The sequence below is a fragment of the Pelodiscus sinensis genome, chromosome 31 (assembly GCF_049634645.1).
Source record: "Pelodiscus sinensis isolate JC-2024 chromosome 31, ASM4963464v1, whole genome shotgun sequence".
In the NCBI taxonomy this organism is placed as follows: domain Eukaryota; kingdom Metazoa; phylum Chordata; order Testudines; family Trionychidae; genus Pelodiscus; species Pelodiscus sinensis.
The window spans coordinates 2062644-2132997 of record NC_134741.1 but is presented as its reverse complement, the minus strand read 5'-3'; the positions used below and the strand labels follow the sequence as shown (position 1 = coordinate 2132997).

Sequence of the window (70354 nt, the reverse complement as noted above, 5' to 3'; positions counted from 1 at the left end):
AGGGGGCAGCACGGGGGAACAGCTGCCTCACCCCAGAAAGCGGGGGGGAGGGGAGCATTGGGTGGGGCAGCCCCAGCCCAGAGAGAAGGGAGAAGCTGCCAGCATGACAGGGAAAGCCTCTCCCCAAGGCAGGGAGTAGCTCCAGTGGGAGAGCCCAGCCCTGCCCAGAGGAAAGGCCAGATGGGGGAGAAGAACAATGGGGGCCCCTTGCACTGGGGTAAAGCAGAGGGATGGGGCAGCCTCAGGACAGAGAGCTCTGTGCGGGTGCTGCTCAGGGAGAGGGTTTCTGTGCAGCAGCCTGGGCAGGAACTCAACCCCATGGCTGGTGTCAGGCATGTTTGTGTGACGTCAGCTTGGGGTTTCCCCACCAGTCAGCGTGTGCGTTTTTAGGGCTGGGTGTGTCAGTCGGCATCGGTTTGGTGGTAATTTCAGCTCTAATCTCCTGCAGATAGTTTCTCTGGAATTTTCTCCTGCTGCAAAGACAAATGCCACCTGCAAACTCACCTGCTCTGTGAGCTCCCAGGGGCTCCCCTCCTTGTGTCCCCAGGGCAGAGGGCAGAGTGGCTGGTGGGGAAGGAGACAGAGAGGATTCAGGCTGTCAGCAGCATCCCCACTCTGAGCTCCCAGGGCTGCAGTTTCATCATGGCAGAGAAGCAGCCAGGGAGGCCCAGAGACACACTCAGGTCTTTAGTACAAACTCGTCTGAAACCTCTTTCCTCACCAGCAGCCTCCCAGCACTCAGGGCAGACAGGCTGTGAGGGGGATGTACGGCCGGTTAGTTTCTCTCATTCTCTTACTGCCTGTGCTGTCAGAGTTTGGCACAACAGTAGTGAGGCCACTGGGTCCCTGGGAGTAAGGGTAAGTTAGGAGCTGTGTGAAATCCTGGCTCTAACTGTGAGCTGCGGGGTCTGTTTACTCAGCGTCTTGACAGAGAGCAGCACGATGGGGCCTTGTCCTCCACAGACATAAATATGAACGACAATAAAATCATTTTATCCAGGAGGTGGAGGGAGGTTGGCTCCCTGGGTCAGTTTCACCCAGTACCAGTCCAGGCAAGTGGGGAGGGCATTTGTGATCCTGCTGGTGAGTGGCTGCAGGGGCTGGGGCAGAGCATCCGGGTTACAATGGGCCCGTGTGCCTGGGCCAGGGAGCAGAGAGCCAGAGGCCCAGCTCTACACTGACTACACTCCTCTGTCCCTCCTACCCCCCCTTCCTCCATCCCCACCCCATCCCCAGCCATCCCAGGAACATGCCTCCGTCCCTCCTACCCCCCCTTCTCCTCATCCCCACCCCATCCCCAGCCATCCCAGGAACACGCCTCCATCCCTCCTACCCCCTTCTCCCCATCCTCACCCCATCCCCAGCCATCCCAGGAACACGCCTGGGTGCTGGGAATTAACACCCAGAGCAGCAGGAGGCAGGACTCAGCACCACCCAGACACAGACGCCGGGGGAGAAAAAACAAAGATGTTAAATAGGCAGACATAGCAGACAGCCCTTCCCAGGGACATTCAGGTCACTGGGGGAGGATTTCTGGGAAAGCCACAAGAGCTGGACATTAACGCATCCCCTGCCATGGAAGCTCAGGGCCTGTCTGCACATGGGTCCAGCAATCCATGGTCATGGAGCAACTCGCTATCCCACTTTCCCAAGGCCACACAAGAGCCTGCCTCCAAAAAGCCCTCACACTGCATGACCCTGCTGGTCCATAGCCACCAGAGGTGTAGCGAGGGTGTTGTGTGCCTGGGGGCAAAGGCAAAATTTGTACTCCCTCCCCCCCACAACCCGCTGCACAGCCAGGCCCCTGGTGCATGGCTGACCCTGACCCTGGGAGGGTTGGGGAGCTTGTACCGCGTCTTTTCTTCTCCCGCCAGTTCGGGACCAGGCTCTAGCACGTACTAACCCACGGGCAGAGATGGAGGAGGGTCAGGCTGGAGGCAGAGAGATGGGGAGGAGGTTCCAGCCGGAGGCGGCAGGTGGGGGAGGAGCAGGTGAGCTGAGGGATTATGGGGGGGGTCTAAACTGGTGCTCCCCCCTAGAATGGCACCCGGGGCAACTGCCCTTCCATCCCCCGCCTCCGTGCTTGCTACACCACTGATAGCCAGAGGCACCTACCAGATACTCCTTGCTTCTCCCCTCGCCTGTCGCTTTCCATCTCAGCAGCTTTTCTCTCTCTTCCCTCAGAGTCTTCAAATGGGCCTCACATTTTTCCTGAAGAAACAGAAATGAGCTGGGAGGTTTCATTGTGAGGGATGAGAGGGGTGTGGAATGGGCCATTTTCCCACTCACAGCCCAAGATGACTGCTACTCCCAATGGCTTGGTGACATCAGGGCCCCAAGAAGATGAAATCCTGTCAATGCAGAGTGAGTGTGTGTCATATTCTCACTGTTACCAATTCAGGTTGGGTCTTTTAATTAGACAGAAATCTCAGTTATCACCAAGCTTGATTGGTGTGCACAGGTGGACTAGTGGCACAGCATGTAACAGGGCACTGGAGTCACATGGGCGTGAATCAATAAACCTGTTGTAAAGAAGGTTTAACTAACAAATCCAGATTTGATATAAATTTGCCACCCAGGTTTAACAATGGTCTGGGAGCTCAGCCCTGAGGACTGGGGGCTGCCCTGGTTGGACAGAGCTGGACTAAGCACCAGGGCAAACCCCATGAGATGTCAAGAAGCCATTTGTCTGGCTTTATACTGCTCAGTCCCAGTTCTGTGGGGCTCTGTCCCTGCCCGTGGGGACTCAACTCTGGCCGTGGCTTTGTCTGGTGGGAAAGGGACAGGAGGAGAGACTGAGGCTGCAGCAGGACACCTGTAAGGGTGGGGGCAGGAGGGGGTGGCACCTTCACACTTAATGCTGTAGGTGAGGATGGTCTGACAGAGGCAGGGACAGGCCCACAGAGGCAGATGAATGCAGGTGGGGGAAGGCCCAGCCAGGCAGGTATGGGCATGTCCTATATTCTGGGGATGGGTCAGTGACCCCCCCCCCCCATGAGATATGCACGTTTGCATAAGGAATGATGGGGGTTTGCCCAGCAATGTCCTAAAGCCCTGCAGTGGCAACACCCTCTGGGCAGGTACCCGCTGCCCCAGTCCCTGCTACATCTCTGGGCCGCAGTGCCCTGCTGGGGGTAGGGATTGTCCCTCAGAGTATGTCTACACTGCAAAGTTAATTCGAAATAACAGCCCTTATTTTGAATTAACTTTAATAGCATCTGCACAGGCAAACCGCTATTTTGAAATAAATTCGAAATAGTGGAGCCCTTATTTTGAATTTGGTAAACCTCATTCTATGAGGAGTAACACCAAATTCGAAATAGCTATTTTGAATTAAGTGCTGTGTAGACACTTAATTCGAAATAGGGGGCCTCCAGCCCTTCCCAGGGAGCCCTGGTGTCCACTCTGGGCACAACCAGGAAAACTTACTCTCCTCTTCCCCAGCCCCAGAGCCATTAGAGGGGTAGACCCTACCTGTGCCAGCTCCAAGCTTTTGGCCCCTGATCCAGTGGCCCCAAAACATGAACCAGCAAGCCACTGGCAGCCAGCCCTCCACCGCTCCCCAGGAGAAGTCTGCCAGCTCCCAGGAGCCTGACAGGGGCTGGAGAAGGCGGGCGCCTTCCTGGTCCAGGGTGGAGATCATGGACCTTATTCAGGTTTGGGGGGGATGCCCCCAACATCCATGATCTCAGCTGTAGACAGAGGATCAGTGCCGTCTATGGTAGGATAGCTGTCAGTCTGGCCACCAAAGGCCACATGCAAACCCAGGAGCAGGTTTGCATGAAAGTCAGGTTGGTCTGGTGAGACCCCCAACCCTGAGCTTCCCCTCCCACTTCTTTTCCTTGCTTCCTCCTTCCAGCTCCCTCCTCCCAGGTTTCCCCCATCCTCTCTCTTCCCCTCTCTCACCTCCTTTTCCCAGTCTCCCCCAGAGGTTCATCCCCCTCCCCCAGTTTTGTTCAATAAACCCAGTTTCTATTTTTGAACATATGTGACTTTTATTTGACATCAGGAGGGTTAAGTGGAAGGAGGGCTAGGGAGAGGCAAGTGGAAGGACTTGAGGGAGGAATGGGGCACGAGCCCCCAGTGGGGAGGACCAGGGAGGCTCTGAGGGCTCCTTGGGGTGGATGCTCTCCTGCAGGGCCTCCTGGATCCTGACAGCCCCCTGATCGACCTCCCCGGATGGCAGCCTGCAGCAAGTGCAGCCAGGCTGATAGCAGCGACCCCACGAGATGCACCGGCATGCCCAGGGGCAGCTCTGGCTCCATGTGGCCAAGTGCTGTGGTATCCCAAGTGTGGGCACTCAGGGCATTCCAAGTCAGGACTGCTTTGCTGTCCCTCATTGAGGTAGACAAGCAAGCGGGGAACCCTGAGAACTGTCTGTCCGGGGTGGAGGTAGGGTCCCTTTAAGCATGGAGCTCAGTTAGCCTCAGGCAGCAGCCCCACACACTAAGTCCTAACCTGATGCCCTGCCACCCCTGGTTCTGGCCAGCCTTAACTTTGGTTCAGGTTCCACTCAGTGTGGACGTGCTATTTCGAAATAGCAAAATGCTATTTCGAAATAGTTTTTGTGTATAGATGTGTTATTGTGAATTAGCTTAATTAACTATTAATTAAGTTAATTCAAAATAGTGCTGTAGTGTAGACATATGCTCACTGTGCTTTGTGCAGCTCCTCTGATTTACAGCTCACTGTTAGCCCCTTCCTTTCTGTGCAAAGTTCCCTCATTTCCCCAGTGGGGGCTGCATTGGAAAAGGGTTCAGCAGCTCAGAGAAAACTTTCCTACAGCGGGTATCTTTAAAGACTTGGTATTTTGCTGCTGTTACCCCACCAGCAGGAGCATTTCTTTTGTTATAGCCTCTCCCGGGCCAGTCAGGCTTCAGCTGGCTGATAAGATGCACTGGGCCAGGGAACAGGGAAATAGCCAGTGACAAAACCAAAAGTAATTCTGGAGCAGACAGGGCAGCAGCTCCCTACCTTGTATTCCTGGACAGCTGTCTACACTGGCCCCTTGAATTTCCGCAAGAACACTGACTTCCTACTGTAAGAAATCAGTGCTTCTTGTGGAAATACTATGATGCTCCCATTCAGGCAAAAGCCCTCTTGTGCAAATCATTTGCACAAGAGGGTCAGTGTAGACAGCACAGTACAAAAAAGCCCAGATGGCTAAAACGGCGATCGGGGCTTTTTTGCGCAAAAGTGCGTCTAGATTGGCACAGATGCTTTTCCGCAAAAAGTGCTTTTGTGGAAAAGCGTCCGTGCCAATCTAGACGCTCTTTTCCGCAAATGCTTTTAACGGAAAACTTTTCCGTTATAAGCATTTGCGGAAAATCATGCCAGTCTAGACGTAGCCCACATGTCTCTGATGACCAGAGGTGACAAATTCTGTGATCCCAGGTCCCGCTCCCAGCCAAGTCCAGGTTGTGTCTCACCCCTGCCCGCCTACCGCCCCCAGGCGATTTAACGCAGCTCGGTCCGCGCCAGAGCCCCGCGGCTGCCGCCCCGATCTCTGATTGGCTCGTGGTGCCCCGCCCCCCGTTCTCAGTCCCTTCTCCTGCCCTCATCGTGTTTGGAGCGCCCTGTCACTCCTGCCGGCAGGGGAACCAGGACTTGCAAGCAAGGGGCGGGGCAATTGTACGTCACTCGGGGCGTGAAAGTAAGGGGCGGAGCAAGTAACGTCACCGATGACTTTACAGGAGGGGCGGGGCCCGCGTGAGGCATGCACATATGCAGGCGGTGTCCGGGGCTCTGCCGATGGGTTGGGAGCCAGGGGGCATCGGGGGCCCAGGGATTTGGGGGAAGGAGGGAGGTGATGGAGGAGGCGGGGGGAGTGGGGCGCTGCAGGTGGCCAGGCTGCGGGGGGGTCATGGCTCTGAGGTGGGGGGGAAGTTGCGGGGGGTGGGTGGTTACAAGTTCCCTTTGCAGACGCGGCACTTTCCTTTGCTCCCCCCAGCGCCGCGCTGTCCTCTCTGCTCGGGTTGGTGGGGGGAGGACTCACAGCCCATTTGCAGAGCGACAGGGAGCGGGCGGGTTCACACGTGGCTCATCTGCAGCGCCCCTTGGCCCCAGCGCTGGGCCCTCAGCGGAGCAGCTGATTTAATTCCGGAGCGTGTGTCCGCTGGCAGCGTGGCCGCTCCGCGCTGTGTGTGTCTGGGGCTCGTGACTTTTCCGTGGGTTAGACTCCTCCAGTCCCTGGCCTGCCCCGCAGTTACCCTACAGCCCCAGAGCGCAGCCTGCAGGTGGGGGGCGCGCCCCGGGCAAAGGGCTAGGCAGCGGCCGCGGTAGCGGCGCTAGCTGCAGCGGGGCGGGGCCACAGCAGCCCCGTACAAACTAGCCTTGCTTTGCCCATGTGCTGCAGTACTTGCTCCCTCTGCACCTGCAGCCTGCTCGGGGTCTGGGGCAAATCGCAGTGGAAGGGTGGGTGGGTGCCTGTGCAGGAGCCAAGCTGGCCTCATGGGCAGAGGGGGCATCACACAGCAGGTGGCAGGGCCAGGAGAGGGACCAAAGGGCAGAACTGGGGCAGGCTGTATGTGTGTGCTTTGAATACCAAGAAATCATTCAAAACACTGTAGCGGGCGGTTCCAGCGGGGCCAGTGTTTCTAATCTAGCACTGCCTGTCTGCTGCAGCTTCAGAGCTTTATTCTGTGGGTCAGTGTGATGTCCAGGCTGACTGCTTTCCTGGTCCCTGTCAAAATGTCTTCAGCTTCCTTTTGTCCTCCCATGGGGGGGGCCACCTTTGCCAGCTGTGCTGGGTTCAAGTCCCGCCCCATCTCCACCAGCCCTGGAACCTTCTGTATATAGGGCATTTTTCTTCTCTATCCAGCACTTTAGTGCTTTTTCACAGATCACCATTTGGGTAGATCTTGGATCCCAAATACTCGCTGCTGGGCAGATTTGTAAATGAAAGCCCTGAGATACTTTGGAAAATCCTTTTGTACTTGAAAACGTATTAAAATCCTTCTTTCTGTCAGTAATTCCCCATCCTGTCAACACTGAATGATACACTTTACTCATCTATTAGTTTGTGTATTGCAGTGATAAATGTCAAGTTTTCTACTCTCTTTTCCTCCTTTGGTCAGTATCCTGAAATCTACCATCTCATGATCACTGCTTCCCAGGTTGTCACCCACCTCCTACTTCCCCTGTTTGTGAGCAGCAGGTCAAGCTGTGCATGGCCCCGGTCAGATCTTTCAGCACTTGTATCAAGAAGTTATCCCCAACATTATTTAAAAAACTTCCTGGATTGTCTGTGTACTGCTGTATTGGTCTCCCAACAGATGTCAAGGTGATTCAAGACCCTTATGAGAACCAGGACCTACGATCTGGAAGCTTCTCTCGGTTGTCTGAAGAAAGCCTCATCTACCTGATCCGGTGGCCTGTAGCAGACACCAGCCACAGCTGTTGCTCGCACCTCTAAACGTAACCCATAGACTCTCAACAGGCTTTTCTCCCTCTATATATGGGAGTTCTGAGTAATCATAGTGCTCCCTTAGGGTATGTCTACACTACAAAGTTAATTCGAACTAACAAACGTTAGTTCGAATGAACTTTGATAGGGGCTACACATGCAAACCGCTAGTTCGAACTTAATTCGAACTAGCGGAGCGTTTAATTCGAACTAGGTAAACATCATTCTACGAGGACTAACACCTAGTTCGAATTAAGTAGTTCGAATTAAGGGCTGTGTAGCCACTTAATTCGAACTAGAGGGAGGCTAGCCCTCCCCAGCTTTCCCTGGTGACCAATCTGGGCACCACCAGGGAAACTCTTCTGCCCCCCTCCCGGCCCCGGAGCCCTTAAAGGGGCACGGGCTGGCTATGGTGCCTGTGCCAGGTGCAAGCCTGCCAGCAACCAGGCAGCAGACCCTGCACCTGGCATGGCTCGAGCTTGCCACCCAGCCCTCCGCCTCTTCCCGGGACCAGGCTGGCGGCTCCCAGGAGCCTGCCCAGGTCCGCAAGAGGCGGGCGGCCGCCTGGTCTAGTGCGGAGATCCTGGACCTCATCCATGACCTCTGCACTAGGCACAGGAAAGTGGCAGTCTAGAGCAGGATAGCTGTCATCCTGGCCACCCAGGAGCAGGTTTGCATGAAAATCAAAGTGGTCCACTGAGAACCCCGACCCTGAGCCCTGAGCTTAGAATGGCCGTACTGGGTCAGACCAAAGCTCCATCTAGCCCAGTAGCCAGTCTGTCAACAGCGGCCAACATTAGGTACTCTGGAGGTGATGGACCGAAGACAATGACCAAGCCATTTGTCTCGTGCCATCCATCTCCAGCCTTCCACAAACAGAGGCCAGGGACACCATTCCTACCCCCTGGCTAATAGCACTCCATGGACCCAACCTCCATGACTTTATCTCACTTCTCTTTAAACTCTGTTCTAGTTCTAGCCTTCACAGCCTCCTGCAGCAAGGAGTTCCACAGGTTGACTATTTGCTTTGTGAAGAAGAACTTTCTGTTACTAGTTTGAAGCCTGCTACCCATTTATTTCATTTGGTGTCCTTTAGTCCTTTTATTATGGGACCTAATGAAGAACTTTTCTTTATGCACCCTCTCCACACCACTCATGCTTTTATAGACCTCTATCATATCCCCCCTCAGTCTCCTCTTTTCTAAGCTGAAAAGTCCCAGTCTCTTTCGCCTCTCTTCATATGGGACCTGTTCCAAACCCCTGATATTGTAGTTGCCCTTCCCTGTCCCACACTCTCTCTTCCCCTCTCCCACCTCCTTTTCCCAGTCTCCCCGAGTTTTGTTCAATAAAGAGAGTTTCTATTTTTGAACACGTGTCCTTTATTTTGTACATCAGGAAGGGGGGGCTAGAGAGGGGTAAGTGGAGGGAGGTGAGGGAGGAATGGGGTACGAGCCCCCAGTGGGGAGGACTCCTGAAGCCCCTTGATTGACCCCCCCCTCCAGATGGCAGCCTGCGGCAAGTGCAGCCAGGCTGATGGCCGAGTGCTGTGATGTGCCGAGTGTGGGCACTCAGGGCACTCCAAGCCAGGAGTCCTTTGCAAGTGGGGAACCCCTGAGAGCTGTCTGTCTGGGGTGGGGGTCGGGTCCCTTTAAGCACAGTCCTCGGCTAGCCTGAGACAGCAGCTCCATGCTCTAAGTCCTTATCTGATGCCCTGCTGGCACTGCTTCCAGCCATCCTTAAGCTCAGTTCAGGGTCCACTCAGTGTGGACATGCTAGTTCAAATTAGCAAAACGTTAATTTGAACTAGTTTTTAAGTCTAGATGCGCTAATTCGAATTAGCTTAGTTCGAATTAACTAATTTGAACTAAGTTAGTTCAAATTAGCGCTGTTGTGTAGACATACCCTCAGGGTATGTGTACACAGCAAAGATATTTTGAAATAAAAGCAGTTATTTCAAAATAACTTTCCTAGCGTCTACACAGCCATTCTATTATTTCGAAATTAATTCAAAAAAGTGGAGGGCTTATTTTGAAATTGGTAAACCTCATTCCACAAGAAATAGTTCCAATTTCGAAATTCCTATTTCAAAATAAGCACTGTGTAGACGATTATTTCAGAATAGGGGGCCTCCAGCCCTTCCAGGGTGCCTGGCCACAGGGTAACTTCTGACCTGATGCCCTGCCAGAACTGGTTCCTGTGGAAGCAGGCTCTTTGCTGGCCAGGCCTCTCGGGCGTATTGCCATCCAAGCAAAAGGTCAACTTCCCCTTGATGAAAACCCTTACAGTATGTAACTTAAAGGTCAGCGACGAACAGGAATCCAAACCAGACCTGAAAAGTTCATGTAAAGTTCGTGCTGACTGTGCCATGCCCGATAAGGCAGAAAAGGAGAAACAGGAAACCATCTCACCCCCTTACTCCTGTCACTTAACAGACAGGGTCTGCTAGCCTATCACAAAAAGCGCGCAAAAGCTTTCTCTATAAAACAGCTTCCCCTCCTGTATCAAATTGAGGAATCCCAAATAAACATTGGATGGCGGAATATGAGCCAGGTCCGAGGACTGATCACCCGAGGGCCACCTCCCGCTCACCGAACCAAACGAGTTCCTGTAGAGCGTAACGTATACCAAACAACGAATACCAAATATGTTGTTGTTGTAGTTTGTGTGTCTGTTAAATGTAAGTATTGTTATCTGAAATTGTTTAGAGGTATTGTTAAGTAGTAGTGTTAAAAGTTTTAGATAAATGATTAGTCTAATAAGTAAGACTGATGTAAACGTAACTGTTAATAATCCCTAGTCCCTTGTTAACAACTATTGGGATTTAGAGAAACCTCACAGAATTTTCTTCACTGTATTGCATTTTGCTTATTGGACATTCTAATAATTATTTAGTGCCTACGTATGTAAGAAATTGATAAAATAATAATTTATACGTAGAAGCCCTTTAATAAAAGTTTAAAAGATATTTAGTAATAGTTTGCCTGTTTCTGCGCCTCCCTGGGACTAGCCACATTTCTGAACCTTTTACTTTTAACCACAGTTCCAACCAGCCTTAAATGTGATTCAACATCCACTCAGTGTGGACTCGCTATTTTGAAATAGAAAAACACTATTTCATAATGCATTAGGTGTGTAGACGCATTATTTCAAAATAAGCTATTTTGAATTAACTATTTCGAAATTAGATATTTCGAAATAACACGGTAGTGTACACATACCCTTATTTACAGTGCAACTTCTCCTCCTTTTCTCCCTGGCCTGTTCTTCCTGAACAGTTTATACCTTTCCATGACAGCACTCAAGTCATGTGAGTCATCCCACCAAGTATCTGTTATCCCAATCAAATCATAGTTCTTGGCCTGAGCCACAGCCTCTAATATTTCCTGTTTGTTACCCAAGCTTCTTGCATTCGTGTACAAACACCTTAGATAAACAGTTGTTTGCCTTACCTTCTTCTTTCAAATCAAGGGTTCTTCTTTGTTGCTCATTCCTCTTTGCATTTCTTCCCAGTATCCAACTTTCCCACTCACCTCAGGGCTTTGATTACCACCCCACAATGAACCTAGTTTAATGCCCTCCTCACTAGCTTTGCAAGCCTGCCTTCAAAGATGATCCTTCCTCTCCTGGTTAGGTGGACCCCATCACTTCCTAACAATCCTTGTGTCCGGAACAGAGTCCCACGATCAAAGAAATTAAAGCCCTCGCTCCAACACCATGGCTACGTCTACACTGGCGCATTCTCATGCAAAAACTCTTTTGTGGAAGAGTTCTTCTGCAAAAACTCTTCCAGAAGAGAGCGTCTACACTGGCATGTGCTTTTGCGCAAAAGCATCCATGCCAGTGTAGACACTCTCTTGTGCAAGAAAGCTCTGCACAAACCCTAACCATAGGGCTTTCTTGTGCAAGAAATTCATGTTGCCTGTCTACACTGGCTTCTTCTGGAAGAGCTCTTGTGCAAGAGGGCTTATTCCTGAACAGGAGCATCAGAGTTCTTGTGCAAGAATCACTGATTTTGTACAGTATAAAGTCACTGTTCTTGTGCAAATACGCACGGCCAGCGTAGACAGGCGGCAAGATTTTGCGCAAGAGTGGCTGCTTTTGCACCAGATCATGCCAGTGTAGACATAGCCCACCTGCGTAACTGCGCATTTACTTCCTCAATTCGATGATCCCTACCCAGACCTTTCCCTTCAACAGGGAGAATGAACGAGAATACCACTTTCACTCCAAATTCTTTGATCCTTCTTCCCAGATAATCCACAGTAACCCACTCGAGGTCATACTTGGCCGTATCATTAATTCCCACATGGAGAAGCAAGAAGGGGTAGGACTCTGTAAGTTTGATCAGTTTTGTAAGACTCTCAGTCATATCCTGAATTTGAACTCCTGGTAAGCAGCACACCACTCGAGATTTCAGATCTGGATGGCAGATGGATGACTCAGTCCTTCTTAGAAGGGGGACTCCCAAACCACTACCACCCATCTTCTTTTGGGGATGGTGGTTGTGGAACCCCCATCCATAGGACTACTCATCCCATGCCTTCCAGTAGATGGTGCTCCCTTCCAATTTCTTCCTTGAGAGGTCCCTTCCAAAGCATTCTCCACTGCAGTGCCTGTAGAGAGAGCCTAAAAGCGATTACTTTACCTCTATAGCAATGCGGGATTCCTGAGTTGGCCTTTTATTTTCTACTAGAAGTTGCATGCTGCCAGTTCTCTTCCTTGTCCTGTACTGCCCTCTTTGGCTCTTCCGGCTGCCGTGTCTGCAGAATTAAATGCTGCCTTCTATCGAGAAAGTCTTAATCCTCTCTGATCAAGCATAGGGTTGACACCTGGGCCACCAGTCCTCTAATTTTTTCTTCCAAAATGGCAACCAGCTTTCACTTAGTGTAGATGAAATCCTTTCTTTCTTCCAGGAAGAAGACAAACATGGCAGAAGCTGTGCAGGTAATAACAGCAGACCAATCAGTATCCATACCTTCTTTCCTAGAGATAGGATTTAAAAGAATGGCAAGTGTACCTCGCCTCTTCCCACTCCCCTTCCCAACTCCCTCTCAGAACTCCCTGTTTGAAATCTGCTGATTGGCTGAGCTTTAGCAGGGGGTGGGACTGCGAACTGGTGATTGCTAACATTGATTAGAAGCAACAGCTTCCAGCTGCCATTCACAGTACACACTCCATGGGGGGGAGGGGAGGAGGAGAAGGGAAAGAACCCCCACCACACACAGCAAGAAAGCCCCAAATACAATACACACACTTCACACAGCCACTTCCCTCAAGGGTCCTGTATTTCCTTCTCCTTCACCTGGAGAACTCCCTCTGCGTCTAGACTGGCATGATTTTCCACTTTTTGTGGAAAAGCATCCATGCCAATCTAGACGCGCTTTTGCGCAAAAAAGCCCTGATTGCCATTTTAGCCATCGGGGCTTTTTTGCGCAAAACAAATCTGAGCTGTCTATACTGGCCCTCTTGCACAAGAGCTTTTGTGCAAAAGGACTTTTGCCCAAATGGGAGAAGCATAGTATTTCTGCAAGAAGCACTGATTTCTTACATGAGATCTTCAGTGTTTTTGCGAAAGCGGTGAGGAGTCCTGTGGCAGACTAACTGAAGTGTAGGAGCATAAGCTTTCGTGGGCAAAGACCCACTTTGTCAGATGCATGTTCTTGCGGAAATTCAAGTGGCCAGTGTAGACAGCTGGCAAGTTTTTCCGCAAAAGCGATCGCTTTTGCGGAAAAACTTGCCAGTCTAAACACAGCCCCGTTAGCAATCACCGGGTTGCCAAACCACACACATGGTTTCCCCCTCCTCTTTGTAGAACAGATCCAGGGCTTTGCCATGTCTCCCACGCACATCCCCATCGCCTGGTTTGAAACCCACTTATTTGAGTTTTTCCACAATATTTGCCAGCTGGTAATTATTCCGAAGAGTCCCCTTCCAGATCAGGGCTCTGCAGCTGGGGCAGCACAAGGGGTCAGAGCCCAGCTTTCCTCGCAATACTGAGTGATGCAGCTTTGGCAGAAGTTGTGCCCACAGTGTAGGGTCACTGGGTCTGTGAAATATTCCAGGCAAATGGGACATTCCTCCTGGATTTCCCAAATGGGAGTTGCTGTGGCCGTGGCTGCTGGGAATGGTCTAGGTCTCTGCATCAGAAATGGTTTTGCTGACAATGGGCGGTGCCTGTCCCACCTTCTATCAGCTGCACAGGTGTGGAGTGAGGTGAAGAGAAAGGAGGGGCTGGGACAAGGAGGTGCAGAAAGATAAGCCAAGAAAGAAGCAGAGGTACATGGGCAGGGGATGAGAGCAGGGAGCTGTAAGGAGCAGAAAGGGAATGAAGGGCAAAGAGGGGAGGAAAACAAACAACACAAAAGTTCAAACTCAGGCTCTGTCTAGGCATGTTCGGGTGAGGATTGGGATAGATTGTACTCTAGCATCTAGTGCACACTGCCCCTTTCCATTGCTTGGGTACTCTCTCCAGCAGCAGTAGGCACACCCATACCTGAGGTGGGAATCACACCTCCCAGCAGCTGTGTAGATGTGTCCCCAATCAAATTAAGAAGATGAGAATGGCCAGATTGGATCAGACCAAAGGTCCATTCAGCCCAGTGTCCTGTCTGCCCACAGCGGCCAATGCGGGTGCCCCAGACGGTGTGAACTGAAGAGGGAATCTTCACATGATCTCTCCCCTGTTGCCTATTTCCAGCCTCTGACAAACAGAGGGTAGGAACACCATCCCTGTCCATCCTGGCTAATAGCCACTGATGGACCTAAGCTCCATGAATCTATGTAGCTGTTTTTTGAACCCTGTTAAAGTCCTGATCTTCACAACTAGGACTTCCTTAACTCACAGTGAGGCCATCCTCACCCACCCACAGACACGGAGTGAAACAACAATAGATGGGAACTAGCTCCACTGAGTTATTGCAGTGACACTGTGCATGCAGAAGAGCCTTAGCTTGGCTGTGTCTTGCTGAACATCTCACCTCCCACCTGGAACCAGCTGGGCTCCAGGGAATCCTTTGGTGAAGGTCAGAGACAGTTGGTGTGTGCAGGTGACAAGGCACAAAACCATCAGTAATTCATTAATCAGAGTGACCCTTGAGCTGAAGCAATATTACACAGTAAATCAAAGCTTTCTGACTTCTGCAGTCTAAGGATCACAGACTAGCCCACTGAGAGTGCCAGCTAAGATCTAGAAAGAAGATTGTACTTTGAAACTCTGTAAACTTCGTAGAAAAGAAACTAACAATCCTACCTATCCCCCACCCCCATCCAGCCCTTTCCACCTGCCCCGTCTCTTCCTGACATATTGTCTCCTTGGGCCAAGACTGAGCCCACAATCATATGGGGGGGGGGGGGGCTGGTGCTGCTGTGGGTAAATAGGAGCCAGGGTCCATGCTGGGTGTGCCTGACTCTGGGGTAGGTGCATCAGGTCAGAGAGCAGGGACACTGGGGATGGCTCAGCACACAGAGCTGCACATGCTGAAGTCCCCAGGGAGCAGCGACCTGCTTCCCTGCACAGTCTCTGTGCCGGTGGGCTCCCTGCAAACATTTGCTGGCCTGGGACTAGATCCCGACACAGGTCATACCTTGGCTCCTTTGGCCTCAGCTACCAGCCAGTGTCTGGGGCCTTGCTTGGTTCTGCCACTGGCAGGAGACACAGATTGTAGGAGGCAGGGGGTTCTTTGGTGCAAACGTTATCATTTGCAAACAATGTCAGCACATCCCTCTGCCCTGAGCAAGGTAGAAACAGCCAGCAGCTTCCTGACTCCCAGCCCCACATCTGTTTGCTGGGAACCCTGGGCCTGAAGCCAGCTGTGTGTGTCTGTGTCCTGCCTGCTTCTCTTGGCCTTTGCCTCTCACACACCAAGCTGCCAGCCTGTCTCCAGCCCGTGTCCCCAGCCTGCTCCAGAGAACCCCTCTAAGACCTGCTCCATATTTACATCAACCTAGGGCTGAGATGCGTTGTGTGTGCTGAGGCCCACAGCTACATAGACTGGACCCCCAGGGCAGACAATGGAATTCTGCTAGTGACGAGCTACGGCCTCCCGGAGAGAAAGATTAGTCAGAGCCAGCACCCCTGCCACCTCTTACACCCAGACTGCCTCCCAGAGCCTTAGGCAGTGTAAACCAGGCAGTTTTTGAAATATAATTTGGATTTTAGGCTTGTTTGAATCTGACCAGAGAGCTTACTAGGTTTGCTCCTCACCCCTGGTCACAAAGTTAAAGGTTACTGATCTCTACATTTGAGATAGAGTTTCAGGCCCCACAACATTCACACTCACAATGTGTCTGGTGCAGACTTTTAACAACCTTTATTACAATAGGCACCAAAAGTGTACACACATTCAAAAGCGAAAGGCAACAATTATATAAAGTGTTTCAATAACTCCAGGTGGCAACATGAACATAGCCTAAGTATACAGTTATGATTACCTAATATAACACCATACTCACGTCCTCCTGACAGCCTTGGGGAGTTGGAGGACCTTACTCAATAGCTACGTCTACACTGGCATGAATTTCCGGAAATGCTTAAAATGGAATACTATTCCGTTTTCAGCTTTTCCGGAAAAAGCGCGTCTACATTGGCAGCGCGCTTTTCCGGAAAAGCAAAAGCCCGGAACCATTTTGAAGAGGGCAAAGGCCACCAGACCTTTCCGGGGGTGGGGCCGGAGCTCCATCCAGACGCGTGGTTAAAGGGGTCTCGCCGGGCAGCTGTTGGTCTCGTGCTCCCATGCCTTGGGACCTCTGCCAGGGACTGGCACCCTTCACAGGGTCAGTGGTTGCCCTGTGAGTTTTGGGGACACCACCCTTTGGCCCCCAACTGCTTTTTCCAGCGTCTTCTTTTGTCTGCCCTGCTCTATCTGCCATGGAGCCGTGGGTGGCCATGTACCTGCTCGGGCCCCTGTTGGACCTGTACAGGTGCCTGGAGCTTGTGCTGCAGGCTGGTGCCCTGGCGTTCATATACCAGGAGGCAGAGATTGCCTTGGACTCCCTCACCAGGGAGGTCCTGGCAACCATGTGGCATCAGCACCCGACCATAGACCGACCCATCTGGACTTTGGAGACGAGCACCAACTGGTGGGACCGTGTGGTCCTCGGACAATGGGACGACCACCAGTGGATCCGGAATTTTCGGATGAGGAAGCGGACCTTCATGACGCTGTGCACCTGGCTCACCCCCGCGCTGCAGAGAACCGCCACTCGGCTGCGGGCACCCATCCCCGTGAACAAGAGGGTTGCCATCACGCTGTGGAAGCTGGCCACACCGGACAGCTACCGCTCGGTGGTACACCAGTTCGGGGTGGGAAGACCCACCATTGGAGTGATTGTCATCCAGGTAAGTCCCAGGGGGGTGGGGGGAGGGTGCTTCACTCCAGGCCCAGGGACACCCAAGACTCCAGGCTGGGTCGCCCAGGGGTTTCGGCTGTCCCTCCCTTGCACAGGCCCGCTGGTGGGGGGTGTGTGGGGCGAGGGGGGCCCTGGGGTGTGTGTGTGTGTGTGTGTGTGTGTGTGTGTGTGTGTGTGTGTGTGTGTGTGGACAGAGGGAATCAAGGGGGGGGACCCAAGGGAGCGCACACTCACCCCTGGCTGTATGTAATGTGTTCCTCTGCACCCTTCTGCAGGTTGTCCACGCCATCAATGACGTCCTGCTCCCGAGAATCATCCACCTGCGCGACGTCGATGAGACCACGGCCGGCTTCGCTGCCCTCGGGTTCCCCAACTGCGGGGGAGCCCTGGACACCACCCACATCGCCATCCGGGCCCCGGAGCATCGAGCAGCCCACTTTATGAACCGAAAGGGGTACTGCTCCATCGTCCTGCAGGCCCTCGTGGATCACCAGGGCTGCTTCCTGGACATCTACGGCGGCTGGTCCGGCCGGGCACACGACGCCCGCATCCCCCGGAACTCAGGACTGTTTCAGAGGTTGGAGGTTAGGGTTCCCCTACTTCCCCCGGCGGGACTTGACTGTCGGGGATGTGCCAATGCCCATCTGCATCGTCGGGGATGCGGCCTACCCCCTGATGCCCTGGCTCATGCGGCCCTACACAGGGAAGCCGGACCAGAACCGGGCCCGGTTCAAAGACTGCCTCAACCGGGCCCAAAACAAAGTGGAGCTGGCGTTTGGACGCTTAAAAGCCCGCTTCCGTTGTTTGGTCACCCGTCTCGACATGGGTGAGCAGAATGCAACAGAGATGCTGGCCGCGTGCTCCACAATATTGTGGAGCGCAGGGGGGAGGCCTTCCTCCCTGCATGGGTGGCAGCTGAGGCACAGATCTTGGACCAGCCCGACACAGCTGCCATTCGCCAGGCATTAGAGAGGCCCTGGTAGACATGTTTGCCCAAGCCCCGTAGCAGGGTTGCTTGGGTCACCCCAGACTACTCCGTCCCAGCTCCTACTCTTCCCCACCTTCCCCCCCCCAATAGTAAAGCGTCGGGTCACAGCACATTGGCCGTCATCGAGTCTGTTCGTCGGGTGCGTCGGGCATAGTTAGGGTTTTTCTTTTAAGTTAGGCTAGGGTTTAGGCCATCATCACCTGTCCTGAAGAACAGCCAACAGGATTTGGGACTTGTGCGGAAGGCTCATGTCAGTACCATCTTTGATGGATCTCCTGGCTCTTCCTCTCCTGAGGCCTGGAAGGCTCAAAGGATTGACGTGGCCAGCTTCGCTGTCATCGTCCGTCGAGAGATCTCCTGGCTCTTCCTCTCCTGAGGCCCGGAAGGACCAAAGGATTGAGGTGGCCAGCAACACCACAATCGTCCCCCCTGCGCCTAGACTATGTTTTAGAATCTGTACTGTACTGCATCTTTTAACCATTTGTGCTTGTTTGTTGCTATGTAAATATAGTTTGTGGTTTACATCTTTACTGAAAAGTCTCAGTATTTCTTTATGCGCACTAACCAATGACCACTGAAAAAGGCCCCCCGGTGATAGAGTCATGAATTTGTTGTCCACAGTTTGTAACCCTGTTAAATTGAAGTGGCTAATTGGCATCTCACATAATTTCTTTACAGTTACTAGAGGAACACAATAACCACACAAGATTCAAGTGAAAACAGAACTTTTTATTTACAAAGGAGGGGGGGGGCCTTTAACTGGGAGAAGGAGGGGGGCAGTTACTGGGACGGGTGGCCCCTGCGAGTGCCCCTCTGGGGGCGGACCTGCCCACGCTGGGCAGACTGTGTTGGGGCAGCCTGTATGCTGAGGTGGCCACGAGTAGGAGCATGAGTAGGAGCACAGTCAGGGTCAGGGTCAGGGTCAGGAGCAGGAGGGGGCATGGGGTGTGCTCCAGGAGGGATAGCAGGGGCATGCGGTCTGGCCATGCCGTAGTGGATGGCATGTATTAAATGTGCCGTCAGGGTGCCCATTGTGGCATGCATCTCGCGGCATTCCTCCAGGAACGCAGCCCATCCCTCCTGCCGCCACTCCTGGTCCCCCTGCACACGATCCGCAATGGAGGTCTGGATCCCCTCCACCGCGGTGACGTGACGCCGAAGCAGCTGGTCCCAGTGTCGGAGCCTGGGCCTCTGGGCTTGGGCAGCTGGGGGTGCTGCTGCTGCTGGAGTCGCGGGTCTGGTGCTGGGTCCCGCTGCAGGGAAGAGAAGAAAGGACGGGTCAGTCAGGCAGGTCGTCCACTGTCCCCACACCTCATGCCCTCCACCCCAGAGCCCAGGTGACCGCACAGTTGTGGCTTGGGCCCACTCGGTTCCCCTCCTGCTCCCGTGTTGTATGTTGGCAAGGAGGACCGCCTCTGGAGTAGGGTCCTCCCTCCAGTATTGTAAGCACCGGTCTGTATCCTGGCCCCGTGCAGGGTGGGAGGGTGCTTGTGCTGCGTTCATCTGTGCAACTCCCTGCCGGTGGACACTGTGAAAAGCTTAGGGCTAATCAGTGGTGTTTGACAGGGAGCGAGATGCATCCCCATGGCAGTGCCTGGGAGCACACCTGTCAGTGGCAGTCTGGGCTCTCAGATCCCCTCGTGTGGGATATCTCCTGGACAGAACCAGAAGTGTGACTGGGTGGGGGGGATGTCCCATCCTTGCAGCTAAACTCAGGGGCCCTTCTCCCTCCCACTATCCCTCCCGCAAGCCTGGTAGCCCAGGGACAGGTGTGGCCACAGTGGGGACTTCCCTCGGGGAACCTGCCAAGGCACTGGGAGCAGGTGATGGGCTCAGTGGGGGTCCACAGTCACAGGACTGTGACGCTTCACTTATCCCAGGAGCAGCTGGCTGTGCCTCACAGCCAGGCATGGGACAGTGTGCCATTCCCTGTGCTGCACCCCTTGGTGGAGCTGCGGGCTCTGGGCTGAGTCCCTGGGGCCCTGGCTGGTTCCAGCCGGCATCCACCCTTCCCCCTGGTCTTGCCGAATGTGTGCGAGGAGCACGGTCCCAGGCGTGCCCTGCAGCTGCCTGCCACGGCCACCTGCCGCTCGGTCACCAGGCTGCACGTGGTTGCACGTGCTGCTAACTGCCTCATGCTATGCAGCGTGCAGCTCACGTGGCCTGAGTGACATGCTCTCCCCCTCCCCCCTCTGGGCACCTGGCTCTCCCTCCCCCGCCCTCCGCCCTCCGCCCCCCGCCCTTTGGGAGTGTAACCTTCAAAGACTCACCAGTGAGTTCCTCCCTGGCCACAGAGGAGCTGCTGGAGGGGGCCTGCTGGGTGGCAACACTGGCCTCCTCTCCTGACGCGCCGCCACTGTCGTCTCCCTCCTCCGGCTCGGTGGGACGGTTGATGTGGGGGTGCTGGCAGGTGTCTACAGGGACAGCTGGGGCTTGCGGGGCTGGCTCGCCCAGAAAAGAGTGCAGCCTCTCGAAATAGGGGCAGGCATCGGGTCCTGCTCCCCTCCCCTCCGTGGCCCGCACGTACCCCAGCCGCAGCTCCTTCACCTTGGAGCGCACCTGCTCGCAGTTGCGGCTGGGGTTGCCTTGCTGGGCCAGGTTCCGTGCCAGACGGGTGTACAGCTCTGCATTCCGGCGGTGGGACTGCAGGTCATGGAGACCCTCCTTCTCCTCTCACAAGTCCAGGAGGGTCTCCAGCTCCCTGGGGGTCCAGGAGGGGGCCCTGCATTTGCGGCCCCTGGGGGCTTCCTCCTCTGCCCCGGGTGACGGTGGCTGACGACCACCTGGAGCTGCCATGCCTGCGCTAAGGTGGCTGGGCAGCACAGTTGCCACGTGGCAGAGCTGGGAAGGGTGGTCTCCGGGGGGCTCCTGCCACGTGCGGCCAGTAGCGTGCGCGCTCTTTAAGCCCTTGGGTTACGTGGAAGTCCGTTTCTTCTGCTTTTCCGGAAAAGCTGTCTACACTGGCCCTTTTCCGGAAAAGCTTTTACGGAAAAAGGACTTTTGCCCGAGCGGGATCAGCGTAGCGTTTCCGGAAAAGCAGCTGATTTTGTACAGTACAGCGTCGATGCTTTTCCGGAAATTCAAGCGGCCAGTGTAGACAGCTCGCAGCTTATTCCGGAAAAGCGGCTGATTTTCCTGAATCAGTGGCGCAGTGTAGACACACCCTACAGGTATAGCAGGAGTCTAAGGCTAAGTCTACACTATAGGCTTAAGAGCAGATTCGCTCTTCCGTGAAAAAAAGCAGAAGAACAGACGCATTCCCTGTATGTGGCAGAGTTTTTCTGAGATTATCCCAGAAAATCTCCAGTGTACATATAGCTTTAGGGAGAGATGAGAGATTATGATAGCATAAGAAACTGAAGACTTTGGCTATGTCTACACTGTGGGTGTTTTCTGGGATTATCCCAGAAAAACCCCACCATGTCCAGGGAATGCATTTGCTCGTCCACTTTTTTTAGTGGAATAGCAAATGTACTCTTTCAAGGTGCCCAGTATGCCTCTTTCTACAAGGAATAAGGGCTCCTCTGAAAGAGGAGGCTTTTCCACCAGTTGGCCCTGTCTAGACGCAGCCAAATGGTGGGAAAGCCTCTTCTGGAAAAGCAAGCGGAAAAAGCTACACAAATTGCAGAGCACAATTTGCAAATTTTTTTCCTGAAAAAAACAGCAGCCTCAAATAGTCCTTGAAATGTAAGTTTAGAGAGACAGTAAAGAAGGAGTGAGAATGATGATCATGAAATGTGTCTCACTCTATTGGTTGTGCCAGTTTATAGCCTTCTTACATCCGCTAAGATCCAACCCTCAAAGCCAAAAACAGATTTCCACAGCCCAAGATATTTGTGCGTGTTCATGTTGATTGGAGAATTAAATTAAGACACCTCTTTGAATATGCATGAGTTGTTACAGTGTGGCCTCATGCAAAGGGGTGTTTTTGACTAACACATTCCTATTTTTCTGAGAAAGTAGGATGTTTGCCCCTTCAAGTCAAAGTATTGTTAGGGGCCTACCAATCTTAAACTCAGATAACATGTCATGACATTGCACCTGTGAGACTAGCATCAGATACCATGTACGATATTCTGTATACTGAAAAGAGAATTGTCTGCATGCTGTATTGTACGTCAGCATGTTGGTTTCTTGGTGTCGGCGCAATGGCTTTATGGTTAATCCAGCACATTCTGATATTTAGCATTAAATTCTTTAATATTATATTCTATATATTTAATTCCATACTGCCATATTTAAAAAATATCAAATATACGATGTCTTATAATTAATCTACCCTACTGCCAAAGCTAGCTTGTTACAGGATGAGATCTCATAGGTCCTTGCGTCACTGCTAGAATAGAATGAAAACAATGAAAAGTTATAGATTTGCAGGCAAGGACAGGCTACAGAGGGAGTGAGGAGAATTAGGGTTGGGGAGAGTTTGGTTCTCAGCATTCTGAACACCACCAAAATTTCTGCACTCAATGCTCTCTGTGGTTGAATAGGCCAAAGGCTGCACAGAACTGAAACCTCCAGCAGTTTCCAGGGTCATAGAGACTGCAGCATAGACAGTCCACAAGGAGACATGATATAGAATGTGAGGGGGTGAGGCCCCCCCCAGATATCTCAGGGATACAGTTTGAAACAGAATTCCAGCCACCCCACCCAGAACCAGGGTCGGATTCTCTCCCCAGGGAGGGAGCCCAGCGGGAAAGTGAAGATCGGGGCCTCATTGCCAGCATCAATAAATGTTACCTGCCCCCAGTCACAGTCCAGACAAACCCGGATCCTGCTGGGAGTCTGGCTCAGGGGCAAGGGGCTCGCAGGGGAGGTGAGAGCCCGGAATTCTTCCTCATCCTGCTCCACAGCCCAGATCCCCTCCTCAGGGCTAAGGTTGATCCCTCCCTTCCTGCTCACAGACTCTCTGGCCACCCCCACAGCCCATAATTCCCCATCCCCCACCTCCACCTCCCAGCAATGTCTCCCCGAGGTGAATCCTTCACGGCCCAGCACACAGACCCAAGTGTCAAATCTCTCTGGGTTGTCGGGCAGCCACTGTCGTGTGTCTGCTCGTCTCACACTTTTTCCATCTTCAGAGAGAACAAGTTTGGGATGAGCCGTGTCGGGATCCAGAGTCACATTTGCTGGGGAGAGAGAATCAGAGTGTGAAGGGCAGAGCCCAGCCCTATGGGCGTCTGAGGCCATTTCTCACCGTCCCCAGCAGCCTTGATCTGGCAGGGGCAAGCATGGGCAGTGGTTGTAGCTAGGGGCTGGATGAGTGAGTCCCCCAGCCTTACCTACAGCCCCACCCATTCTGCTGAGGCCCCAGCACAGGGAGGAGAGGGGGTGGGGCAGTGCCGAGTGCACATCCTGCCCCCCTCAGGAAGGGGGCAAGTGCACATGCACCTCAGCCTCCCTGGGCCTGGAGTACCAGGGAGGGAGGAGGCTGCATGGCTCCAACCTCCCTGGCCCCAGAACAGAGGGACAGCAGGTATTTGGGGGCAGCAACACTCCGCCGTTGGTATGCCTACAGCAGGTGTTCTGGGGGCAGATGTGGGTGGGGCCATGCCAGGTGGTTTGGGAAGTCTGTGCCTTTCCCGCCTAGGCTACTAGATGACCATGGGGACAGGCCTGGACCCCAGGGAGCTGCCTGTGTCCTGGGCCCTAAGACTGAGCTGAGCTGTCACTGCAGTGTCTCAGCCTGGGCAATGGGGACCCACTTCAATAATTTCTGATTTGTGAACAGAGGCTGCAGTCTCCTGCCCCCCAGCTCGGGCTGCTCCATCCCCAGGGTCAGGCCCAGAGCAGGAGGGTTCTGTGAGGCAGGGGCAGAGGAGGCAGGTACCAGCTTTCAACCGCAGAGGGAAAATCCCTCCCCTGCTGCAGCCTCCAATCCCCGTCCAGGGCACAGAGGGGAGGGTGCAGCGTGGCGGAATAGCTGCCTCACCCCAGAGAGCAGGGCCTGGGCATTGGGTAGGCCAGCCCCAGCCCAAAGAGAAGGGAGGAGCTGCCAGCATCACAGGGCAAGCGTCTCCCCAAGGCAGGTACTTGCCCCAATGGGAGAGGCCAGCCCTGGCCAGAGGAAAGGCCAGATGGAGAAGAGCAATGCGGGGAGGGTGCCCTGCACTGGGGTAAAGCAGAGGGATGGGGCAGCCTCAGGGCAGGGAGCTCCATGCGGGTGCTGTTCAGGGAGAGGGTTTCTGTGCAGCAGCCTGGGCAGAAACTCAGTCCCACAGCTGGTGTCAGGTGTGTTCATGTAACATCAGCTTGGGACACTGCCCCCCAGAATTCTGGAACCTTGGTAGAATTGTGGGAGTGGGGGGCACAAGGTCCCACAGCCTTCGGCCCCACCCCTTTTATAACCACCCCCTCCTCCTCCTCTTCCAACTGAGGTCCCATCCCCGGACAGGCTGGGAGCCTTGGTCATTGTGGAGATCCCCTGACCCTCCACCTGCCTGGGGTCAAGGACTGGGGGCCCGAGAGCAGCCCCTGGTCCATGGCCCCACTTCTTGGAGTGTGCCACCTAGGGCAGGTGGAGGGGCCAGGGCTCTTCTGGGCATCTCGAGCTTGATAGGGGACAGCCCATTTCTACCTTCTGGCCTGGCCAGGGGGCAGAGCCTAGGGAAGAGGAGCTGGAGTCAGGCTACTGGGAGAGACCAGCACAGGGAAGAGGCTACTGCCCTTCCTGAGGAAGAGGGGAGCTGATCAGCTGCCCCAACACAGGGCTTGCAATATGTGGGGTCAACATGGCTCCTAGCCCTCCAACTATCCCAATATTAGGAAGTATTGGGCCCCCTGGTTCCATGGATCTTGTCACTGATAACTAAGGGTATGTCTACACTACCCCGCTAGTTCGAACTAGCGGGGTAATGTATGCATACCGAACTTGCTAATGAAGCCCGGGATTTGAATTTCCCGGGCTTCATTAGCATAAAGCCGGCGCCGCCATTTTTAAAAGCCGGCTAGTGCGAACCCCGTGCCGCGCGGCTACACGCGGCACGGGCTAGATAGTTCGGAGTAGCTTGCTAGTCCGAACTATCTGTACGCCTCGGGGAACGAGGTGTACAGATAGTTCGGAATGGCTTGCTAGTCCGAACTATCTAGCCCGTGCCGCGTGTAGCCGCGCGGCACGGGGTTCGCACTAGCCGGCTTTTAAAAATGGCGGCGCCGGCTTTATGCTAATGAAGCCCGGGAAATTCAAATCCCGGGCTTCATTAGCAAGTTCGGTATGCATACATTACCCCGCTAGTTCGAACTAGCGGGGTAGTGTAGACATACCCTATGTTAGTGTTAGGGCTGTGCATGTCATGGTCATGGTCCATTTGGCTGGTAACTTTAGCTACAACCCTCAGGAAGATAAATACAATCTCCACCTGCAAACTCACCTGGTTTGAAAGCTCCCAGGGATTTTCCTCTTGCTCTCTCCAGTGAGGATGGCAGAGTGTCTGGCAGAGAAAAGGATCAGAGAGGTGAGATTCAAGGCTTTCATGTTTATCCCAGTGTCCCCACTCCACACTACTAGAACGGTGTTTTAATTATTACAGAGGAACAGACAGAGACTCACTCAGATATTTTATATGAAAAGGTCTGAAATTTTATATTTCCTCTCATTCAGGTGCTTCCCAGCAATGGAACCAACATCCCTCCGCTTTGGAACCATCGTGGAAACATAAGAAGATGAGAATATCTATAATAGGTCAGACTAAAGGTCTATCTAATCCAGTATTTTGTTTTCCAACAGTGGCCAATGCCAGGAGCTGCAGAGAGAATGAACAGAGCAGGTGATCCTTCTCCTGTCACCCATTGCCAGCTTTTGACAGAGAATAGGGACACCAATGTTGCCTACCCTGGTTAATAGACATTGATGGACCTATCGGCCATGAATTTATGTAGCTATTATTTGAACCCTGTTATAGTCTTGGGCCTCACAAAATCCTATTTCAAGGAGTTCCACAGGGTGACAGTGCATTGTGTGACGAAAAACTTCCTTTTGTTTGTTTTAAACCTGCTACCTATTAATTTTATTTGATGACCACTGGTTTTTCTCTTATGGGAAGGAATAAATAACCCTCTATTCACTTTCTCCACACAAATCATGATTTTATAAATCTCTATCAAATTTCCCTTTATTTGTCTCTTTCCCAAACTGAAAAGCCCCAGTGTTATTTAGTCTCTCCTCATATGGAAACTTTTCCTTACCCCTAATCATTTTTGTTATTCTTTTCTGAATGTTTTCCAAATCCAATATATCTTTTTTGAGATGGGGTGGCCACATTGGCACACAGTATTCAAGATGTGGGCATACACATCTTGAATACTATCGATTTATATAGAGGCAATAAGATATTTTCCTTATTATCTATTCCTTTTTTAATTATTCCCAACATTCTGTTTGCTTTTTTGACTGCTGCTGCATACTGAGTAGATATTTTTGGAAAACAATTCACAATAACTCCAATTCTCTTTCCAAGATCTTTCTCTTGAGCTTATTTAGTCTCCATAATTTCACATGTATAGTTGGGATTATGTTTTCCAATATGCATTACTTTGCATTTATCAACATTAAAATTAATTTGCCATTTTGTTGCCCACCAAGTTTTGTGACATCCATTTGAAGCTTTTCACAGGCAGCTTTGGTCTTAACTATCTTGAACAGTCTTCTATCATCTGCAAATTTTGCTACTTCCCTCTTTATCCCTTTCTCTAGACCAGTTATGCAGAATATGCTGAATATGATTGGTCCCAGGATGGACCTGTAGGGAAAGTGTTTCCTCTTTCCATTTAGAAAACTGGCCACTGATTCCTACTCTTTGTCCATCCCAGGACAGACAATCTCCAAGTGTGATTTACTTTCCACCTCATCATCCCCTCTGGCCTTTCAGAGTCCAGAGAATTGGTTTCTCTTTTTCATTTACTGATGCATCAAGGATAGACTTTGCCATAAAAGCAACTTTACCCCCTTTGATTTTTTTGGTGCTAACATGATGTTAAGAGCAGGAGCGGCTCTAGATGAGCTGCCAGCAACTGGCGCCCTAGGCGAAATGCGCAATTGGCACATGATCGGCGCCCCCACCTCCAAACCCCTCAATGGCCATTTAATTTGGCACCCTAGGCAACCACCTAGTTCATGCCTATGGACGGGCTGCCACTGGTTAAGAGTTTGCAAAATCTTGGCTCTACTTGTGAGCAGTTGGGTCTGTTTACTCAGCTTCTCTCTGCTTTTGGAACAAATAAATTAATCTACCTGAGTGTCCTAGAACCCAAGTGTGTGCCATTCTCACCCCTCAGTTAAATAGAAGCATAATCTAGTTATGAACCAATTGACCAGCACCATTCTCTTTCCTCAGTCTCAGACACTTAACTCACTTTCCCCTCCTCCATCCCTTGTAGGTACCTTTGAACTTCCTCAGAGTCTCTGATAGCTCAATATTTATCTGGAAGAAACCTCTGACTCGCTCTTCCAGTTCAGGATAAATCACATCTGGTGGCTGGAACTGCCCCGTCTCGCATCTGGAGAGAAATAATGTCACATAGTGATACTGCACTGGGTGACCCAGTTCTTAAGTTCCTGTTAATGAGTCACCGGTCTAATGGGCCTGGAGTTAGAATCTCTCCAATTTTCCAGCCTGAGAGCAGAGGCAGCGCAGCCCTTGGCCATGCAATGTCCCCCTCAAAGGTCCCATTAATAGTCTTGCCTGGAGAGACCAACTCTGGGGGACAAAAGGGGAATTGAGTCTCCATGGCTAACTTACTCCTTGGCCTCTAGGCTCTGACAGTCAGGAGGTTCCCAGGTTAAGTGCTGTAGAAATCTGTCATGTAGGAACTAGACTGAGACACCAGATCCCCCCTTTCCAGCCCATTCCACAAAAGTGTCCAAACAGACCTTGGATGGGACAGACTCTTGGTCCCTGCTGCCCTGGGTGAATGGTGCCCAGTGCCCAGCAGTGACAGGCCCATGTTCCACCCCACAGTCCAGTGGCAGCCAGTCCCCAGGGAGGTGACAGCTCTAGGAAACACTTGAGGTCAGACTGTGCCCCTGAATGGGGAATTCCAGAGTCTGCTGTGCAAGGGTGAGATCCTCAGGCTGACGCTGATCAGAGATTTGTGCCCAGCCTGTGACCTTCCTCTCACATCTGGCTGTAGAGCCATGGAGAGAACATAAGAATGGCCATTCTGGGTCAGACCAAAGGTGCATCCAGCCCAGTGACCTGTCTGTTGATAGTGGCCAATGCCAGGTACCCCAGAGGGAGGGAACTCAACAAATAATCATCATGTGATCCCTCCCCTGTCACCCATTTCCAGACAAACAGAAGCTAGGGACACCATTCCTACCCATCTTGGCTAATAGCCATTGTTGGGCCTAAGTTCCATGAATCTATCTAGCTCTTTTTTAAATCCTGTTAAAGTCCTAGTCTTCACAACATCCTCTGGCAAGGCGTTCCATAGGCAGACTGTGTGATGTGTGAAGAAAAAAAGAGAGTTACTCACCCTGTGCAGTAACGTTTTTTTGAGATGTGTGTCCTCATGGGTGCTCCACTCTGGGTGCTTATGCGTTCTTGCACCAGCAACCAGAGATTTTTCTAACAGTGCCCCTGCCTCGCTGCACACACGCCCTGGAGCCTTCTCATGCCATTGGTGTCCGTTAGGCATGAATGCAGCACAGCCCCCTCTGTTCCTTCTCAGTCCTTGTCACTGGACCCAGAAGGCTCCAAAGCAAGGGAAGGAGGGAGGGTAGTGGAGCACCCATGGGGACACACAACTTAAAGAACCCCCTGTCGTTCCTCAGTGTTCTGTACCTCGGTACCTTCGGTGGTCTGAACAGTCAATGTCAGCATCGTCTGGTCAGGGTCATCCTGGCGCACTCCTGACAGGACCTCTACTCCTACGGGGATGATAAACTTTCCGCTGCGTGTGTAATAATCGGTACTCCCTTTATCTAGGGTTTTAGACCCCGTGCTCGAGTCAACATAGGAGATCTCTGAGAGGCCCCGGAAATGATAGATGCAGGCAAGGTTTGAAATAAATCAAGCAGGTTTATTGTCAAATGCCAAGCTCTACCAGTTGGTAACAGAGATCAGTACAACGTTATACCATTGGGCACTATGGCCCACGTTGACAAGGTACCAACACCGGGCAGGCCTATTGCCATATAACAGATATTAACAGCAGTCAGTCAGAGTTAAGCTACTGTGCATTCTGTAAGTTTAGGCAATGATACCTGCTGTTCAGGTGCCTAGTGTGCCCCCCTCCCCTCCCCAAGGTCGGCCGGAGAACACCCTTTGCAGTGTCCTTTTATAGACAGGTCCAAACTTACATCATTTCTTTACCTATCAGGTTACCACTCTCTGTTGCCTAGTTACCACCCCATACCTTACGGAAGGAGGAATAACTTACCATCCTTCATGCTGTCAATCTCAACCTGGTCCTGAACCTAGGTAGGTATGTGCATTAGTTTTGGGGGAGTCTTTGTACCAAGACATTTCTTATTAAGATGTTTCACTACTCCCCTTTGGCTTACAGTCTGTAGCCAGTGCCTCCCTGTGTCCTTCCATGCTCTACCTAACTTACACAATCACACAATTATCAATAGGGTCTCTTTCTTGGTTCCTGTGTTCCTGAACCAAAGTCTTGCTTTCTAGATTCTAGGCCTGTTGCTGCTTTCATGTTACAGGCCTCTATTCAGGCCTGCTGACTCCATGTTACTGACCCTCAACTTACTACACCCCTATTACTGCACAGGATGAGTAACTCTCTTTTCTTCTTCGAGTGATATCCCTATGAGTGCTCTACTCTGGGTGACTACCAAGCAGTAGTCAAATTGTGGAGGCAGGTTTGGAGCTCTGTCCCTGGAGCTGAGGATAATGATGCTTTTCCATCAGCCATAGATTATATGATGGCAGAGGTAAGCATGTAGGCTGTGTCTACACTAGCGTGATCTTGTGCCAAAGTGGCCACTCTTGCGCAAAAACTTGCTGCCTGTCTACACTGGCCGTGTGTTCTTGCGCAAGTAAACTGACGTTCTACTGTATGAAATCAGGGCTTCTTGCACAAGAACTATGATGCTCCCGCTCAGGAATAAGCCCTTTTGCACAACTGTTCTTGCGCAAGAGGTCAATGTAGACAGGCGACATGAATTTCTTGCACAAGAAAGCGCTATGGTTAAAATGGCCATCAGAGCTTTCTTGCGCAAGGGAGAGTCTACACTGGCATGGATGCTTTTGCGCAAAAGAACATCTCTTGTGCAAAAACACATGCCAGTGTAGACGATCTCTTGCACAACTACTTTAACGCAAGAACTCTTGTGCTAAAGAGTTTTTGCACAAGATCATGTCAGTGTAGATGTAGCCCCAGTGTTTTGCAAATGTGTGATCGAATGACCATGTGGCATCCTTGCAAATGTTCTCTAGAGGCACATTTTTGGGGAAAGCAGTTTGAGGCCACAACCTAGTTGAGTATGTGGTGATAGCGTTTGTTTGCTGAAGGACCATTTGCTTTGTACAGTATAGGGTCCGAGATGAGCCCCCATCACATAAGGGATGCATTGGTAGTAATGGTGACTGTCAGGGCCAGCTGATGAAATAGTATGCCCCGTAGTACATTGTGTGGATGCATTCACCATTCCAATGAACTGAAGATACGTGGTGGGATGGTGACTGTCTTGGAGAGGGAGTCCCTGGAAGGGGTGTAAAGTGTGGCCAGCCAGGACTGGAGGCATTTCATGTGTAGCCTGGCCAATCAGACCATATAAGTGGTGGCCTATTCATGGACTGTTGTAGCAGAGGTCGCATGTGACACCAGTATGAGGTTGTAAACAGCCTCAAATCTCTGCACGGGCAGAGTTGCCTTGGCTGCGATGGTGTTGATGTGAGCTCCTATACATTTTACAGTTTGAGTAGGGTGAAGTGTAGACTTCTGGTATGGAAACCGAGATGAAGTAGAAGACCCATGGTATTGTTGACTATGTCTTGCATTTCCAGGAAGGATGTGCCTTTTATGAGACAGTCATCCAGGTATAGGAATATTATGACTCCCCGATGGCGTAGGAATGTCACAACAATGGCTAGAGTCTTGGAAAAAACTCTAGGAACTGTTGAAAGGCCAAAAGACAGTACTCGATATTGGTAATGGTGTATTGGTAATGATTCCCCACTGAAAATCATAGAAAATGCCTGTGGGCAGGATGTATCATTATGAAAATAAATGTTCTAATGGTCAAGAGCTGAAAGCCATACCCCTTGATCTAGCTCTGGAATAATTGTTGTTAGTGTTACCAGCTTGAACCATTGGTATGCGATGTACTTGAGCCTACTTAAATCCAGAATGGGTCTCCATCCACCATTCTTCTTCTGAGTTAGGAAGTATGTTGAGTAAAACCCTCTCCCTTGAAAAGCCGTTGGTACTGGCTCTATCACACCTATGTGTAGGAGGTGGAGGACCTCTTGTTGAAGGAGGGTCTTGTAAAAGGGGTCCATGAAGAGGGACAGGGAGGGAGGGTGGTTAGGAGGACGAGAAATAAAGGGGATGGAGTAACCCACTTTGATGAGTTCCAATACCCATTGGTCTGATGTTCTTTGTGCCTATTGGTGTAAAAAGGGCTGGAGGCAATGGTTGAACTTGTAACTATTTGGTTGGGGGTGTGACAGTAGTAGGGATGTCTTTCTGGCTCTCGACCAAACCATCAAATCTGCTGCTTTGATAAAGAAGTGGAGGGTTGCTATTGTTGGCGCTGAGGTCTGTGCTGTTGAGGCCTGTGTTTCTGGTGGAAGTCGTATCTGGACTGTGTTCAGTATGGTTCCCTGGCCTTTGGTAGGTGTTATATCTTGTTCTCTTGAAAGGGGGTGCATACATGTCCAGAGGGTCATGCGGGAGTCTTCATTGAATGAAGGACTTCATCTGTTTTCACGGCAAATAGGTTGGTCTTGTCAAAGGGAAGGTCTTCTACTTTCTGCTGAAAGCCCCTAAGTACTCCCAGACGCTTGGAGCCATGATGCTCTCCACATAGCTGAGACTGTGACCCAGGCAGCAGTATCATAGAATCATAGGGCTAGAAGAGACCTCGGGAGGTCATCAAGTTCAGACCCCTGCCCAAAGCAGGACCAATCCCAACTAAATCAACCCAGCCAGGGCTTTGTCAAGCCGAGACTTAAAAACCTCTAGGGATAGATATTGCACCATCTCCCTAAGGAACCCATTCCAGCACTTCACCACCCTCCTAATGAAATAGTTTTTTCTAAGATCCAACCTAGACCTCCTCCACTGTAACTTGGGACCATTTCTTCTTGTTCTACCAATTGTCACTACTGTGAGCAGCCTCTCCCCATACTCTTTGGAACCTCCCTTCAGGAAGTTGAAGGCTGCTATCAAATTCCCCCTCACTCTCCTCTTCTGCAGACTAAATAAGCCCATATCCCTCAGCCACTCCTCATAGATCATGTGCTCCAGCCCCCTAATCATTTTGGTTACACTCCACTGGACCCTTTCCAATGCATCCACACCTTTTCTGCAGTGGGCATAATACTCCAGGGCTGCGTCTAGATTGGCATGATTTTACAGAAATGCTTTTAACGGAAAAGTTTTCCATTAAAAGCATTTTTGGAACAGAGCGTCTAGATTGGCACGGACGCTTTTCCACAAATACACTTTTTGCGGAAAAGCATCCGTGCCATTCTAGACGCGCTTTCCCGCAAAAAAGCCCCGATCGCCATTTTTGCGATCGGGGATTTTTTGCAGAAAGCAAGTCTGAGCTCTTTTTTGCGCAAAAGAGACTTTTGCCTGAACGGGAGAAGAATAGTATTTGCGCAAGAAGCACTGATTTCTTACAGTAGGAAGTCAGTGCTTTTGCGGAAATTCAAGCGGCCAGTGTAGACAGCTGGCAAGTTTTTCTGGAAAAGTGGCTGATTTTCCAGAAAAACTGGCCAGTCTAGACACAGCCCAGATGTGGCCTCACCAGAGCAGAATAAAGGGGAATAATAACTTCTCTAGATCTGCTGGCAATACTCGTCCTAATGCAACCTAATATGCCATTAGCATTCTTGGCTACAAGGGCACACTGCTGTCTCATATCCAGCATCTCATCCACTGTAATTCCCAGGTCCTTTTCTGCTGAACTGTTATGTAGCCAGCTGGTTCCCAGCCTGTAGTAATGCTTGGGATTCTTCCATCCCAAGTGCAGGACTCTGCACTTGTCCTTGTTGAACCTCATCAGATTTCTTTTGGCCCAATCCACTAATTTTTTTAGGTCACTCTGGACCCTATCCCTACCCTTCAATGTTTATCTTAGCATTATCTGAAAACTTGCTGAGGGTGCAAACCAGGTCATTAATAAAGATGTTGAACAAAACCAGCCCTAGAACCAATCCTTGGGGCACTCCACTTGAAACCAACCACCAACCAGACATCATGCCTTTGATCACCACCTGTTGAGTCTGAAAATCTAGCCAGATTTCTATCCATCTTACAGTCCATTTATCCAGTCCATACTTTTTTAACTTGCTGGCAAGAATATTGTGGGAGAGAGTATCAAAAGCTTTGCTAAAGTCAAGGTATATCACATCCACTGACTTCCTCATGTCCACAGAGCCAGTTACCTCATCATAGATGCTAATCAATTTGGCTAGGCATGACTTGCTGTTGGTGTCAGCCATGTCCATGGCAGATTGTAATGCCATGTGGGAGATGATATGCACTTCCTGTGCTCCCCAGATGAATGCCCTATGTGATGACAAAGCCCACCCCACCTCCCTATTTCCAGCAAGACCCTTATGCTGCCTTCCTCCAGTCTTGCCTCAAACGTACTATCCTGCACTCCCCAGGAGAATGCCATATCCTTTAAGTCATGCCAGAACCCACTCACTGCCTTATAGCCAGGGGGTCCCTTGTCCCACCTTTGAGCAAAATCAGCCTCTTGTGCTCTGAAAGAAACTTTTAAAGATCCTGGAATTTAGAATAGTAGGAGTAATCATAATTGACCAGTATCACAGTGTAATTTGCTGCTCTAAGGATCAAGGTAGCTGAAGAATAGATGTAACGCTCCCGCCCCCTTTCCTGGGGGGGAGGGGGCCACTAGGCTCCGCTATCTCGCTCTTCACTAGTCCTCCGGTGAACTACCGGGGCGGAGGGGGACCTAGGCCCGCCCCCTCTCCAGGTCCCAGCCCAGGACCCTAAGGGAGTGCGTCCGAGACGTGCTGCCCAACGGGGGGGGGGGGGGGGGGGCTACGGCCGCAACTCACGGGTCCCAGGGGTATCCGACCCCATCCTGGGCTGCTTCCTCCGAACCTTTAGGGCCCGTCAGTCTCAGTCTGGTTCGGCGGGGTGACAGGGGTGACTCACCCACTCTGACCACGGGGCTCTCGGTTGCTCGTCCGGGGTCCGCTGTTGGTCCTGCCACCGCCCCTCAGTCCTCGGCGGGTGTCTGCTGGGCGTCCCGCCAGAGCCTCCTCTCCCCCCCTGTGTCCTAGCTGCCTGGCTTTTAAACCTGGCGCTCTTGGTCAGGGACGCCGGCGCATGCCCCTGGGGGGAGGGCCGGGTGAGTGCGTGGGCAGCCCGTCGTGGAGGCTCCTGCGCCTGTGCCGCCAGTCACTGCGGGACCGGTGCTGCAGAGCCGCTCGGGCGTCCCGGTGGCAGTCTTCCGCGGCGCCCCTGGTGCAGGGCGCGGGATTGGGGCTCATGCTCCCAGCCGCTCTGTTTTCGCCTGCGGCGGCAGCCGCCGCAGAACAGGTGCGGCAGAGCCACTCAGGCGTCTCGGCGCCGGTCCCCCGCGGCGCCCTAGTGCGGAGTTGGGGCGCGCTATCCCCGCCGCCCTGTCACACAAGACCATACAGCCCATGCTATCCATCCATTTATGGTCCTTGTGCTGTGGAGTGGAGCTCATGTTGAGCTGTTTTGCCCTGTATCTGACCGAGTCCACTACTAGGGAATTAAGGGGAGGGTGTGTACAGAGGAAGTCCATGCCTTTAGCTATAAAATATTTGTGGTCCACCCTCTTATTGGTGAGAGTAAAGAATGCTGGGGTTTGCCAGATGATGTTGGCAGGGTCCATAATGGCTTCATCCATTGGGAGGGCGATCCTGGAGGATACGGGAAGCTGTAAGGTGTGCAAGAGGGGATACTGTTTCTTGTTGACCTCCTGCAGGTCCCATTCCTGCACCAGAGCTACTCTTTTAAAAAGTTTTTGGAACTGTTTAGAGTCGTTGGATGGAGGCGGGGTGATAGAAATGATAGCCTTGTCTGGCAAAGAGTAGGAGTTGCACAGGGGGGACCTGTCTTCCCCTTCGAATAGAGAGTCATCCAAGTCAGATTGAATAGGCTCTGAAGAGTTTGGTGCTGTAGCTGACGGTGTAGGTTGGGGAGACTAAGATGGTCTTTTTTATGTTGTTGGTGGAGCCGTGTGGTGGCTCTTACAAGAAGACGCTGACTCCCAGAGATGCCACTGCCCAGGATAGGGTGGTGGTGAACACAGATAATGATGTGAGTTACCAAGGGGGTGGTGGAAGCAGGTGACAGTATCTGGAGGAGTGAGACTCTCAAGGTGGGTGGTGAGTTGAACTAGAGTGCTGAGATGAGAAGCGGCTGTGTGACCCAGTGCCAGCTTCACTGGGGGAGATTAATGAATGGACCAAACCAATGAACATCGAGATGATGGTGCCGATGAGGCCTGGATGGGAGGGGTTGTATGGTGCTGTGCATGCTCAGGTGTCAGTGCCAGGGCTGAGTGTGTGGGGTTTGGTATTGCTGGTGCCATTGGGGATGGTGATTTGGGAGAAAGCATCTTTTTGATGCCATATCTGGTGTGGTTTCTGGTGCCGGCTTCATTGCCGACCTGTGCCTAGCAGGTGTCACAGATTCGGCCGATGCAGTTGGTGCTGCTGGTGCTGAATGTTTTTGTTTGGGCTCAGAGTGGGCCCTTTTTTGTGGTGCTGATGATTTAGGTGGTGCCATGCCAGAGGTACCAGGCCAATGGCTGATGCTCACCCTCAACGAGCTGGGTACAGTAAAACTCCAATAGTCCAGCATCCAATTGTCCAGAATTCCTGATAGTCCGGCATCAAAATGGCAAGAGCTCCTGATGGAACCGGGGCAGAACCTGGAACCACTCAGCTCAGCCGCTATCACGTAGGTTACAGCAGGGAGGGGAGGTGTTTGGCTCTGGGGAAAGGGAGGGGAGAGGGATTGGGTTGCACACAGAGTCCCAGCCAGCTCATTAAGAAGCCAGCCGCTCAGTGCACATGCGTCAGCCAGTGCCTGGAGGGAGACTTGAGGCTGTACTGGCGGCTCCGGGACCCACACACTCAGTGTCTGGAGGGGGATTGGTTTGGGATACTCCTGATACTCTGTCATATATGATAATCCAGCACTACCTAGGTCCCAAAGGTTCCGGATTATCAGAAGTCTACTGTACCAGGGGTAACAATCTGACTGGGGAAACCCGGGTTTTTGACTTTGACTTGCTAGAAGAGGTAGAGGGACGAATTTTGTCCAAACCTTTCAGCTTGTCTGATGGTTTAGGCCTGGGAAGAGAGTTGTCCCATGGTGGCTGAAGCAACTTTTTGTAAAGATATGTTTTCAGCCTATTAGCACAGTTGCAGCATGCTCTCATTGTAAGATTGGAGCAATGCACACACATCTGCATCAGATGGGCCTCTCTCAGACACTTTATACACAGGATGTGCTCATCAGAAATGGCAATAGCATCTTGGCAGGATTCACACCATTTAAAGCCAGGCATGAGGAAAACAGAAGTCTGGGTGAAGGATAAAGAGAAAAACAGGGTTTTTTTAGTTTTTTCGTTTTTTTAAGGTAGGAGATTGGGAGAGACTCAAAACTTGAAAAAACAAGAAAAATTGAGGAGAATTAACTATTTTTGTGGGGGTTTTTTTGTGAAAAAGGGGCAAGATTGAGTAGCTCCATCTGCCACTGAGGGTGGTAGAGAAGTACACCAACAGCATGAGGAGGCGCCAGGGTGCATGCACAGCATACTGGGGCACTGCTGGAAAAATATCCGGTTGCTGGCATGAGGAAGCACCAGCACCCACAGTGGAGTACCTACAGGGACATCACTCAAAGAAAAAACTTCTTTTGTTTGTTTTAAACCTGCTGCCTGTTCATTTCATTTGGTGACCCCCTAGTTCTTAGATTATGGGAACAAATAAATAACTTTTCCTTAGTCACTTTTTCAACATTAGTCGTGATTTTATACTTTCCCCCTTTAGTGTTCTCTTTTCTAAGCTGAAAAGTCCAAGTCTTTTTAATCTCTCTTCATATGGGTCCTGTTCCAAACCTCTAATCATTTTTGTTGTCCTTTTCTGAACCTTTTCCAATGCCAATATATCTTTTTTTAGATGAGGTGACCACATCTATACGCAGTATTCAAGATGTGGGAGTACTATGGTTTTATACAGAGGCAATAAGATATTTTCTTTCTTATTCTCTTTCATTTTTTTAATGATTCCTCACATTCTGTCTCTGAAATTAAATGCCACAGTGTTGGCTGCTGAGGTGTTACAGCATAGTCACTATTTCCAAGTGGTCCAATTATATTTACCTCTTGAACCAGATCCTTCACTCCACTTAAGCCTAAATCAAGAATAGACTGTTCCCTTGTGGGTTCCAGAAACAGCTGCTCCAAGCAGCAGTCATTTAAGTTATTAAGAAATTTTATCTCTGCATGAGGTGACATGTACCCAGTCCATATGGGAATAGTTGAAATCCCTTACTATTACTGAGGTTTTTGTTTTAGCATTTAATTGTCACTATAACTATCCTGGTCAGGTTGTCGATAATATATCCCTACTGCTATATTCTTATTATTGAAGCATGGAATTACTATCCATAGAGATTCTGTGGAACATTTTGGTTCATTTAAGACTTTTACTTCATTTGATTCTATATTTTCTTTCATATCTAGTGCCACTCTCCACCCCAAGCACAACCTGTTTTGTCCTTCAGATATATTTTGTACCCTGGTATGACTGTGTCCCATTGATTGTCCTCACAAGTTCCCATGATGCCTAATATATCAATATTCTCCTTTGATACAAGGCACTCTAGTTCAGCCAGCTTATTTTTTAGATTTCTAGTGTTTGTGTATAAGCACTTAAAAATTTATCACTATTTATCTGTCTGCCATTTCCTGATGTGTTAGACTCTTTTTCATTTGATTGTGTCTCATCTGATCTGACCCAGACTTTATCACCTACCATTCTCTCCTTCTGAGGGTGACACTGAGAAGTTTTTAAAGATGTGATGCTAACATAATTTCCTAGTTCTTTCCCAGTGTCATGCAGTGGCAGGTATAAAGGGGAGTGAGAGCCACATACCTGCTCAAGGTGCTTTTAATATCCTAGGGGAGGGGGAGAGAGAGAGAGAGAAAAGAACGTCAGTCCCATACAACACACTGTGGACACCAATAGACACACAAAGAGGACTCCAGAGAAGGGATCTTGTAAATATGAGAAACAAAGGCTCCTCCTTAGCTCCTGAGTGAATGGGACTTTGCCATCTCTAATAGCTCTGTGCTGGTAACTCTGTAAAGCACAACAGGCACTCACATGGCAGCAATGCACATGCCGAGTTACACCCAGGTCTGACAGCTGGACCCCAGTGCTTGTGATTCAGGAGCCTCCCTTCCCTGTGTGGGGAGCTGGGATGTTTCTCCCTCAGTCTCACCTGCAGGAATTCACTCGCTGGCTTCTGATACGTCCCCTCCAGCTCACCGATCCGCTCGCAGAGACAGGAAATCTGCATGGAGAGTTTTTTGACAGCGTCAGTCTGGAGCCTCCCAATCTCCTCGTCCAGTTTCATCAGCTGGGCCAGCAGGAGTCGCTCTTGTTCCTCCAGGAACTGCTGCAGCTGCTGAAACTCTGCCACAATCTTCTGCCTCTCGGCTTGTGTCTGTTTCTATAAGAGATAAGGAAAGGGCTGGTCAGGACATGGACAGAGGCTGAGGACCTTTAATATAGTCTGAAAAGAGAGACCATTTCTAAGACGTCTGTGTAGGGACCAGGACATGAGTTGTCAGGCCTAGAGCAGTGGCTGTAAATCAGAAACTAAAGCTAGAGTCAGGCCTGGAGCCAGAGTCAGGATCTCACTAAGGCTATATCTACACTGTGGCAGTGGCAGCATCCAGGCCCTTTCAAATGTCACTGGAACACTGGACTTCACCCCTTTCAGGAGCATGGATCTACCTTCCCACCTGGCTCAGGGCCCTGGGGAGGGTGTTAGCTTCCTGCCTGGGGTTCAAAATTTGTGATCCTTCACAGCCTCATATTTGACTATACATTTTGATCACAAGGGGGAGGACTTTTTTTACAGCTTGGGTCCCAATATTCCCTAAAGGGCTGTGTCCATGTCTCCTGGGAAATAATCGTTGTTCACAAAAAACTTCTCCCAAGTCACATCATAATAAATAGTAATTAATTTGTTAATTAAAATGGATGTTTCATTTTTTTCCAGGGAGGGAATATTTGTGACATACACACACTATCCCATGATCCTGGAGAAACACATAAACACACATTCACCAAGGCCACAGAGAAAGCAAACAATAAACAACCCTCCCAACTCCATGTCCTCGCTGGTGAAGAACAGCAGACACCTACCAGATACTTCTGGCTTCTTTCCTCACAAATCACCTTTAATCCTAGCAGCTTCTCTCTCTCTTCCCTGAGAGTCGTCAGATGGGCCTGGAGCTTTTCCTGACAAACACAAATGAGTTGGTGGTTTTATTCTGAGTGGTGACTGTTTTATTCTGAGTGGTGACTTGTTTGTAGGGGGCGTTTTCCCACCCAAACTGCAAGACAGTGTCAGTCTCCCTAGACAGACTCAGTGAGGGAGGCGATAGCTTCTGCTGGTCCAGCTCCTGTTGGTGAGAGAGCCAAGCTTTTGGGCTTTCAGAGAGCTCAGCTCTGGGGAACAGACTCTTTCCTGGACCTCAAGAGAATCTCTTTGTAAGCTTCAAAACTTGTCTCTCACCCAGAGAAGCTGGACCATGAGCAGATATGACTTCACCTTCCTTGTCTGTGTGACCTCCCAGGACCAACACAGTCACAGCAATACTGGGCACAGCAATGGGATTGTGGAGAAGATGTAGGACCTCAGACACCAAGGAAATGGAACTTTATTCAAGCAGCCCAGCTCCTCTCATTTTCAGCCTTGAATCCCTGTAGCTTGGACTGGTTGGGCAGCAGTGATCTAAGCCCTAGGGCAAGGCTCCTGAACATGTTGGTTTGTGTTAAGAACAGCTGGAGTTTGCCATTGTGCTGTTCCTACCGCTCTTTGTGGCACGGGCCCCAGAGTACATTGGCTGGTCCTTGCCCACATACCCATTAGCACAGGTCAGCACCATTCAGCATCAATGTTTTGCTACAATCTGGTCTGGTCCCAGTGGTACCTGGCATGGACTTGTGCTGCCTGGAGCCCTTGTAGAGGCAGACTCCAGGTACTTGGGGTCCAGACAGTATTTAGCATAGCTCAGCTCGGTGACTGAGTTCAACCTTTCATGGAGCAGCCCAAGAGTTCAGCATCCCAGAGGGAAACCCCTCTCTGCAGGGCCTGGAAGCTTTATCAAGGCACTTTTCCCTTCGAATGTCTCCACTTCATCACTGCTCAGTACTGCTGGGGGGCGGGGGAGGGAGTACATATCCTTGTGGTTAGGACACTGGCCTGGGCCTTGGAAAATTGGGGAAGTTAGACCAAGATATGCCACTGACCTGCTAAGTGTCCTTGGGAAAGTCACTTCCCCATACTGTGCCTCAGTTTCCTCTCTCACCTCTTTTTTCTAGTTAGACTGTAAATAGCTCAGCACAGAGACTGTCCCGCACTGACTTTTGGACAGCCTTTCCCCTGCCCTCCCCCCCCCCCCCCCCCCCACACACACACACATAATAGAAATAATCTAGAGCTTGCAGAGGCTTCTGGGAAGAATTAATAATAATAATAATAATAATATGTCTCTTTTCTGCACTGTCTCAGCAATTGGGGGTGGAGGGGGGGGGCATGCTGAACACACAGGGAGCACAAGAGTCCCTGACCTGCTCCCATGCCCAACCACCCCCTCTCCTACCTGCAGCCTCCTGTGGAAAGAGGAAGTTGCACTCTTCCAGCAAATGGGGGATGCTGAACACACAGTGACCATGAGAATCCCTGCCCTGTCTCCACACCAGTCTGCACCCCCTTTGCAAACACAGGCTCCTGCCTACCTGTGGGAGCTACTGTCACTATGTCACACATGTTTTCAAAGCAGAAGCAAAAGAGTGAGCCCCAACCTGTTTCTTACCATGCCTAGTCCAGCTGCTCCCTTGAGATCTCTGTGCTATATCTGCTGCATAAGTGGGTACCTACAGGATATCTTTTGCCTTGTAACTCACACATGCCTATTGCATTGGACATTCTTTTTCTGCTAAGACAGTGGTCACCAACCAGAAGATGACAGTCAGTATTCCCAGCCTCCCTTCACTTCCCCCACCTGCAACTAGGAGCCTGCCACCCCTCACAAAATTGGATCCAGCGCTGGCTTCTGTGTGTGTGTGGGGCGGGGGAAGGGGTCCTGAAACTTTGCACAAGATCTGGCTTGTCAGGAAATGTGCATGCTGCTCCTCCCCTCCCCACAGCAGTGTGCACACTTTCTTATTTTCCCTTCCATTCCCCCCGCTCCAGGGAGGCAGGGTCCAGGGTGGAGGGGACGGGGGAGGAGGGGAGAGGGCTAAGATGGCAGCAGAGAATCTGGACATTGGGTATGAGGAGTGGCTGGATTTCTTAAAGGACTGGCACATGCGTTTCTTCCAGTACTTCCTGAAGATCCTGCCCAAGAGATACTTGTCCCTGGAAACCCCCAGGTACTGGCAGAGCTGCTCCTGTCCCCTCCCCACTTGTTAGAGACCCACCAGCACCCTGCTTCTGCCCCCTTCCCCCAGCCAGACACCTAGCCCCTGCTTGCTCCAGCACCATACCTACCACACAGATTCGGCACCCTTATCCCACTCACTGGACCCCTCATTTTTGGTCCCACCTCAGAGCCTAGGCAAGACCACAAAATCCACTAACCCTTGGAACCTCAGAAGAGTTAACCCAGGTCTGAAACCTTGACCCTCAGTTCTACCTACCCGCTCCCCGCTCCCCGCACCCCTCATGGGGCTGGAGTGCCAGGGGAGGGAGGTATCTCAGTTGGGGCTACATCAGTGAGGCTTGGGGTTTTTTTGAGCATTTTTTTTTAATCTCACTTGTGTGGTCCCTGAGGGTACGTCTACACTACAGCGCTAATTCGAACTAACTTAGTTCGACAGTGGACCCAGAACTTCAGGATGAGGAGGGACACCTTCCTGGAGCTCTGCGAGTGGCTCGCCCCTGCCCTGCAAAGAAGGGACACTCGCATGAGACCCGCCATCCCCCTCCAGAAGCGGGTGGCCATCGCCCTCTGGAAGCTCTCCACGCCGGACAGCTACCGATCCGTCGGGAACCAGTTCGGCGTGGGGAGATCCATCGACGGAGCGGTGCTCATGCAGGTACGGCACTCGTCAGTCACTGAGCCGGAGGGGAGGGGGGCTGCGAGGAGGGGATGGGCCGCCCCAGGGACAAAGGGGGGGCGGGAGGAGGCAAAAGTGCCCTGCACCGGAGGGGTCGGGCTGTCCCGGCCGTACTACACGCCGCCAGGGGGGTTGCTTCCGGGATTGGGGCGCGGGGCACTGCCAGGACACGCACGCTCCCAGCCACCCGGGCGCCCCACTGATTGGCGCTTTGCTGTGTCTCTCTCCGCAGGTGGTCAAGGCCATCAACCGGGTGCTGCTTCGCAGGGTGGTCCGCCTCGCCGACCCGGACGCCGTCATCCGGGGCTTCGGCGCCCTCAGCTTCCTCAACTGCGGTGGGGCCATCGACGGGACGCACATCCCAATCTGTGCCCTGGAACACCAGGCGTCCCGTTACGTGAACCGCAAGGGGTACTTCTCCGTCATCCTGCAGGCCGTGTGTGACCACTGGGGACAGTTCACGGACATTAATGTGGGCTGGTCCGGCAAAGCACACGACGCCCGGGTGTACCGCAACTCCTCCGTGTGCCAGTGGCTGCAGGCCGGGACCTTCTTCCCCGACCGCCACATCAGGGTTGGGGACGTGGACATGCCCGTGTGCCTGGTGGGGGATGCCGCCTACCCACTGCAGCCCTGGCTCATGAAGCCCTACACGGGGCACCTCAATCCCTCCTGCCAAGCCTTCAATGCCAGGCTGACCAGGGCCCGCATCGTGGTGGAGGGGGCCTTCGGGCGACTGAAAGCCCGCTTTCGATGCCTCCTCACCCGTCTGGACCTGGCCGAGCACAACATCCTTCCCATGGTGGCAGCATGTTGTGTGCTCCACAATTTGTGTGAGCGAAAGGGGGAGGCTTTCCTGCCAGCCTGGATGGCTGAGGCTGACCGCATGGCTGGACACTACGGTCAGCCCCGCACCGCCGCCATCTGGAAAGCCCAGCGGGGGGCCATCCGGATCCGGGAAGCCCTGCGGGAGAGCTTCCTGGTGGAGGAGGAGGACTGACCTCTCCCTGCATGCCCCACTGGGGCCTTCTTCCACCCTACCCCCCTTCCCCTTTCCCCTCCCTACCTACTGTAAAATAAAGACACCTGTCTGTTTTTATTAATAAAATGTCTGTTTATTTCACATAACTGGGTGGTGGAAGGAAGGAATGAGGGTGGGAGAGGGGAGGGGGAAACCTGGGACGAGGGAGCTGGAAGGGGAGGGAAAGGAGGAAGGGAAAGGAAAGCTCAGGGGTGGGAGTCCGGCTGCCTCTCCCGTCTCGCCACACTGCGGGTCCGGGGGCGTCGGTGGGAAATGGTTGTGGAGGGGGGGGCAGGAGGGACGGGGGGTGTGGAGGAAGCAGGAGCGGAAGCAGGAGCGGGAGCAGGAGGAGCAGGGGGAGCAGGCGGAGGAGGAAATGGGAAGCGGTTGAGCAGGCTCTGGAGGTGGCCTGGCAGGGCACGGCCCTGCTCCTCCAGGGCCTCCAGACTCCTCCGGCGCAGCCTCAGGTCCTCTTGGACCCAGTGGTCCTGGGTGCGGATCTGGTGGTCCATGAACCGGAGGTGCCACCTTTGGTACTCCTCCTCGTTCCTGGCTCTCCTGCTTGCCCGGGCACGGGCAGCTGCTGCAGGCGGTGTGGTGCGCCCTGCAGGCCCAGGTGCTGCAGCTGTGGTGCAACAAGACCAGCGGTCAATTACCCCAGGGGCCCAGGTGTGTGAAACCCAGCTCCCCTCTGCAAGGCCAGGGCCCCTGCAGGATCCCCAGCTGCTGCTCCTTGGTGGGCAAGGCCCAGGCGCATGGTCCCAGGGCTGCCTCTCGCCCCAGCCCCCCATACACATAAGGGGAACACGATGGTACTCACAGGTGAACGCCTCCCCGGCCTCAGACGACACAGGCGAGTGGCTCTGTGGGGTGCCTCGGGGGTCCCGGGTCCTGGGCAGGCTGGCGGCAGGCTCCTGGCTCTCAGAGCCCTCCTCCTCCGTCTCCAGGAGCGGGCCCTCTGCCCCGGGGTCAATCACGTCCCGGGGGGTAGGGACGGCATGAGGCCCCAGGAGGCGGTCCAGGGCGTGGAAGTGGGGGCAGGCCTCCGGGTCGGCCCCTGGCTGGCAGGCCCGGGAGTAGGACTGCCGCAAGTCCTTAATTGTGCACCGGACCTGCTCCCGGCTGTGCTGGTGGCCCCTGGCAGCCAGGCTGGCAGCCATGCGGCCATAGACGGCCGCGTTCCTGTGGCTAGTGCGGAGATCGTGGACATTGGAGGCTTCCCCCCAAACCTCGATGAGGTCCACGATCTCCGCACTTGACCAAGCGGGCGCCCGCCTTTTGCGCCCCCGGGCAGGCTCCTGGGAGCCGCCAGGCTGGTCCTGGGGAGCAGTGGAGGGCTGGGTGTCCTCGGGTGGCTGGCTCATGGTGTGGCAGGTGCAGGGTCTGCTGGCACGGGTGCTTGCAGCCTTGCAACTGGCACAAACTGTGTAGCCAGCCCGTGGCCCTTTAAGGGCTCCGGGGCCGGGAGGGGGGCAATAGAGTTTCCCTGGTGTTGGCCAGAGTGGCCACCAGGGAAACTTGGGAAGCCTTAGCCTCCCACTAGTTCGAATTAAGGGTCTACACAGCCCTTAATTCGAACTAGCTAGTTCGAACTAGGCTTAATCCTCGTAAAATGAGGTTTACCTAGTTCGAACTAAGCGCTCCGTTAGTTCGAATTAAGTTCGAACTAACGGAGCGCTAGTGTAGCGCCTAGGAAAGTTAGTTCGAACTAACGTCTGTTAGTTCGAACTAACTTTGTAGTGTAGACATACCCTGACTGATTTTCCTATGGGTCAGTAACCCTGACCCAAAACAGGTTCCCTGCCACTCCCATAAATAAAAACAATGATGAAACATTTGTGTTGGCCCCCCATCTTGCTGCAGCATGATAACACTCCTGCACCCCCACATCCTCAGTCTTCTACCACAACACTCCTGCACCATCCACACACTACAAATCTGTGTCCTGAGCCCATCATACTCCCAACCCCCCTGCCCTAAGCCTCTCATACACCCGAACCCAAACTCCTGCATCCTCACATCCACAAGCCTGCGGCTTGCTCAGCACCCCAACCCTCCACCTGACCCCAACACGCTCCAGCCTGGAGCCCCCTCCCTGAGCCAGCATCTCCTTCTCCACCTCCTCTTGCATTCAAATTCCCTCCCAGAGCTTGCACCTCTCACCCCTTCCCAACGCAAATCCCTCATTCCCTCCCCAGAGCCTCCTGTCTCAACCCAGTGAAAGTGAGTCAGGGCTGGGGAGAGGAGGGGAATGGAGTGGGTAGAGCCTTAAGGAAGGAGTGGAGTCTTGGGGAAGAGATGGGGTAGATCTTGGCTTGCTCTGACATTTAAAAAGTGATCTTGGGTGTAAGAAGGTTGGAAACCACTGTGCTAAGAGATTAGCTTCTACATTGTATCTTCTCTAAAGCTAGCCCTTCTGTTTTTTTAGTACAGTGGATGCAACAGTGAGTCCGTTGCCCACTCCCCTGGCTCTTCCAGCTGTTTAGTGAGAACAGATCTCAAGGCAAAAATGTAATTGGATGACATATTCCATGAACAAATGCACTGCACCCACATGAACAGGGTGTGATTAAATGTGTGGAGGAGAACAATGGTGCAGAAGATGTGAGCATAGGATGAGGAGAGGAAAGTTGCAGGGAATGTAAAGTAAAGACCCAGGAGGAGATTGTGAGACAGCAAACAGAACTGCTGACATATCTGGTAAAGGCACAGGAGGGGCAAAAGGAGCACAGAACCTCCCTCAAGTCTACAATGAACCACGTGCCCTCTTTATCAAGTTCTATAGTCTCCCTTCCCAGATGCCCTAGAATATACGGGGGAAGGAGAGGGATGAGGCGAAGAAGTCAAGGGAAGCCTTCTAGTCAAGGGAAGCCTTCTAGTCAACCTCCAGGGATTTATCCCAGAACAAACGGATGTCCTTCCCCCATGTGTGATTGCTGAACAGGAGAATTGTAATGTGTTATTTGCATATGTTCCTCTACCCCAAAGTTCCCACTCAGAACTCCATTTCTGTGCTTGCTTCCTTGTGTTTCCTAAAAAAAAAAAGCATGATTTCTCAACATCAGTATCTTTATTTCTTGTCTTGCATGGCACACAGGGAAGCTTTACAGGATTTACAGGCCAGCACACTTACTGCAGGGAGCTCCTCATTAAGAGCAACATACGTGACTGTTATATCACTATCAGGTCATTCACAAAGCTATTTTTCAAAGCCTCTCTGATTTGCAGTGCCTCTCAATGTGCTGTCCTTATTGCTGCTCATAATTAGTGGTGAGATGATCTGACTGGACCTTCCTTCCTGACATACAATTTTCCCCTTTACTTTGACAGGTATTATGGAGCACACAACAGGCTGCCACAATGAGAATGTTTTTGATGATGTCTAACCTAGTCAATAAACTACAAAATCTTCCCTTTACATTCTACCAAAAGCACATTCTACCATCATTCTGCACTTGCTCAGCCTATAGTTGAATTACTTCCCACTGATGTCCAGGCTGCCTGTGTACTGCTTCAAGAGCCACAAGAACAAGAAGTAGGCTGGGTCTCTAAAGATAATTATTGGCATTTCAATGTCTCCAGGGGTAGTTTTCCAATTGGAAAGAATGTTCCATCTTATACCTTTTTGAATTCAAATCCCGGGCTTCATTTGCAACTGCGGTATGCCTACATTACCCTCCTAGTTCGAACTAGGAGGGTAGTGTAGACATATCCCCACTGACTTCTGTCAACATAACATCAACAGAACTCAGCAGTTTTATTGATGGCAGTAAACCTCATTCTACGAGGAATAACACCTTTTGTCGACAGAGTTCTGTCGACAGAAGGCGTTATTGCATCTACACTGTCCTTTGCGTCTACACTGTCATGTCAACAAAGAGACTTGCTTTGTCAACAGAACTGGCTGTAGTCTAGATGCTCTTTGTCAACAGAAGCTTTGTTGACAGTAACTTACAAAAGCCTGTAGTCTAGATGTAAGGGTTTCATTCTGGAATTGCTACACTTCAGGGCAGAATAAAGCAATTCGCAAACCTCTATGAAAGTTACCTTGCACATGTGAAAGTTTTGCAGCCACTGGCCATCGTCCCATAGCTGCATAAATATGGTGTCCCACCATACTCTGCTTGTATCCTGGGACCAGAGCTGGCATTTCACTGTATCAAAAGAATCAACTGCCGCTAGCCTCTCCATTCAAGTGTTTCATATATGTCTGTGGTTGTGGCCTCCTCACATTCTTCCTTGCTCCTGGCTAGGCTCTGGAATTACTGCAGCATAATGCGTGAGGTGTTTGCAATGATGACCATAGCACTTTGTAGATGAATGGGGTCCATGCTTGCCCTGCTATGGTGTCTGCCCAAATAACTCATAGGAAAAAGGTGTGAAAAGGTTGTTTGCCATTGCTTTCAAGTGGGGGGAAGGGGAGGAGGGAGGAAATGAATGCATTATGGGGCACTGACAACGTACCCAGAATCACCTGTCACACTGTCGTCCCCCCACCATCAGGCCTTGGGAGCCTAAACCAGAAAGCAAACGGGTGCAGGAACAGTGGGATAGATATGCACAGTGTATTGCTATCAAATTAACAGTAACCACCCCAACGGGGACATGTATGTCAAACTACATCCTACTCACAAGCATAGTGGGGACATACACCTTCAACTTTACAAAATCGGGTGCTAAAAAAAAACCAATTTGCATAAATTTGATCTAATTTAGAAATGTAGACATAAGCTAAGTACTACAGGCTGGGAACCAGCTGGCTACATAACAGTTCAGCAAAAAAGGACCTGGGGATTAGAGTGGATGAGAAGCTGGATATGAGTCAACAGTGTGCCCTTATAACCAAAACAGCTAACAGCATAGTGGGATGTATTAGTATGAGCATTATTAGCAGTTATAAGGAAGTAATTATTCCCCTTTATTTGGTACTGGTGAGGCCGTATCTGGAGGGTGGTGAAGCACTGGAATGGGTTTCCTAGGGAGGTGGTGGAATCTCCATCCCAAGAGCTTTTTAAGTCCTGAATTCACAAAGTCCTAGTTGGGGTTGGTCCTGTTTTTAGCAGGAGACTGCATTTGATGACTCCTAAGGTCTCTTCCAACCCTATGATTCTATGATTCACACACAGGACATAGTTACACAGGGCGCAGAGGGAGGAGGGGACTTATGATGCCATTAATTAGTAATTAAAATCCATAGTTATTATATATTAGACTGAACAGCAACTTAGAACTCTGTATTCCTGGGTAGCTTCCTCTAAGGGAACCACCATGTGAACATGATAAGCCCAGGAATAGAGGCCAAGGCAGACAGACCGAATTCTGATCGTCTTCACAGAACAGTTTCAGAACCTCCTGGTGTTCCCTACACACCCTCTTAATCCTTTGCTGCCTATGAACATTGTTTCTGTTTGTCACCAACTGCCTGCTTGGCCTGAGATTTCTGTCTTGCACCATTTGGCTACGTCTACACTGGCATGAATTTCCAGAAATGCTTTTAAAGGAAAAGTTTTCCATTAAAAGCATTTTCAGAAAAGCATGTCTAGATTGGCAGGATGCTTTTCCTAGATGCGGTTTTCCGCAAAAAAGCCCTGATCGCCATTTTCGCAAGAGGGGCTTTTTTGTGGAAAACAATACTATGCTGTCTACACTGGACCCTTCGCACAAAAGTCTTTCGGAAAAAGACTTTTGCCTGAATGGGAGCAGCATAATATTTCCGGAAAAGCACTGATGATTTTACAGGAGATCGTCAGTGCTTTTCCAGAAATTCAAGGGGCCAGAGTAGACAGCTGGTAAGTTTTGCCACAAAATCAGATGATTTTGCAGAAAAACTTGCCAGCCTTTGTCTTTACTGAGGGTCATACATTGTGGTGGTGGCCTTCTTTCTGGCCTGGCAGCAGCACAGACACATCTTGCCTCACTCATGTGTGTATGGAAAGTGCTTCTCACAGAGCTGTGTTGCCCACCTCTCCCTAGTGACAGAATCATAGCTCTGGAAGGAACACTGAGTGGTCATCTAGTCCAGTAACCTGCACACACAGCAGGGGTTGGATGCCAGGAGTGTTCTGGGCTTCCTGCACCTGCCCAAAGGAAGGAACCTGCAGGGGACAGATTTAGGTGGCGCCAGAGATCAGGGGAGGAAATCTGAGAAATGAGAGATTCTGGCTCGGTGATACTGAGCGTGAACAGGGAAGGATGGAATTAATCTGGATCCAGAGTCTGTCCTACCTTGTCTGTCTGGGCAGCCTCATCCAGGAGCAGTACTGGGTGAGAGCTGTGCTCAGATGATTTCTCACAAACCACACTCATGGCTTCCCCGTCCTCACACAACAGATCCAGGGCTTTGCTATGTCTCTCATTCAGATGGGTGGTCTCTGTGTCTGTAAGACATTCCAGGCAGGTGGGACATTTGGATTTCTCTTGGATTTCCTGTACAGGAGTTGCTGTGGCCATGGCTGCTTTTGTTCTCTCTGCTTCTGTTCTAGATCCTCAATTGTTTGTAATACAAACAAAGACACTCTGCTAGTTTTTATTCCATTCCGGCTGTTTTCTGAAAGATGTTGTTTTGAGCTGATTCACTGAAAAACATAATTTTTTTAGAATGAAACTATCATAGTTTTGTTCACAAACGATGATGAAAAATAATGTCCATTTTTTAATCACTCCTGCAGACTTGCTTCTGAAAACAAGGCTTGTTTCCTGCAGTGGGAAAATCTCTCTCAATGTTTGTAACATTGTCTCTCTTATAGTGAGGTCATGAAATCTTCCTTAAAGGCAGGACCATAGTCCACCCCTGCTCACCTCTCTTCCATAGTGGTTCCCCTCCTGGATCACCCTCCCAACCATGCTTTGTGAGACTTGTATTATGAATATGCATAATTGTGACGAGGTGGCGGCATGGGCCGCCACCCCATCTGCTTGTAACTCGATTATGCTCAATGCACTGCCCGGTTCCAAATCTCCCGGGCGGAGTGGGGGGTCCGGGCCCACCCTTACTCCGGACCCCGACCCAGGGCCCTAACACCGAGAATGTGCCTCTCAGTGGTAGCAGAGGGGCTAATACCCCAAACACACCTGCTCCCGGGTTCCACTGCCCGCCCTGGGTCCTTCTCCACTCCGCCGGCCCTTGGCCGCGCCGGTCACCCGCTGGCTCCCGTGGGCTGCCTGCCTCCTCCGCTTCCCCCTTGCCCGGGCCTCTCGGTCGCCTCCTCTCCCTCCTGACCTCCTGATTCCCCTGGCTCCGACCGCCCTTCCCCGGTCGCTGCCGCCTCCTTTATGCTCCCCCTCTCTTCCGGGTTCCCCGGCGTCGCGCCCGTGACGTCATCAACGGTGCGCCCAGGCACCACGTGATGACGCGTCTCTCCCTCGCGCGGGCCGGCCGCGCTTGTTATCTCCCTCTCGGCTACCCCGGTCGGCGGTAACAAGTGATGGGGTTGCTCCACCCCGTCACAATAATTCAAAGACATGTTAGTCAAAATGCACCATGTGACATGTCATTTTTAAAGTTACAGTTTTGAATATGTACATTCTATTCCTGTGCATGTATCATGCCTCTCTGTGAAGTTAGAAATATTCAGTGGAAACCTGTTTTATTAATATAGATCTTCTAGTGAAGGGTGCTAAGCTGCTTACGGTGGCAATGACCTGTAAATGACTTTGTTTTTCCTATAAGCCCAAACTGTGGGGCTGTGTCTACACTGGCACCTTTTTCCGGAAATGCTTAAAATGGAACAGTTTTCCATTATAAATATTTCCGGAAAAAGAGCGTCCACATTGGCAGGATGCTTTTCCGGAAAAGCCCTTTTTCTGGAAAAGCGTCCGTGGCCAATGTAGACGCGCTTTTCTGGAAAAAAGCCCCGATCGTCATTTTCGCGATCGGGGCTTTTTTCCAGAAAAGACTACTGGGCTGTCTACACTGGCCCTTTGCCGGAACAGTTTTCCGGAAAAAGGACTTTTGCCCAAGCGGGAGCAGCATCGTTTTTCCGGAAAAGCAGCTGATTTCTTACAGTAAATCGTCACTGCTTTTCCGGAAATTCAAGGGGCCAGTGTAGACAGCTCGCAGCTTATTCCGGAAAAGCGTCTGCTTTTCCGGAATAAGTGGCCCAGTGTAGACACAGCCTGGTTGTTTCTACAAAGTCATGTGACCACGCCAGCTGGTGCTGGAGTCTGTCTTGAACCTGGGATTTTCCATGGGGGATGGGGAGGGATCAACAAAGGGTTCCTGTTCTGGGGAAACTCTATTTAGGAATGGCAGAAGCAATCAGCTTGGTCTTCACCTGGCCTTTGAAATTGACTTCCCACCAAAAAAGGGTACAGAAGTGGCTGAGAGTCACAACCCAGAGAAAGTTCAGCTCTGGTTTGTGAAGAATCTGCATCTGTGGCTCAATTTTGCAGATGCAGATAAATTTTGCATCTGTGCAGACTCTAACTACAGTAATGGCAGCTAGATTTGCAGCTGTATGTTATTTCAGCAAGCTAAATACAGTCAGTTATTTTATTACAAATCTTCCTTTGCCTTCACTGAGAGTAGGATCTGGCCCAGTGCTTTTGAACAAAACGCAATAATATTATGAAGAATGGCTAAGTCAAAGTCTTGTAAAAGTCGTGTTACAGTGCTAGTAATCTGAAATGTGTTTTTATGTACATATAATATAAAAAGTAAAAAATTCTCATGGGATTACCTAATCTTTGTATTATTAACAAGTCCCTGCAAAAAAAAATCAATGGCTCTTAAGAATGCTACAAGTCCTTTTAGTTCAATGGCTTTTGAACAGCCAAGATTCACATACCTGATTTGAGAAGTTTTATGATCTTTAGTGTGTGGCTTGGTCTTCCAAAATCCTCATCCGATAATTGATAGTTTATAGTCCAAAGCCCACGCCATTGTATCAATTTGCACAGCTACGGCTAGCTGTAAAATAGCTACAGAGAGCTATTGTAGCTTTTCCTACAGTTTGTTAAGAAATCTGTTTTGTTCCAAAGGGGTAATTGTGCTTTACTTCTTCTGCTGAGAATGGCCCATTTTGAAAGTGAAAGTGCTAGAGGAAATGTGAAGTCATCATCGTTTCAACCCTTCTGATGTGGGCAGATGAGTCCTCTCTTAAAGAAACAGCCACATTTCTGCTGAAAGAGAAGTGTCAGTAGCAGCAGAGGAAATTTTCCATGTAACCCAGATCACCTGAATGCAGTAAGGATTCAGAAGGGACTCTTCTTCTTGGGGTTCTTTTGTTGGTTTGCTTTTGTAAACTGCAGTAAATGTCACAAATAATAATAATAATATTTATTTTTTAACATCTGATCATCACAATAAAAATTCTCCCAGGGTATGTCTACACTACCCCGCTAGTTTGAACTAGCAGGGTAATGTAGGCATACCGCACTTGCAAATGAAGCCCGGGATTTGAATTTCCCGGGCTTCATTTGCATAAGCGGGGAGCCACCATTTTTAAAACCCTGCTGGTTCAAACCTTGTGCAGCGCAGCTACACGGGGCACGAACTAGGTAGTTCGAACTAGGTTTCCTAGTTCAAACTACCGTTACTCCTCGTGGAATGAGGGTGTTTTTATTTATGAATCAGAAAAAGACAGAGGGACAGACATACAGGGTATGTCTACACTACAGCGCTAATTCGAACTAACTTAGTTCGAATTACTTAATTCGAACTAAGCTAATTCGAACTAACGCATCTAGAACTAAAAACTTGGACCCTGAAGAGGGATTAAGGATGGCCGGAAGCAGTGCCGGTAGGGCATCAGAGGAGGACTTAGAGCATGGAGATGCTGTCTCAGGCTAGCCAAGGGCTGTGCTTAAAGGGTCCCGACCCCCACCCCGGACAGACAGTTCTCAGGGGTGCCCCGCTTGCAAAGCAGTCCTGGCTTGGAGTGCCCTTAGTGCCCACACTGGGCACTTCACAGCACTCGGCCATCAGCCCGGCTGCACTTGCCGCAGGCTGCCATCTGGGGAGAGGGGGCAATTGGGGGGCTACAGGAGAGCTTCCACCCCCAGAAGCCCGCAGAGCCAGCCCAGTCCTCCCCATCGGGGGCTCGTACCCCGTTCCTCCCTCACCTCCTTCCACTTACCCTTCCCTAGCCCCTCTTCTTGATGTACAAAATAAAGGACAATTGTGTTCAAAAATGGAATCTGTCTTTATTGAACAAAACTGGGGGAGACTGGGAAAAGGAGGTGGGAGAGGGGAAGAGAGAGGCTGGGAGAGGGGAGGGCAACTAAAATGATCAGGGGTTGGGAGGGAACAGGTCCCATATGAAGAGAGGCTAAAGAGTCTGGGACTTTTCAGCTTAGAAAAGAGGAGACGGAGGGGGGACAGGATAGAGGTCTCTAAAAGCAGGAGTTGGGTGGAGAGGGTGCATTCAGAAAAGTTCTTTTTTAGTTCACATAAAGAAGGACTAGAGGACACCAAAGGAAAGGAATGGGTAGCAGGCTTCAAACTAGAAACAGAAAGTTGTTCTTCACAAAGCAAAGAGTCAACCTGTGGAACTCCTTGCTGCAGGAGGCTGTGAAGGCTACAACTGGAACAGAGTTTAAAGGGAAGTGAGATCAAGTCACGGAGGTTGGGTCCATGGAGTGCTATTAGCCAGGGGGTAGGAGTGGTGTCCCTGCCCAAGGTTTGTGGAAGGCTGGAGAGGGATGGCACGAGACAAATTGCTTGGTCACTGTCTTCGGTCCATCCCCTCCAGGGTCCCTAGGGTTGGCCACTGTTGGCAGACAGGCTACTGGGCTAGATGGACCTTTGGTCTGACCCAGGACGGCCATTGTAAGCTCAGGGCTCAGGGTCGGGGGTCTCAGTGGACCCCCTTGATTCTCTTGCACACCTGCTCGTGGGTGGCCAGGCTGGCAGCTATCCTGCCCAAGCCAGCCACTTTCCTGTGCCTAGTGCGGAGATCGTGGACAAGGTCCACGATGTCCGCACTAGCCCAGGCGGGTGCCCGCCTCTTGCAGTCCTGGGCAAGCTCCCGGGAGCCGCCAGTCTGGTCCCGGGAAGAGGGGGAGGGCTGGGGGGCATCGGGTGGATGGCTCGATCCTTGCCAGTTGCAGGGTCTGCTGGCTGGGTGCTGGCAGGCTTGCACCTGGCACGGGCACCATAGCCAGCCCGTGCCCCTTTAAGGAGACCGGGGCCGGGAGGGGGGCATAGAGTTTCCCTGGTGTTGGCCAGAGTGGCCACCAGGGAAACCTGGGGAGGGCTAGCCTCCCACTAGTTCGAATTAAGGGTCTACACAGCCCTTAATTCGAACTAGCTAGTTCAAAGTAGGCTTAATCCTCGTAAAATGAGGTTTTCCTAGTTCGAACTAAGCGCTCCGCTAGTTCGAATTAAATTCGAACTAGCGGAGCGCTAGTGTAGCGCCTATTAAAGTTAGCTCGAACTAACTTTGTAGTGTAGACATACCCACAGAGAATGCTAATAAATATCTGGGACTCATATGAGCTAGATAAAGTGTTTGGGTGCTGGTGGAGACAGTATTTCTGGTTACTAGTGTCTTTTCGTTTGTGTTCATATTTCTTTAATTAAGAACTTTCCATGGGAATTTTCTCTTAATGTAAATATAAACACCCCCTGACACTTCACCCCTTGTCTGTGATGCCAGAGATCTCCCACTGTTCTTCTCCAAGTTATAGACCAGAGCATCTGGAGGGAATAAAAGGACAAATGAAATTTTGTTCTGTGACATGCACTACTGTTAACTGCCATAATAATGTTCAGATTTTTACAGAGGGATACAGGCCCTCACAACTTTCTAAAGAGGCCTGTCAAAATTATTCTAAACTCCTGTTTCCTGGAATCAACTGTCTGGAAACCTCATAGCCATATTGAGAAATAGTCTGTGGGGAAGATTTCCTGTTTCCACATCCATCCTGCCTGCCCTCCCCACATCCCCAGTTTGTTCTCTCACTCTCCCATTTCAGCATCTCCTGCTGACACTCTGCTCAGGCCACACTGCAAAGGTGTGTGATGCAATTTGGTTCCTTTGCTGAGATTGGAACTTTGACCTGGTGCAGGGCCTGGCCCCGTGAGCTCCTTGGGGGTATTTACTTAGTGCCTGTGCAGAGCACAGCACAATGGGGCCCTTGTCCTCCACAGACTGAAATACAAAACAATTATTGTGTAGATGGGGAGACTGAGGCAGGGGCTGGTTTGGTCAATGGGCCAGATTCACTCTAGTGCTGGCAAAGGGAGGGGAGGGAGTTTGTGGCTCCCCTACTCAGGAGCTGGGGCAGAGCTTGGCACAGACTGAGGAAGCCCTGAGGTCCAGCCTGAGTTGCCCCTCTGTGCCACTGGCCTCTTCCCCTCCCCCCAAAAAATCATGAAATTAGCCCCCAAATCATGGTTTGGTGTCTGAGCTCCTCCTCATGCCAGTGTGTGTGTGTGTGTGTGTGTGTGTTTCCTGTGCCCCATTTCCAGGTCTGGACGCTAGACGGTTGCAGTGGGGTCCCTGCTCCTCATCCCTAAGCTGGAGGTTGTGATCTGGGAGAGGAGCAGAGGAGCTGGGCTGCTACTCTCAGGCAATGCCAGTGCCTCAGAATCTGCTTCCCATGAGAATTGGCTCCTTTGCTACTGCTGAACATCTGCCAGTGACTAGAACATGCCCAGTAACATCCACTGAAGTAACATGCCCAGTAACATCCCTCATTTCACGAGGGTCGAACCAGCGGGGTTTTAAAAATGGCGGCTCCCCGCTTATGCAAATGAAGCCCAGGAAATTCAAATCCTGGTCTTCATTTGCAAGTGTGGTATGCCTACATTACCCTCCTAGTTCGAACTAGGAGGGTAGTGTAGACATACCCCAAGAAAGGAAGGAGCATCTTCGCGGGCAGGCTTGCAAACCTAGTGAAGAGGTCTTTAAACTAGTTTTGTTGGGGGACGGTGACCAAAACCCTGAGGGGAGTGGGAAAGTTGGATACATGGAAGAAATGCAGAGAGGAACGAGCAAGAAAGGAGGACCCCTGATTCGAATGGAGAAGATAGGGTGATCAACTGGTTATCTGAGGTGTTTGTACACTAATGTGAGAACCCTGGCCAACAAACAGGAAGAACTGGAGGCACTGGCCCAATCCAAGAAATATGATTTAATTGGGATAACAGAGACTTGGTGGGATGACTCACATGACTGGAGCGCTGTCATGGAAGGGTATAGATTGTTCAGGAAGAACAGGCAGGGGAGGAAAGGAGGAGGAGTTGCACTGTATGTAGGAGAGTACTATGATTGCTTTGAACTCCAGTATATAGAGGGAGAAAAACCTTTTGAGAGTCTATGGGTTAAGTTTAGACGTGTAAACAAATGCGGTGATGTTGTGGTTGGTGTCTACTACAGGCCACCGAATCAGGTGGATGAGGTAGACGAGGCTTTCTTCGGACAACTGAGAGAAGCTTCCAGATTGCGGGCCCTGGTTCTCATGGGGGACTTTAATCACTCACCCTAACATCTGTTGGGAAACCAATACAGCAGTACACAGGCAATCCAGGAAGATTTTGGAGAACGTTGAGGATAACTTGGTACAAGTTGTGGTTGGCCCCTCCCGCCTGCCCTCTTGAGTCCAAGGCCCCCTGGCCTGAGTCCACAATGCAGTTTATAGCTGGCCCTTCAAGCAAGGACAAGGCCCTCTGGCCTGAGTCCACAATGTAGTTCTGGGTTGTAGCGGGGATGCACCCCAGGTAGAGGGACCTGGGCCCACCCTGCTCCACCAGGTCCCAGCCCAGGCCCCTGTGAGCGACCGGGTAACAGGTCACTCCCTCGGTGGGGCAATCTGACCGAAGCGTGCCGAGGTTCTCTGGGAGGGAGAGGCGGCTCCCGCTCCTGCCCTGGGCCACTTCCTACCTGGTCCCCTGGGGTTCCTTCCCCAGTACTTGCCCAACTTGCTGCGAGCTCCGTGCCGGCATCCCCTCGGCAGGTAGTCCCTGGGTTACACCAACTCGCCTCCGCGTCCCTTCCGGCCTCTCCTGGAGACCCGGCAACCACTGAGTGGGAGCGCCCGGTACAAGTCCTCCTCCTCCAACTGTCTCCCCTGACTGAGTCCTTCCCCAGGCTTTTATTGCACAGCTACAGCCCGGGCATGCTCGGTAGGGCTGTGGGGGAGGGGCTTCTGCAGCCAGGTAACCCTGGCTGGGCCCTGCAGGTCCAGTGTGGGGCTGCCTCGCCCCGTCACACACCCTCTCCCTTAAGAGGGTTGGTGAGGGGTTTCGGCCGACCCCTCCTCACTAGTCCTTGAAAAAAAGTCTGCGTTAGTATGGGCTTTTCCCGGCCGATGCACTACCTGAAACGCAAACGATTGTAATGATAAGTACCACCGCATGACCCGTGCATTTGAGTCTTTCATGGCGTGGAGCCATCTCAGGGGGGCATGGTCAGTGACTAAAGTTAACAGGCTCCCCAACAGGTAATATCTAAGGGTATGTCTACACTACAAAGTTAATTCGAACTAACGGATGTTAGTTCGACTTAACTTTGATAGGCGCTACATTAGCGCTCTGCTAGTTCGAACTTAATTCAAACTAGCGGAGCGCTTAGTTCGAACTAGGAAAACCTCATTTTACGAGAATTAAGCCTAGTTCGAATTAGCTAGTTCGAATTAAGGGGTGTGTAGCCCCTTAATTCGAACTAGTGGGAGGCTAGCCCTCCCCAGGTTTCCCTTGTTGCCACTCTGGCCAACACCAGGGAAACCCGTCTGCCCCCCTCTCAGCCCCGGACCCGTTAAAGGGGCATGGGCTGGCTACGGTGCCCGTACCAGGTACAAGCCTGCCAGCACCCAGCCAGCAGACCCTGCACCAGGCACGGATCGAGCCACCCACCCGATGCCCCTCAGCCCTCCCCCTCTTCCCGGGACCAGGCTGGCAGCTCCCGGGAGCTTGCCCGGGACCGCAAGAGGCGGGCACCCACCTGGGCTAGTGCAGACATCGTGGACCTCGTCCACAATCTCCGCACTAGGCACAGGAAAGTGGCCGGCTAGGGCAGAAGAGCTGCCAGCCTGGCCACCCAGGAGCATGTGTGCAAGAGAATCAAGGGGTTCCACTGAGACCCCCGACCCTGAGCCCTGAGCTTACAATGGCCGTCCTGGGTCAGACCAAAGGTCCATCTAGCCCAGTAGCCTGTCTGCCGACAGTGGCCAACCCTAGGAACCCTGGAGGGGAAGGACCGAAGACAGTGACCAAGCCATTTGTCTCCTGCCATCCCTCTCCAGCCTTCCACAAACCTTGGGCAGGGACACCACTCCTACCCCCTGGCTAATAGCACTCCATGGACCCAACCTCCATCACTTGATCTCACTTCCCTTTAAACTCTGTTCTAGTTGTAGCCTTCACAGCCTCCTGCAGCAAGGAGTTCCACAGGTTGACTCTTTGCTTTGTGAAGAACAACTTTCTGTTTCTAGTTTGAAGCCTGCTACCCATTCCTTTCCTTTGGTGTCCTCTAGTCCTTCTTTATGTGAACTAAAAAAGAACTTTTCTGAATGCACCCTCTCCACCCAACTCCTGCTTTTAGAGACCTCTATCCTGTCCCCCCTCCGTCTCCTCTTTTCTAAGCTGAAAAGTCCCAGACTCTTTAGCCTCTCTTCATATGGGACCTGTTCCCTCCCAACCCCTGATCATTTTAGTTGCCCTCCCCTCTCCCACCCTCTCTCTTCCCCTCTACCACCTCCTTTTCCCAGTCTTCCCCAGTTTTGTTCAATAAAGACAGATTCCATTTTGGAAGACACGTTATCTTTATTTTGTACATCAAGAAGAGGGGCTAGGGAAGGGTAAGTGGAAGGAGGTGAGGGAGTAATGGGGCATGAGCCCCCGATGGGGAGGACTGGGCTGGCTCTGCGGTCTTCTCGGGGTGGAAGCTCTCCTGAACCCCCCCAATTGCCCTCTCTCCCCAGATGGCAGCCTGCGGCAAGTGCAGCCGGGCTGATGGCTGAGTAGTGTGATATGCCCAGTGTGGGTAGTCCGGACAATCCAAGCCAGGACTGCTTTGCAAGCGGGGCACCCCTGAGAACTGTCTGTCCGGGGTGGGGGTCGGGACCCTTTAAGCACAGCCCTTGGCTAGCCTGAGACAGCATCTCCATGCTCTAAGTCCTCCTCTGATGCCCTGCCGGCACTGCTTCCGGCCATCCTTAACCCCGGTTCAGGGTCCACTTAATGTGGACATGCTAGTTCGAATTAGCAAAACGCTAATTTGAACTACTTTTTTGTCTGGATCCGTTAGTTCGAATTAGCTTAGTTCGAATTAACTAATTCGAACTAAGTTAGTTCAAATTAACGTTGTAGTGTAGACATACCCTCCGGGACTCTATGGCCCATTTTGCCACAAGGGCCTTCTGCTCTATCGTCGAGTACCTAGTCTCTCGCAGGAACAGCTTGCGGCTAAGGTATAGGATAGGCTGCTCCTCCCCCTCTATAACCTGGGATAATACCGCTCCTAGTCCTACTCGGAATCTGTCTGCAAAAGAAACGGCTTGTCGAAGTCTGGCTGAACGAGCACCGGCCCCTGAGCTAGCTGCTTCTTCAAGGTCTGGAAGGCAGCTTCGCACTCCAGGGTCCACTCTATACGGCGCTCTCGGGGATTCTTCGTGTGGTCTGTAAGGGGTGCTGCGATGGTCACAAAGTTGGGTATAAAGCGGCGGTAGTATCCTGCCAGCCCCAGGAACTGTCGTACTTGCCTTTTCGTGGTAGGCGTAGGGCTCTCCTGTAGAGCCTGGACTTTGTCTATCAAGGGTCGGAGCTGCCCCTTCCCCACCGTATAGCCGAGATAGCTCACCTCCGGATATCCCCAGTGGCACTTGGCCAGGTTGGCGGTGAGGCCATCCTCCGCTAACGCCTGCAGCACTTGGGACAGATGTTGGAGATGTTCTGTCCAGCTCCGGCTGTATACCACAATATCATCAATATACGCCACTGCGTAGTCATTATGTGGCTTCAGTACTTTATTCATGAGCCTCTGGAAAGTGACTGCTGCCCCGTGGAGGCCGAAAGGCATTGTTGTAAATTGGAAGAGTCCAAACGGGGTTGGGAAGGCCGTTTTCTCTCGAGATGCTGGTGTCAGGGGGATTTGCCAGTAGCCCTTAGTTAAATCAAGGGTGGATATGACTCTGGCATGCCCCAATCACTCCAACAGCTCGTCGACCTGTGGCATCAGGTAGGCATCAAAGCAGGAGATGGAATTTACCTTCCTGAAGTCCACACAAAACCAGACCGACCCATCTGCTTTTGGCATCAGTACTATGGGGCTCCTCCAGTCACTTTGGGACTCTTCTACCACGCCCAGAGCTAGCATCTGGTCCAATTCCCTTTGCACTGTGTCCCACAACTTCCGGGGCAGCAGGCGAGGATGGTCGTGCACCCTCTGCCCCGGGGGGGGGGGAGGGTGGCTATTTGGTGGCTCGCCAGGTTCATCTGGCCAGGTTTCGACGACAGGACCTGGGGAAAGCCGGCGGAGCTGTTCCTGCTGTCCGGTCTTGAGGTCAGGACTGATGTCCAGGCGTGCGGATGTGCGGTCCTCCTCTGCGGATGGCCCCAACTCCAGTTCCATAGGGAATGGGGTGATCATCTCACTCTTTCCACCCATTAAGCAGGTTTACGTGATATATCCGCACTTCTTTCCTCCGCCCTGGCAGCCGTACTGCATAGTCCACCGGACCCACCCGTCTCACCACCTCAAATGGGCCTTGCCATTTTGCTAGCAGCTTGGATTCTGAGGAAGGGAGCAACAGTAGTACCCGGTCTCCTGGCTGGATCCCTGGTTGTAATGAGAGGTCTGGATCTCCTGGGCTCGGTATAGATTCTCTTGGGCCACATGCCCTAACTCCCAGAGCCGATCCCGCAAGTGCAGGATGTAGTGTACGGCGCCTCAAGCAGGGGTCTCTTGTTCTTCCCAGGCCTCTCGGATGAGGTCTAGGACCCCTCTGAGTTGTCGTCCATACAGGAGCTCGAAGGGCGAGAACCCTGTACAGGCTTGAGGCACCTCTCGCACTGCAAACATCAGCGCTGGGAGCATCTTATCCCAATGACGGGCGTTGTCCTCCACAAACTTGCGCAGCATTGACTTCAAGGTGCGGTTGAAGCGCTCCACCAACCTGTCCGTCTGTGGGTGTTAGACCGAGGTCCGGAGCGCATGGATGTTCAGCAACTGACACAGCTCCGCCACTAGGCGGTAGAGAAGGTCCTGCCGTACCTCAAAGCGGGGCCGTTGGGGCTGACCTGAAGCCGGCTCCTCCCCTTTCGGGCACGTAACTACTTGCTCCCAGGCCCGGCTGAGCATGGGGTCATTCCGTTGCTCTTCCAGGAAGTCCTCATCTAGCTCTAGGTCGATGGGTGGGGAACCTGTAGGGGCGCCACCTGTGCTCGCTGCCGGGGCTCCGGGCGTAGCGTGCTGTGAGGCCCCTTCCCCTGTCGCTACCTCGAGGGGTGGGCTTAGCGGGGCCCGGCAAGCTTGCCATGCCCGGACAATATTTGCCCTTAGACCACTCCCTTCTTGTAGTAGTTCATTAAACCCGGGCCAGTCCTGCCCCAGGATCACCAGGTAGGGCGACTTCGGGGCCACCACCACTAGCCTGCGTGCCCCCCGCTGCCCGTCTTCCTACGACACAGCGTGGGTGAGGTTGGACCGTACATCTCCATGAACACACATCATTTGTACGGGGGATCCCAGCTGGTCCATTCCTACAGCCACCCCCATCCGGACAATGGTTTGGCTACAGCCAGAGTCCACCAGGGCAGTGGTGGGGGTTCCATTCACCTGCACGAGTACTATAATTTTGGCCTCGTCCCAACTCCAGGCCCTCTGGCCGACCATCAACACCTGCCCATAGTTACAGCTCTGGGGGCACTTCCTCTTTCTAAGCTGCCCCATCTCTTATTCTCCCGTTTTTCTCTTTTTTTTTCCTTAAGTGGGTTTCCCTACCTTCCCCTCGTTGCAGGGGAAGAAACTACCCACATTCTCCACCACGTGTGGCGGGCCCCTCCCGCCTGCCCTCTTGAGTCCAAGGCCCCCTGGCCCGAGTCCATAATGCAGTTTTATAGCTGGCCTTTTAAGCAAGGCCACAGCCCTCCACCCTGAGTCCCCAACACAGTTACAATGCAGTTTTATAGGTGGCCCTTTAAGCAAGGCCACGGCCCTCCGGCTTGAGTCCCCAACGCAGTCACAATGCAGTTTATAGCTGGCCCTTTAAGCAAGGACAAGGCCCTCTGGCCTGAGTCCACAATGTAGTTCCGGGTTGTAGCAGGGACGCACCCCAGGTAGGGGAACCCTGGCCCACCCTACTCTACCGGGTCCCAGCCCAGGACCCTGTAAGCGACCGGGTAACAGGTCACTCCCTCAGCGGGGCAATCTGGCCAAAGCGCGCCGAGGTTCTCTGGGTGGGAGAGGCGGCTTCCGCTCCTGCCCTGGGCCACTTCCTACCTGGTCCCCTGGGGTTCCTTCCCCTGTACTTGCCCAGCTTGCTGCAAGCTCCGTGCTGGCGTCCCCTCGGCAGGCAGTCCCTGGGTTACACCAACTCACCACCGTGTACCTTCCAGCCTCTCCTGGAGTCCCCAGCAACCGCTGAGTGGGAGCTCCCGGCACCAGTCCTTCTCTAGCTGTCTCCCCTGACTGAGTCCTTCCCCAGGCATTTATAGCACAGCTACAGCCCAGGCATGCTCGGTAGGGTTGTGGGGGAGGGGCCTCTGCAGCCAGGTAACCCTAGCTGGGCCCTGCAGTTTCAGTGAGGGGCTGCCTCGCCCCGTCACACAAGTGCTGAAGGATCCCACCAGGGACCGTGCGCAGCTTGACCTTTTGCTCACTAACAGGGAGGAACTAATAGGGGAAGTAGAGGTAGGTGACAACCTGGGAAGCAGTGATCATGAGATGGTAGATTTCAGGATCCTGACCAAAAGAAGAAAAGAGATTAGTAAAATACACATCTTGGACTTCAGTGAAGAAGATTTTGACTCCCTCAGGGTATGTCTACACTACAGCACTAATTTGAACTAACTTAGTTTGAATTAGTTAATTCAAACAAAGCTAATTCGAATTAGTGCATCTAGATTTAAAAACTAGTTCGAATTAGCATTTTGCTAATTCGAACTAGCATGTCCACATTGAGTGGACCCTGAACCAAGGTTAAGGATGGCCGGAAGCAGTGCCGGCAGGGCATCAGATTAGGACTTAGAGCATGGAGTTGCTGTTTCAGGTTAACCGAGGGCTGTGCTTAAAGGGACCCAACCCCCACCCCGGACAGACAGTTCTCAGGGGTTCCCCGCTTGCAAAGGACTCCTGGCTTGGAGTGCCCTGAGTGCCCACACTCGGCACATCACAGCACTCGGCCATCAGCCCGGCTGCACTTGCCGCAGGCTGCCATCCGGAGGGTGGGTCAATCAAGGGGCTTCAGGAGAGCTTCCACCGCGAGAAGCCCACAGAGCCACCCCAGTCCTCCCCATCGGGGGCTCGTACCCCATTCCTCCCTCACCTCCTTCCACTTACCCCTCCCTAGCCCCCGTTCCTGATGTACAAAATAAAGGACATGTGTGTTCAAAAATAGAAACTCTCTTTATTGAACAAAACTCACGGAAACTGGGAAAAGGAGGTGGGAGAGGGGAAGAGAGAGGCTGGGAGAGGGGAGGGCAACTAAAATGATCAGGGGTTTGGAACAGGTCCCATATGAAGAGAGGCTAAAGAGACTGGGACTTCTCAGCTTAGAAAAGAGGAGACTGAGGGGGGATATGATAGAGGTCTATAAAAGCATGAGTGGTGTGGAGAGGGTGCATAAAGAAAAGTTCTTCATTAGTTCCCATAATAGAAGGACTAGAGGACACCAAACAAAATGAATGGGTAGCAGGCTTCAAACTAACAACAGAAAGTTCTTCTTCACAAAGCAAATAGTCAACCTGTGGAACTCCTTGCTGCAGGAGGCTGTGAAGGCTAGAACTAGAACAGAATTTAAAAAGAAGTTAGATAAAGTCATGGAGGTTGGGTCCATGGAGTGGTATTAGCCAGGGGGTAGAAATGGTGTCCCTGGCCTCTGTTTGTGGAAGGCTGGAGATGGATGGCACGAGACAAATGGCTTGGTCATTGTTTTGGTCCATCCCCTCCAGGGTCCCTAGTGTTGGCCACTGTCGGCAGACAGGCTACTGGGCTAGATGGACCTTTGGTCTGACCCAGGACGGCCATTCTAAGCTCAGGGTTCAGGGTCGTGGGTCTCAGTGGACCACCTTGATTTTCATGCAAACCTTCTCCCGGGTGGCCAGGCTGGCAGCTATCCTACCCTAGACAGCCACTTTCCTGTGCCTAGTGCAGAGGTCGTGGACGAGGTCCAGGATCTCCGCACTAGACCAGGCGGACACCCGCCTCTTGCGGACCCGGGCAGGCTCCCAGGAGCCGCCAGCCTGGTCCTGGGAAGAGGTGGAGGGCTGGGTGGCAGCGGGTGGCTGCCTCGAGCCGTGCCGGGTGCAGGGTCTGCTGGCTGGGTGCTGGCAGGCTTGCACCTGGCACGGGCACCATAGCCAGCCCGTGCCCCTTTAAGGGGTCCGGGGCCGGGAGGGGGTCAGACGAGTTTCCCTGGTGTTGGCCAGAGTGGCCACCAGGGAAACCTGGGGAGGGCTAGCCTCCCACTAGTTCGAATTAAGGGGCTACACAGCCCTTAATTTGAACTAGCTATTTCGAACTAGGCTTAATCCTCGTGGAATGAGGATTACCTAGTTTGAACTAAGCGCTCCATTAGTTCGAATTAAATTCGAACTAACGAAGCGCTAGTGTAGCGCCTATGAAAGTTAGTTCCAACTAACATCTGTTAGTTCGAACTAACTTTGTAGTGTAGACATACCCAAAGTGATCAGAGAGGGTATGTCTACACTACAGCGCTAGTTCGAACTAACTTAGTTCGAATTAGTTAATTCGAACTAAGCTAATTCGAACTAACACGTTTAGAACTAAATACTAGTTCGAATTAGCGTTTTGCTAATTCAAACTAGCAAGTCCACATTGAGTGGACTCTGAACAGGGCTTAAGGATGGCCGGAAGCAGTGCCGGCAGGGCATAAGAGGAGGACTTAGAGCATGGAGATGCTGTCTCAGGCTAGCCGAGGGCTGCGCTTAAAGGGTCCCGACCCCCACCCTGGACACACAGTTCTAAGGGGTGCACCGCTTGCAAAGAAGTTCTGGCTTGGAGTGCCCGGAGTACCCACACTGGGCACATCACACCACTCGGCCATCAGCCCGGCTGCACTTGCCGCAGGCTGCCATCTGAGGAGAGGGGGCAATTGGGGGGCTGCAGGAGAGCTTCCACCCCCAGAAGCCAGCCCAGTCCTCCCCATCGGGGGCTCGTACCCCATTCCTCCCTCACCTCCTTCCACTTACCCTTCCCTAGCCCCCCTTCTTATTGATGTACAAAATAAAGATAACGTTTCTTCCAACATTGACTCTGTCTTTATTGAACAAAACTGGGGGAGACTGGGAAAAGGAGGTGGGAGAGGGGAAGAGAAAGGCTGGGAGAGGGGAGGGCAACTAACATGATCAGGGGTTGGGAACAGGTCCCAGATGAAGAGAGGCCACAGAGACTGGGACTGTTCAGCTTAGAAAAGAGGAGATGGAGCAGGGACAGAATAGAGGTCTCTAAAAGCAGGGGTTGGGTGGAAAGGGTGCATTCAGAAAAGTTCTTTTTTAGTTCACATGAAGAAGGACTAGAGGACACCAAAGGAAAGGAATGGGTAGCAGGCTTCAAACTAGTAAGAGAAAGTTGTTCTTCACAAGGCAAATAGTTAACCTGCGGAACTCCTTGCTGCAGGAGGCTGTGAAGGCTACAACTAGAACAGAGTTTAAAGGGAAGTGAGATCAAGTCACGGAGGTTGGGTCCATGGAGTGCTATTAGCCAGGGGGTAGGAGTGGTGTCCCTGCCCAAGGTTTGTGGAAGGCTGGAGAGGGATGGCAGGAGACAAATGGCTTGGTCACTGTCTTCGGTCCATCCACTCCAGGGTTTCTAGGGTTGGCCGCTGTCGGCAGACAGGCTACTGGGCTAGATGGACCTTTGGTCTGACCCAGGATGGCCATTGTAAGCTCAGGGCTCAGGGTCGGGGGTCTCAGTGGACCCCCTTGATTTTCATGCACACCTGCTCCTGGGTGGCCAGGCTGGCAGCTCTCCTGCCCTAGACGGCCACTTTCCTGTGGCTAGTGCGGAGATCGTGGATGAGGTCCACGATGTCCGCACTAGCCCAGGCAGGTGCCGGGAAGAGGGGGTGGGCTGGGGGACATCGGGTGGGTGGCTCGAGCCGTGCCAGGTGCAGGGTCTGCTGGCTGGGTGCTGGCAGGCTTGCACCTGGCACGGGCACCGTAGACAGCCCGTGCCCCTTTAAGGAGACCGGGGCCGGGAAGGGGGCATAGAGTTTCCCTGGTGTTGGCCAGAGTGGCCACCAGGGAAACCTGGGGAGGGCTAGCCTCCCACTAGTTCGAATTAAGGGGCTACACACCCCTTAATTCGAACTAGCTAGTTCGAACTAGGCTTAATCCTCGTAAAATGAGGTTTACCTAGTTCGAACTAAGCGCTCCGCTAGTTCGATTCAAATTCGAACTAGCGGAGCGCTAGTGTAGCGCCTATTGAAGTTAGTTCGAACTAACATCTGTTAGTTTGAACTAACTTTGTAGTGTAGACATACCCAGGGTACGTCTACACTACAGCGCTAGTTCGAAGTAACTTAGTTCGAATTAGTTAATTCGAACTAAGCTAGTTCGAACTAACGCATCTAGAACTAAAAACTAGTTCGAACTAGCGTTTTGCTAGTTCGAACTAGCTCGTCCACACTGATTGGACGCAGGGGGCATTTAAGGGCAGCTGAAACCGGTTCTGGCAGGGCATCAGGTCAGCAGTTGCTTTGTGTGGCTGCTGTCTGAGTCTATCTGAGGCTCGTGCTTAGAGGGACCCCCCTGGACAGCCGGTTCTCAGCTTTTCCTGCTTGCTTGCCAACCTCGCCGAGGGACAGCAAAGAGTTGGTCTCTGTGCCCGTCTGTGTCGGTACTTCCCTTCTGGGGGGACCGCCGCAGGTGGCAACATGGAGCCACGGCTCGCCCTGCACCTTCTGGTGCACGTTCTGGAAATGCTGCTGCAAGCCTGCCAGCAATGGCTCGAGGCTGCCTGGCACCACCTGGGGAACGTCAGCCCCCTGCTTCTCCGCCTGGCCGCCCTGGGGGCCGTGGAGGAGCCGCGGCGGCGCCCAGGCACTGGCGTGCCCTGCTGCATCTGGCGTCTGGACACCAGCAGCGACTGGTGGGACCGCATCGTCCTGGAGCGCTGGGACGACCGACAGTGGACCCAGAACTTTAGGATGAGAAGGGACACCTTCCTGGAGCTCTGCGAGTGGCTCGCCCCTGCCCTGCAAAGAAGGCACACTCGCATGAGACCCGCCATCCCCCTCCAGAAGCAGGTGGCCATCGCCCTCTGGAAGCTCTCCACGCCGGACAGCTACCGATCCGTCGGGAACCAGTTCGGCGTAGGGAGATCCACCGTCGGAGCGGTGCTCATGCAGGTACGGCGCTTGTCGGCCACCGAGCCGGGGGGGAGGGGGACTGCGAGGAGGGGATGGGCTGCCCCAGGGACAAAGAGGGGGCGGGAGGAGGCGAAAGCGCCCCGCACCGGAGGGGTCGGGCTGTCCCGGCCGTACTACACGCCGCCAGGGGGGTTGCTTCCGGGATTGGGGCGCGGGGCACTGCCAGGACACGCACGCTCCCAGCCACCCGGGCGCCCCACTGATTGGCGCTTTGCTGTGTCTCTCTCCGCAGGTGGTCAAGGCCATCAACCGGGTGCTGCTCCGCAGGGTGGTCCGCCTCGCCGACCCGGATGCCGTCATCCGGGGATTCAGCGCCCTCGGCTTCCCCAACTGCGGGGGGGCCATCGACGGGACGCACATCCCCATCCGTGCCCCGGAACACCAGGCGTCCCGTTACGTGAACCGCAAGGGGTACTTCTCCATCATCCTGCAGGCCGTGTGTGACCACCGGGGACAGTTCACGGACATAAATGTGGGCTGGTCTGGCAAAGCACACGATGCACGGGTGTACCGGAACTCCTCCGTGTGCCAGCGGCTGCAGGACGGGACCTTCTTCCCCAACCGCCACATCAGGGTCGGGGACGTGGACATGCCCGTGTGCCTGGTGGGGGATGCCGCCTACCCACTGCAGCCCTGGCTCATGAAGCCCTACACGGGGCACCTCAATCCCTCCCGCCAGGCCTTCAATGCCAGGCTGACCAGGGCCCGCATCGTGGTGGAGGGGGCCTTCGGGCGACTGAAAGCCCGCTTTCGATGCCTCCTCACCCGTCTGGACCTGGCTGAGCACAACATCCCTCCCGTGGTGGCGGCATGTTGTGTGCTCCACAATTTGTGTGAGCGGAAGGGGGAGGCTTTCCTGCCGGCCTGGATGGCTGAGGCTGACCGCATGGCTGGACACTACGGTCAGCCCCGCACCGCCGCCGTTCGGGAAGCCCAGCGGGGGGCCATCCGGATCCGGGAAGCCCTGCGGGAGAGCTTCCAGGTGGAGGAGGAGGAGGAATGACCTCTCCCTGCATGCCCCACTGGGGCCTTCTTCCACCCTACGCCCCCCTTCCCCTTTCCCCTCCCTACCTACTGTCAAATAAAGACACCTGTTTTTCAAACAAAAACATCTGTTTATTTCACAGAACTGGGGTGGGGGGAGGGAGGAATGAAGGTGGGAGAAGGGAGGGGGAAACCTGGGACGAGGGAGCTGGAAGGGGAGGGGAGGGAAGGGAGGAAGGGAAAGGAAAGCTCAGGGGTGGGAGTCCGGCTGCCTCTCCCGTCTCGCAACACTGCGGGTCCAGGGGCGTCGATGGGGAATGGTTGTGGAGGGGGGGGGCAGAGGGGACAGGGGGTGTGGAGGAAGCAGGAGCGGAAGCAGGAGCGGAAGCAGGAGGAGCAGGGGGAGCAAGAGGGGGAGCAAGAGGGGGAGCAGGGGGAGGAGGAAATGGAAAGCGGTCCAGCAGGCTCTGGAGGTGGCCTCGCAGGGCACGGCCCTGCTCCTCCAGGGCCTCCAGACTCCTCCGGCGCAGCCTGAGGTCCTCCTGGACCCAGTGGTCCTGGAGCTGTCGGTCCAGGAACCGGAGATGCCGCCTCTGGTAGTCCTCCTGGTTCCTGGCTGTCCTGCTTGCCCGGGCGCGGGCGGCTGCTGCAGGCGGTGTGGTGCGCCCTGCAGGCCCAGGTGCTGCAGCTGTGGTGCAAGAAGACCAGCGGTCAATTTCCCCAGGGGCCCAGGTGTGTGAAACCCAGCTCCCCTCTGCAAGGCCAGGGCCCCTGCAGGATCCCCAGCTGCTGCTCCTTGGTGGGCAAGGCCCAGGCGCACGGTCCCGGGGCTCCCTCTCGCCCCAGCCCCCCGTACACATAAGGGGAACACGAGGGTACTCACAGGTGGACGCCTCCCCGGCCTCTGACGATGCAGGCGAGCGGCTCTGTGGCATGCCTCGGGGGTCCCGGGTCCTGGGCAGGCTGGCGGCAGGCTCCTGGCTCTCAGAGCCCTCTTCCTCCTCCTCTGTCTCCAGGAGCGGTTCCTCTGCCCCGGGGTCAATCACGTCCCGGGGGGCAGGGACGGCATGAGGCCCCAGGATGCGGTCCAGGGCATGGAAGTGGGGACAGGCCTCCGGGTCAGCCCCTGGCAGGCAGGCCCGGGAGTAGGACTGCCGCAAGTCCTTTATTTTGCAGTGCACCTGCTCCCGGCTGCGCTGGTGGCCCCTGGTGGCCAGACTGGCAGCCATGCGTCCGTAGACGGCCGCGTTCCGGTGGCTAGTGCGGAGATCGTGGACATTGGAGGCTTCCCCCCAAACCTCGATGAGGTCCACGATCTCCGCACTTGACCAGGCAGGCGCCCGCCTTTTGCGCCCCCGGGCAGGCTCCCGGGAGCCGCCAGGCTGGTCCTGGGGAACAGTGGAGGGCTGGGAGCCCTCAGATGGCTGGCTCATTGTTTGGCAGGTGCAGGCTGTGCAGGCACGGGTGCTTGCAGCCTTGCAACTGGCACAAAGTGAGTAGCCAGCCCGTGGCCCTTTAAGGGCTCCGGGGCCGGGAGGGGGGCAATAGAGTTTCCCTGGTGTTGGCCAGAGTGGCCACCAGGGAAACCTGGGAAGCCTTAGCCTCCCACTAGT

The 70354-nt window shown here is 52.6% G+C and overlaps 1 protein-coding gene across 2 annotated transcripts; it reads right to left on the bottom strand.

The window, feature by feature from the left end:
* Window positions 1-21979: 21979 nt before the first annotated feature.
* Window positions 21980-52274, bottom strand: LOC142821632 (E3 ubiquitin-protein ligase TRIM15-like). Of its 2 annotated transcripts, none has more exons than XM_075913205.1 (8): window positions 52052-52274; window positions 49491-49840; window positions 39323-39418; window positions 38391-38621; window positions 38042-38064; window positions 27121-27236; window positions 25112-25171; window positions 21980-22870 (listed from the first exon to the last, which is right to left on the bottom strand). In XM_075913205.1, exons 2-8 carry the CDS (start codon window positions 49713-49715, stop codon window positions 22353-22355), a joined length of 1269 nt encoding a protein of 422 aa, XP_075769320.1. In that variant the 5' UTR covers window positions 49716-49840; window positions 52052-52274; the 3' UTR covers window positions 21980-22352. The 2 variants fall into 2 exon arrangements, with proteins under 2 accessions (XP_075769320.1, XP_075769319.1); XM_075913204.1 differs by lacking the exon at window positions 52052-52274 and adding an exon at window positions 50337-50510.
* Between the last annotated feature and the right edge of the window lie 18080 nt (window positions 52275-70354).

What these genes read in the sequence shown, in the direction of transcription:
- LOC142821632 (XM_075913205.1), bottom strand. Translation starts at nt 49,715, where the DNA reads ATGGCCACAGCAACTCCTGTACAGGAAATCCAAGAGAAATCCAAATGT. An exon ending in CAGCGAGTGAATTCCTGCAG is followed by an intron (nt 38,065 to 38,390) that starts GTGAGACTGAGG and finishes CCCCTCCCCTAG; the next exon opens with GATATTAAAAGCACCTTGAG. An exon ending in ATTAAAAGCACCTTGAGCAG is followed by an intron (nt 27,237 to 38,041) that starts GTATGTGGCTCT and finishes ATTTCTCTCCAG; the next exon opens with ATGCGAGACGGGGCAGTTCC.